The 72,089-nt window shown below is 38.0% G+C and overlaps 7 protein-coding genes across 7 annotated transcripts; 3 read left to right on the forward strand and 4 right to left on the reverse strand.

Moving 5' to 3' along the window:
• The first annotated feature begins 1,597 nt into the window (after positions 1-1,597).
• Positions 1,598-2,751, forward strand: LOC148585847 (uncharacterized). Its single transcript, XM_088516787.1, has 5 exons — positions 1,598-1,699; positions 1,813-1,959; positions 2,096-2,188; positions 2,272-2,373; positions 2,470-2,751. Exons 1-5 carry the CDS (start codon positions 1,598-1,600, stop codon positions 2,749-2,751), a joined length of 726 nt encoding a protein of 241 aa, XP_088372913.1.
• A 2,452-nt stretch (positions 2,752-5,203) lies between these two features.
• LOC132181902 (uncharacterized) lies at positions 5,204-5,779 on the reverse strand. The gene has a single exon (XM_059595127.2). The coding sequence runs from the start codon at positions 5,777-5,779 to the stop codon at positions 5,204-5,206; it is 576 nt and encodes a 191-aa protein (XP_059451110.2).
• Positions 5,780-7,483: 1,704 nt separating this feature from the next.
• Positions 7,484-9,277, reverse strand: LOC132181351 (UDP-glycosyltransferase 71K1). Its single transcript, XM_059594534.2, has one exon. It carries the CDS (start codon positions 9,140-9,142, stop codon positions 7,718-7,720), a length of 1,425 nt encoding a protein of 474 aa, XP_059450517.2. The 5' UTR covers positions 9,143-9,277; the 3' UTR covers positions 7,484-7,717.
• Positions 9,278-22,030: 12,753 nt separating this feature from the next.
• Positions 22,031-23,275, forward strand: LOC148585848 (uncharacterized). The gene has a single exon (XM_088516788.1). The coding sequence runs from the start codon at positions 22,031-22,033 to the stop codon at positions 23,273-23,275; it is 1,245 nt and encodes a 414-aa protein (XP_088372914.1).
• A 6,113-nt stretch (positions 23,276-29,388) lies between these two features.
• LOC132182852 (Tetratricopeptide repeat (TPR)-like superfamily protein) lies at positions 29,389-36,727 on the forward strand. The gene is made up of 3 exons (XM_059596205.2): positions 29,389-32,349; positions 34,458-34,676; positions 36,299-36,727. The coding sequence occupies exon 1, from the start codon at positions 29,519-29,521 to the stop codon at positions 32,039-32,041; it is 2,523 nt and encodes an 840-aa protein (XP_059452188.2). The 5' UTR covers positions 29,389-29,518; the 3' UTR covers positions 32,042-32,349; positions 34,458-34,676; positions 36,299-36,727.
• A 2,843-nt stretch (positions 36,728-39,570) lies between these two features.
• LOC132180317 (protein AAL-toxin resistant 7) lies at positions 39,571-45,008 on the reverse strand. The gene is made up of 2 exons (XM_059593100.2): positions 42,173-45,008; positions 39,571-40,340 (listed from the first exon to the last, which is right to left on the reverse strand). Exons 1-2 carry the CDS (start codon positions 43,372-43,374, stop codon positions 40,292-40,294), a joined length of 1,251 nt encoding a protein of 416 aa, XP_059449083.1. The 5' UTR covers positions 43,375-45,008; the 3' UTR covers positions 39,571-40,291.
• Positions 45,009-49,632: 4,624 nt separating this feature from the next.
• Positions 49,633-50,133, reverse strand: LOC148585849 (uncharacterized). The gene has a single exon (XM_088516789.1). The coding sequence runs from the start codon at positions 50,131-50,133 to the stop codon at positions 49,633-49,635; it is 501 nt and encodes a 166-aa protein (XP_088372915.1).
• Between the last annotated feature and the right edge of the window lie 21,956 nt (positions 50,134-72,089).

A 72,089-nucleotide genomic window follows, 5' to 3' on the forward strand; every position in this document is an offset into this window, starting at 1 on the left:
TTATACGCAGGTCAATGGATTGGACGACCTACGCAGACAGGAGCTGGGTGAGAAACTGGTAATGCACTGTAGAGGGCCAAAGGAAATGGCAGTCAAGTATAACAGATATGTGGTTAATGGGAAGTTGTTCCGCACTCTGTCAGTAGATATCGAAAAAAGGACTCAAAATAGCGGCGTGTGTGTACCGAGTACTGATGGCAAAACGTATTACGGGAAGTTAACCCAAATAATTGAGGTTGAGTACTACGATAGGACAAAGTATGTTTTGCTCAAGTGTGATTGGGCGGACAACACGAGGGACAGGGAGTACAAGGTTGACGAGTATGGTATAACGCTTGTGAATTTCAAAAACCTTATCCACACCGGAGAGAGTATTACGGATGTGCCGTTTGTGCTCACTTCACAAGTTGACCAAGTATTTTACGTCGAAAATGAAAGGAACCCAGATTGAGCTTGCGCTGTAAGGACTAAACCTAGAAACGTGTATGATGTTGGTCAGGGTCAAAGGTCTGACGAATCTAGTAACAACTACCACGAGATTGAGCCCCTCCTCTTGAGTTCCAATCATGATCATGTTAACGCACCTGATGATGTCGATTACGTCCGACCCGATTTATGACCAATTGAAGCGTATGTCATTTAATGAAATTGGAAATATGTTTATCTTTGAAATTTTATTAGCTTTTATTTCTTTTAAAAGAAATGTTTACATTAATTTATAATTGCTTTTTAGGTTAACCATAAAATTTATATGTAGCTTGTGGAAACGATATATAATTAATTGAGTAACTAGTATATGTTTAAAATTTTAAATGTGTAATTACTTTACATATACTTGTACCTATTTAATTCTTTTAAAGACTAATTCGTTTCGTAACGTATTTTGCAGGGAGACATGAGTTATAGGGGAAAGAGAAAAGCACAGAGGCAACCGATCGTACGGTTGACATCCGCCGCCCATGATTTACATTCGTCCCCCTGGGCTAATATGGAGCCAAAAGGGTATAGACCGGTACTTCCACATCATGTGGAAGGGCATACTGATGCAGGGAGGGACGTGGGATGTGGTGATGACATTCATGTAGATCCTCAGCATTCTGACGTGGCAGAGCCGGGCACATCCACACCGTTCACGCTTGACTTCACGACGTTGAGCGATATGGGGATTGTTTCCCATGGCCATTTCCAGCGGCACCCATACCCTAGTAGCGGAGCACAGGTGGATGATAGTGATGAGACACAGCCCCCGGATAGCACTAAGGGTGATGAGGATGGTGTCGCGCATGACACGCATTCCGATGATGCTGCTACACGCCCGTTGGTGGTGGATGAGGTTCGGACGATAAGTAAGTATATGTGTTAAAATATCGGAATATGTATTTTATTTAATTTTAATATGTGGTTAGTTTAAATAAGTAACTAACTTGTTCAAATTCGTAATGTATTAGGTGTAGATCAAAATGGCATCACCCACTACCATATATTGAGTGTCAAGTCATGCCACAAGCTGTGGGAGATCCCCGATGGCTAGAGGATCGTGTGCGAGTATAACCCTGCGTGGTAGCCTGTGGGACAAAGTATTTCCAAATTTAGACGGATGACCGGAGTGTTCGTCAGGAGCAGTACTTATGTACGGATTAGCGACGAGTGGAAGAAGGTATCGGAGCGTAAGAAGGAAGATATTTGGGATGCATTGATGGTATGTTATAATTAAATATTATTGTATTTATGATAATGATTTATATATTCATATATTTATCTCAAATAGATGGACAATATTGTTAATGCATATATATGTGTGAATATATGCAGAAGCACTTCTATATCCCACCTGACTGCGATATCGCGGCCATAAAACGGGACGCTTTCCTTGATATGCGAAACAAGCATACGACTTGGAGGTATGACTTGAAGCAGAGTCTTCACATCACGTCGGACGATACTCCGGCGATAGTGAAGGCTAGGGAAGGAGGACAATTATCCACGTACAATAGAGAGGACATGGACATATTATTGGAGACATTTTAGTGAGTTTTGTTTAGTTTTATTAAAATGAATCTGTTAGCCTAAAATATTAACAATGTTAATTGTGTAGGAATATGCTGCATATATGAAGGGAATCCGGTCGAAGAACAAAGAGCCTCACTGCACTGGATCAAAGAGCTATGCCAGGGCTACACATGAAGAAGTATGTTTTTTGACCAGTTATATATATAATTTATGTTGATTGTGTTTATGTTTTAATTTTTTACGTTTTATTTGTGTATGCAGTTCATAAATACCGGGATTCCGCCAACACGAGCGCAGTCTTACATCAACACACACGTGAAAAAGACTGGCGGATATCCAAATGACTTGGTCAAGGAAAGATGTGTACGCTACTAATAACCGATATGTTTTGCTTAATGTATATTTCTTTGTAATTTAATTTAATATTTCTAATTGCTTCTGTTAATGTGTACCCTACAGGAGAGGATGAAGGAGTTGCTTCCCACTGACCCGGCTGCTACACAATCTGTCAACGAGGGCACCGTACAGTGGGCGCCCGATGATGCGTACGCACAGGGGATGGGCAATATACCGGAGTACGCAGGTCGGGTTCTCCAAGTTGGAGCAAGTATACTACCTGTGCGCGGTAGCATACACTCCTACTATAGACCAGTCGCGCCACGCTCACAACCTCCTTGGAGCTCTGGTGTCCCAGAAATGATAGAAACTGCACTACAAGCTGAGCGGGAGAAGCACAAGTAGGAGATGGATGCGCTGCTAGAGACACAACGAGAGCAGGCAGCTGCGCAACAAGCTGAAGGGGAGAGGCACAGGGCGGAGATAGCTGCGCTATTAGATGCACAACGAGTGGAGGTTGATCAGCAGGTTGCTGTGTGGCTAGCTGAGACCCGGGCTAGAATGACCACTTTGTACGAGGCACGTTTTCGTCAACTCGAGCACATGTTGCAGTCGAGGTCCTCATCCGATACGACTCGAGTTAAAGATGTAACAGAAAAAGAATCTCCAGCCCGTTTGGTGGGAAAATCGTTGGTGGGGAGTGAACCAGGTAATGCAATTTGTTTTTTTTGCTTTGGGTTTTATTAAGTATATATATGTATGTTTGGATTTTATGACGTTGCAAAATGTTTTGTTCTTCATTGGTTTGGTGATACATTAGATTGGAATTAGTATTGTTTTTTATGTTGTTAGTGTTGATAGCGACCTCGATAATGTTTGTTATTATTTCTACTACTAAACGTTAGCATTGTGTTTGTGTCTAATTTTAGAAGGATCTTATTTTCCAGTCGGAAGATATATATATATTGCATTGATGATGATTTATAAGTGTACTTATTGCTTCCTGATAAGAAAGGCGCTTATTGCTTCTTGATTGATTGTTTTATCATCTCCAGGTATTGCAGTGAAGTTGTCGAATGAGGAAGCTATCGACATAGATTGAGCCTTGTATGTGAGTTCGTAGTTGGTAAACATATTATATATTTTGTTATTGTTTAGTTGTGTCAAACAAAACTATATTTCAAACAATAGTTATTGTTTGTTTGTATATGATTGACGTATTGACTGCATGTTTGTGATCCATATAATTATGTCTATATGATAAATAGTAAGTTGCATTAAATGGATGTTTAGTCAATACTTTGTTTGAGGTTTAATATATAGGTTGGGTCTCTTGTAACTATGTAACTATATGAAGAGGACAAATAATGGTATTTGGGTACCGGTTGAAAATATCAATTATCAATTTACTTCTATGTTCTTAAAGGTACTTTATGCTTCAATTTAGTTCATGGTAAACTGCTAGTTTTGGTTAGACTAAGGGTTTTCGGGTTTGTCAACCGCTTACGTATGTATTGCTTGTATTTTACGATTCCGATCGAACGTTATTGTTTACTTTAATGATTTGTATGTGTTGTCTGAATTATGAGTTCCTCACTGTTGTCAGACACAACGAACGAGGTAGAAACTCCCTGGAAGATGCACTTGTAGTTTGCTTTCTTTTATTTAAAGGTTGCTCTTGTTTGTTTTCTGTGGTGACACATTATGTACACTTCTAGTTTTATTAGTTGGAACTTATTTCATGCTAAAAATTTGTTATGTATAATGGATATTTCTACACAGAAGTCATATCTGTATCACATATGAGTATTAGGTGAAAGTGTATTAATTGTATCTGATATATACTTGTCAAATATTTTTGGACATGCATATGATGCACCTTGGACAATAGGATATGACCCTTATTATTTGCACAACGGTTGAGCAAAATAGTTGTAGAAATTAAGAGAATTGTATAACATAAGAAGGGTATGTTTTACCAACAATGATGTTTTACCAACATCTATGTCAGACACAACAAGGATGCCTGAACGATAAAAATTTCAAACAATTTTACCAACATTTTGACATTACGATATTTAGTAAATACCTCTACCTTGCTTGTTCAATTCCTACTTTTTTGAAGAAGTTTTAGGTTGTGGTATTCGTACCCTTGCTTTATAAGTGGTCAAAAATTATATAGGTGGATTGGAATATAAGAAGAATATATATGGCTATTTATTCCTCCAAGTTTAAGAAGTTATATATTCTTGAATCTGATTTATTAAAAATATGTTTGCTAGGCCATAGAGGAAAGTTTATACTTTATTCAGTATTGTCTTACATAGGATAGAGTAGAGTAGTTCTTTCTATTTGTAGAGTAACATCTTTCTTTGAATTTATTTCTTACCGCAGATTGTGAAGAAGCTTGTGAATGTTGTTGTCAGTATACATCAAGCTATCTGGGAAACCTTTGGAAATAGCGGTATGAGGAGCTCATGGATGTTGTTGCCAAGTATGGTTGGACATAGGACGTATTAGTTTGGTTTGATTTTGTTTTCAATTTTGGTTTGACATATATCATAATATAATTGTTGAATTGACTCAATGACCTACCAGTTATTCCATGCTTGTCTCTATTTATTTCTTTTGTTGATAGATCTGAATGTTGAATTCTATTATATGTAACTGAATTTTTGGACATACATCCTTTCGTATTGTTAAACTTATGTTAGCATGGTTTTATCATGCCATTTGTTTTTGTCCCTAGTACATCCTTAGGAAAGATGACATGAAAAAAATGGTTTTTTTTGTACAAATTAAATGGTGTACAATTTTTTTTTTTTTTTGAAGAAAAATATCATTATATTCCATATAATCAAATAACAGATGAAGAAGATTTCTCCATCAAAATTATATCACAGATACATTCGGGAGTTTCCTCCAACCAATTCCTATCTATGATATCGGTGGTTGCTTCCTTAACCAACCTATGCGCCGCACTATTGTTTCTACGACTCACATATTCAATTTTCCAATCAGTAAGATAACAGAGGGTTGTACGAATATCATCAATCATTTGGCCCATCCTACTTCTGTTGCAGCCATTATCTTTCACAGCATCCACAATATTTTTGGCATCACCTTCTAGTATTACATGTGTATAACCCTGTTCATTGCAAAAAAGCACTGCTTGATAAGCTTCCACGGCCTCTGCAGCAGTAGGATCAAGAAGACCCCGCCTGGTATTGCTCCTTGCTGCCCTTACCCTTCCTTCACTATCTCTTACTACAATACCCAATCCCATCACTCCTTTCGGACGATTTAAAGCAGTGTCCCAGTTAGCCTTAAGCCATCCCCGAGGAGGTGCAACCCAAGACGTCCTTGTTGTCACCCTTTCGCCCGAGTTTGCATCAGGATTTTTCGAAAAATTTGCTGCTTTGAAATCCTCCATAGAACATGTAGCCTGACTGAGTATTTGGTTCGGATGAGTGAAAATATCATGGTGTACAAATTGTAAACCAAACATTGAATTGTCAATTCAATTCAATAGTAAATTGAATTGTATAAATTGTATATATTGAATTCTGGAATAAATTGTATAAATTGAATTCAGGAAACAATTCAGGAAAGAAATTGTTTCCTGTTGCCAATTCAATTTAGAAAACAATGTGTACAGGAAACAGGAAAGAAACCAGGACAGGAAATTGGAAATTGAATCTGGAAATCGAGCAAATCTGGGAAAAAAAAAAAAAAAAAAAAACCTAATTTCCTGACGTGGCAGAAATGCCACGTCAAAATTTTTTTGACGTGGTATAATATGCCACGTCAGAAAATTTCTGACGTGGCATATCCGCCATGTCAGAAAATTTCTGGCGTGGCTTGTCTTACACGTCAGGAGATTTCTGACGTGGCATTTCTGCCACATCAGATGTTTTCTAACGTTGCAGTTTGCACACGTAAAAAAATTTCTGACGTGTCGAAAATGCCACGTCAGAAATCTCTTGACGTGTGCAAACTGCAATGTCATGAAATTTTTTGACGTTGTGTGAAACTTCATCGTCAGAATTTTCTAACGTTGCATTTCTGCCAAGCCAGAATTTTTCTGACATGGCAAAAATGCCACGTCAGGAAATTTTTTTTGTTGATATCTATGTTTCTGACAATCGACAAGCGTCAGAAACGACCAATCAGAAAAAAATTCCTGATGTGTCAGACATTGAAAAACGTCAGAAATCTCCTGTCATAAAAAAATTGTTTTTTTGTAGTGAGGGTGTGTTTGTTAAAACCTTTTATCATGCATTGGACATCGTAGCTAATGTGAATTGATGTTAAAAAAAAAAAAAAAAAAAAAGTAATAATGTTTGATATAAAAAATAAACAACTAGCATTAAAAAGTGAAAAGTTTTAAAAAGTAAAAGTAAAAAAAAAAAAAAAAAAAAAAAAAAAAAAAGTAGTCATATCTGTGTTATCACCCAAAAAAACTAGTAAATTTAAAACTTTCTTAAAATTTCCTATAAAACCTAATTTTACATAGTAATCAAATAATGTGAGACTTCACTCATAACTATCTTTATAAATCACCTATACGATGTGAGTTACTCATAATTTTTCTAATATGAGACACATGGCATGTGGGATATCGATGATGATATGCTTAGCAATATGATCAATATCCTTTATTCTATTCATCTTACTAAGACTCGACCTTGATATTTAATGTGTATGTAGAATTTTGTTATGTTGGAGTTTTCCTCTATTTATCGATGATTTGAGGCTATTTTGTAGTAAAGTGTTAGTGTGTATGTGTTACTCTGCATGTAGTGTTACTTGTAGCAGTGTAAAAGCCGTAGGTTTGAAATGGACATTTATTTACTTGTGAGTAACAGTGGACATTGAATTTGTTGGCTTAAGAGGGTTAGAGACTTATAGGCTTGTAGCCTTGGTCGTCTGCCGGTCTCTCTGTTAGATTTTTCTTGTTAAATTTTGAGGAATATAACATTTATTTTTTTTTTTTTTTAACATAATTGTTTTACACTTATAAGGGAGTTTTAAAATTATCATTAAATTAAAATTTTATAAAGATTTATTTCTATCATTTTAAAAGTTACCGATAAATATAGAAAAAAAAAAAAAACATGTGTAGAAAAAGATAGAGTAAGCATAAATATTGAAAAAATAAAAAGTCGAAAATCCACACTATAGGGACCACCCTTTGCAATTTGCAACCACTGAAACGGTCCACACCTAGATAAAGTATCTATAAATGTTACCATAATTACGAAGATAGAAGTACCACAAACATCAAACTTAAAACTCACAAACATAAAAATGGGTCAAAAAAAAAAAAAAAAAAACATTGAAACCTAAAAAAGTGCACCAATTTTTGCTACTATGTTGGTACAACATTGTTTCCTTGCATTGTCTCAATCAACTGTCCAAGTGAAGCGAAAGAAGATCCACCGTTCATTACAGCCTTCCTGCTCTTCCCACTCATCTCTTTCACCCTCTTCCTCACCTCACCCTCACCATCCATCAAACACTTCACCGCCTTTTCAATCTCCTCCGCCGCCACAACCTCCCCACCGCTCCTATAATCCAATTTCAGCTCCACAGCTAAACCCAGATCCCTCACCATCTGGAAGGAATTGATTTGCTGCTCCGCGTAAATCGGCCACGCAGCAATAGGCACGCCATGCCACAGGCTCTCCAAGATCGAGTTCCACCCGCAATGCGATACAAACCCTCCGATAGCGTTGTGGCCCAGGACCTCCACCTGTGGGGCCCACCCACAAATCATTCCGATTTCTCTCGTCCTTTCCAAGAATCCTACAGGCAAGACCTCCTCGAGATTCTGGCAATCAGACTTATCATCACCTGGTGGGGATGCCAAACGTGCGGACCACAGGAACCGGTGCCTGCTCCGCTCGAGCCCAAGCGCGGTCTCTTTCAACTGCGGCGCACTGAAGCTCCCCATGCTTCCGAAGCATAAGAACACCACGGATGATGGAGGCTGATCGTCGAGCCACTCCATGATCTTATCATGTTCCGCCTGATTCGCCTCTGAATTTGTGTGACCCTTGAGGTTAATCAACGGCCCCACTCCGTAAACAGGAGGGATTCCATCGTCCAAAAACGTGCTGAACGCATGGGGTTCCAGCTCATGAAATGAATTGACGATAATACCCTTGGCCTCTTTTAACTTCCTACCAAGATTGACCATGGAGATGTACCCACCGTCTTTGTGGTACACAAACGAAGGCAAAACACTAGAAGGAACCGGGTTGACATAACTCGGTATGTCCGACTCAGAATCCGACTCACTAAACTCGATACCAACCTGGTCATGCCGTGTCGGCAGGTAGAGCGAGAAGCCAAGACAGGCTGCGTTATTAGTGAAGAACACATAAGATGGGACACCGAGCTCATGTGCCACGTCGATCATGGGGTTGCAAAACATGTCCACCACGAACCCGGCAAGCGGAATCGAATTGGATAACACGCTGCTGCTGACAGCTTCTTTGACATGGGCTTTGTGACTGCCAATGAAATCGGCGACATATTTTTCAACAGAGACACGGAAAAGCTCTTCCGGAGGAGGCTCTACTTGGGGAAGATAAATATATTTGATGCGGGTGTGGGAGGCAGCAGTTGATTGAATGTAGGAATCGAACGTGGGTGGAAATGGTGGGTTTATGAGGAGAACAGTGATGGAGAAACAATCCTCCCGATCAAGTAAAAGCTTTGCAAATTCGACTATGGAGACGAGGTGGCCCACTGCGGGGGCAGGGATGAACACAAGCTCTGCCCTCCTCATCTTTCTTTTCTATGTATTTTTCGTGCACACACAGCAGGAATAACAAAACTGTTTCTGAATAACCTGTAGAAGGATGTTCCTTATTGTAACGCCTATATCACAAGGGCATCGATCACTGCTAGCTGATGCAAGTTGTCGGGGTGAAAATATCGCACCCTGGCCCCACTTATTTATAAAAATCTCTCCATGGTTCCCACTTATTTTACACTAGATGAATGCAAAATTGTTTCAAACTTTTGCAAAATTTGAAACTCTTCTATATTTTAAGGCGCATCTTAAGGCTTTCATTTTACTCCTTAAAATACAATTTCTTTTATTTTAACTATTAGTTTTTTATTACAGAAATTATTTTAACTCTATACTTTATTTAAAATAACACTATAAATCTTTTTAGAATTTTTTTTATAATTATCCATATTATATTTAGGATGATTCTTAAAAGATTTATAACATTACTCATTTATTTAAATATTATTTTTATTATTTTTTACGGTTAAATACCAAATACTCCTTGGAGTTTGGTAAATTTATTTTTACTCCTATGGGGTTTCATTTTTATCACAGGACCTCCCTGGAGTTTTGATAAAGGACCAAATTAATTCATCCGTTAGTTGACCGTTACGACTGACACGTGGACCAATCAGAAATTGACACGTGACATCTATTTAATTTTTTTTAATTAAAAAATAATAATGAATTTTTTTTTAAAAAAAAAAAAGAAAAAAAAGAAAAAAAGAAAAGAAAAACAATTGGCCACCCCCAAATGGCCAAGAGGTGGCTCGGCCACCCCAATTGTTTTTCTTTTCTTTTCTGTTTTTTTTTTAAAAAAAAAACATTTTTTTTTAATTTAAAAAAAAAATAAATAGGTGCCACATGTCAACATCTGATTGGTCCACGTGTCAGTCCTAACGGTCAACTAACGGATAGACTAACTTGGTCCTTTATCAAAACCCCACGGGGTCCTGTGATAAAAATAAAACCCCATGAAAATAAAAATAAAGTTACCAAACTCTAGAGATATTTGGTATTTAACCCTATTTTTTATCCTTAGCTTTTCTTTTCCTTCTCTCTCCTCTCTCTCTCTGTGCAAAACCAGAGCAACGTACACCAACACCAGACTCACCCCCTTTTTTTTTTTTTAATCGTTCTTTGTTTCTATTTTGAAATCATGTTTGAATTCTTGTGGGTTTAAACATGATCCGTAGCTTTCTTGTGGGAATTCTTGTAGCTTTCTGTTCGGCATGGGTAGCGTACCAACACCAGACCCACTGTTTAAGGAGAGCGAGAGAAGAGAGAGAGAAAAGTTTGAGCGTTGAGGGAGAGAGAGGATCGAAAAAAAATAATAAAATTTTTTTGCAAGGTACTATAGTGGACTTTTTATTGTAGCACTAGGTGAAAAAGCTTCTTTTAACTTCTACTTTACAAGCATGGTTGGAGCAAGAAAAAAAACGTAAAAATAATTAAATTTAACTAAAATATTAGTTTAAAGTTGTTGTTGGAGGGATCTGGATTCCCTGAAATTCTTAAGAGAATTCTAATTTTTAAAATTTCAGATCTAAGTCATGAATTTTTATCAAAGAGTCATTATTCTACCACGTATTCATTTACTAATAAAATAATAATAAATTTTTAATAATATTAATAATTATTATTATTTTATTATTGTATTAATAGTAAAACACATAATAGGATAATAGCTTTTAAATAAAAATAAATAACTTAAATTTAAAATTTTAAAAATTGAAATTTCTCTAAAAATTTTAAGGGATCCCTGTCTGAGATGCTCAGAAAGGGACTACAAAATCTAAAACGCTTTTATATTTTATAATTTTAAGGTGTTAATTGAGAGGAGACGTGAGGCGTTGGAGAGAGAGAGAGAGAGAGAGATGAGGCGTTAATAAAGAGGTGTGCGTTGGTTTAGGGAGTGAGAGAGACAAACGTGAATGCTTGACGTTTAGGGGATCTGAATCCCTGTTGGAGATGCTCAGAAAGCGACTACAAAATCTAAAACGCTTTTATATTTTATAATTTTAAGGTGTTAATTAAGAGGAGACGTGAGGCGTTGGAGAGAGACAGAGAGAGATGAGGCGTTAATAAAGAGGTGTGCGTTGGTTTAGCGAGTGAGAGATAGAAAAGTGCGTTGAGGTTAATAGTGGGAGAAAAACGTGCTTGCTTGACGTTAATTGAGAGTTGAGACTAGGGCTGTTAAGTGAGCGAAGCGTTTCGCGAGCAAGTTCGGGCTCGACTCGCATAAGCTTAGTTCGTGCTCGATTTGAATATTAAATGAAGCGTTTCGTGAACACGAATTATGGCTCGAATATTAAATGAAGCTAGCTCGACTCGACTCGGCTAAGTTCGTGAACAGCTCGTATAAGGCTCGAATCGGTAATTATTCACATAATTCCTCATATTAATATTAAAAATTGATGATTTCTTTTTTCTAATAGCATTATTTTATTATAAAATGATGCATATCATTTCTCTTCAAAACCAAGTGCCTTGTTGTATTGACTCGAGCTCCAAACTTTGCTAGCTAGACTAAGCAAATACTTATATGCAAGCTGGCTTCTTGAGCCATTTAAGAATACTTGAAGTTTAAATTTATGATAAAAAAATAAATTAAATTAAATATAAGAGCTAGCTCGGCTCGATTTACTATGAGCTCGAGTTCGATTTTTTGGCTCGTCCTTAAGCTCGGCTCGAGCTCGAGCTCGAGTAAAATTTAAACAAGCCGAGCCGAAACAAGGAAAGCTCGCTCAAGCTCGGCTCGTTTACACCACTAGTTAAGACAATTGAAAAAAAAGGAAAAAAGAAAAATTGGTTAGGCATAAAATTATTAGTGAAAGAGAGAAACGTAAGTTTGAAGCCGGCTTATATATATATATATGAACAAAGTTTTTCTCTAAGGCTTTATTTATTTCAATGTAAAATGGTTTTTAAAAAATTATTTTCGTATTTTACGGTGTTTACGTCGACGTAAAATAGTGGTCAACGGAAAATATTTTCCTTTTAACTGAAAATTCTTCTTTAATTTTTGAAAAATAGTTTACGGTTTTGAAAACCGTAAACTATTTTCCGACTATGAGCATCTCATTCTTAAATCGATGGACCTTGTCAAAACCAGCTCAGAACCTTGCCGGGACTTGACCAGGACTTGCTCGGGAACCGCCCAGGACCAAACTGGGACCCTCTCGAGACTTGACCAGGACACGCCCGGGACCTGCCTGGGACTTGACCTTACCTGACCGGGACTTGCCCGGGACCTGCCCGAGACCTAACCAAGACTTGCCTGAGACCCTCCCGGGACTTGCTCAGGACCTAACCGGGACTTGCCTGGGACCCGCCCGGGACATGACCAAGACTTGACCAGGACCTACCCGGGACTTGACCGGGATCTGCCCGAGACTTGACCAGGACCCGCCCGGAACTTGCCTGGGACCTGCCCTAGACTTGACCGAGACCCGCTCGGGACTTGACCGAACCTGCCCGGGACCTAATTGGGACCCGCCGGGACTTGGCCGAGACTTGCCTAGGACTTGCCTGGGACCCCGCCTGGACCCGCCCGAGACTTGTTCGGACCTGCCCAAGACCCACCCGAGACTTGCCCGGTCGAGTCCCAGTCAAGTCCAGTCGGGGTCCCGGCGGGTTCCAGTCAAGTCCCGGGAGAGTCCCAGTCAAGTCCTGGTCAAGCCCTAAGCGGGTCCCGGCGGGGTCCCGAGCAAGTCCCGGGCGGGTCCCGGTCAAGTCCCGAGTAGGTCCTAGCGAGGTCCCGGACAAGTCCCGGTTAAGTTCCAGCGGGGTCTCGGGCAGGTCCCTGCAGGGTCTCGAACAAGTCCCGTGCAGGTCCCAGCGGGGACCTTATTGGAAAAAATATATATAAAAAAAAAAGATATTAAAAAAATATTATTTTCCGTGTGCAAGGTAAACGCCGTAAAATGTTTTTGAGGGAAAATATTTTCAGGAAAAATGGCTTTCCTGAAAATATTTTACGAAGGAAACCATTTTACATCAAAGTAAACGGAGCTTAAATTAGGTTGGAGAAAATTCCTCTAACCTAATCTCTAAAGTTGACATGTGTCCTCAAACATGTGCTTCTCACATGTTTTTTTTAATTCCCTAATGTCCACAATCCACCGATAACTCCAAAAATCTTCCGTCTAAAATTTGTTTCTCCCTCACGTCTAATCTCCCTTATGTCTCCACCTCTCCCTCCCCTACGGCACCCAACAATACTTGCAGAGAAAGCAACCTGGAAATTAGCAGAATCATGTTGTCCCACTGCACCTTTTTGTTTTAAAATTGACAAACTCAAAAAATTACATGACAAACCCAAAAAATTAGAGAAAACGGATAATAGAGAAAAATTGTAAAGATTAGAAAATTCAACGCCCTTGGTGAGAGTTTTCTAAGCTTTACCAGAAGCAAGGCTTTGATTTGAGGCAGCTGGGAGATTGATCTACCTATGTCTTGGTCTCTGTACTCAAGAAGGAATTGCAAAAAGTCCTTGCTTTCTTTCTTCTTTGGCCTCTCTAATTTTAATCTTTTTTTACGATCAATTACAAGATCAAAGATCCTCTCGATCCAACCAAATATCTTCTTTATATCCCTCTCTCCACCCCTCGTATGTCAAATTTCTGCAAGTTTTTTTGGGTGCCATAGGGGGATGGAGAGATGAAGATGTTAGAATAATATGAACGTATGATCTTGTTTGTAGGAATCTCCCGTTAGGGTGGATATCCAATGGAGGACAAAAGCAACATGATAATGAGAGAATGAAAATTGACCTACGTTCTTCTCATTATCAAACTCTATTTATAGAGTTAGAATATGACTCTTCATCAAGAGTCACACCTTGTCACTTTATCATAACCTCCATGGAAGGTTGTGATTGGCTATGGGAATGACCACACTAGTTATGGTGTGATCACCCTTTAAACCATTATCTCCCACTTGATCACACTTTAACATTATGTAATCTAGTTGAACATTATCACCTTGGTACCAAATATAATTTTTATTCATGTCAACTCGCATCTGTTTAATTTACAGAGCGGCATTAGATTATGGCATTTTATAATATATATACAATTTTGTCATCTTATCTAATCGCACCTTTTTCCATATATTTTTACACTGATTATATATTAAGGTGACTTCATTTCGTTTTTAACTAAACGAATGACATCAATTCTCTGTGATAAGGAACACTAGTTCACACCTATTCCACAATTGACGATTTCAGCCATACACAAAACTATCTGGTGACCTGCACTGATATTTCTAATCAAAAGTTTCCTTGATACTTCTTATCAGTGTCTTTTACACTATAAGATCATATATATATATATATATATATATATATATATATATATATATATATATTACCAACTTGTAACATAATGTCTCTCGGTGAACCTTACATTTATGAAAGTTGTAATATTATTTCTTAAGTGTCTTCTGTCTATTACCTGACCAATTATTTCCCTTAGAAAAACAGAATTGCACAAAATCGTTCATTCAGGCGTCCCTGAATCCTTCCGCTTGTGCTTAAACATATATGTAGCTACCACCTAGGTGGTTCTCAATCCCATTGTAACTACATGTTCTTTGAATTTTTCCAAAGACAATCCTTTGGTCATAGGATCGGCTACCATCTCTGTTGAGGGTATAAATTCAATTTTAATTTCCCCTATATCTTGAATATAGTGATAATTTACATCAATATGTTTCCTTTGGAGCTTTGTGCTCCACTTTTTATTAGAGAGATAGCAGACTTATTGTCACAAAACATATTGACTGGCTTACTGTTTAAACCTAAATTTAAACTTTCTACAAAGCGTTTAATCCAAACTGCAAAACTTATTGTTGTGCTGCATGATATATATTCAGCTTCCATAGTGGATTTTGCAACGGAATTTTGTTTCTTGCTTAACCAAGAAATAGCTGTTCCACCAAACAAGAACACATACCCACTTGTTGATTTTCTATCATCAGCATTCCCAGCAAAATCCGCATCTGTGAATCCTTTAATTTCTAGATCACTTATACCAAAACATAATCCCATGTTTTTAGGACCTTGCAAATATCTAAATATACGTTTTACTACTTGCCAATGTGTCTTCCCTGGATTAGATTGATATCTGCTTATTAATCCCACCGCATAACAAATATCAGGTCTTGTAGTTCTCATTGCATACATGAGACTGCCCATAGCTTGGGCATAGGGGATAGATTCCATCTCTTGAATCTCTGTCTCATTTTGAGGACACATTGATTTATTCAAGTACTGACCTCTTGAAATAGGTGTTTTTAGAGGTTTACATTTATCCATATTAAACCTTTTAAGTATCTTTTCTAGATATTTTTCTTGATCCAAATATAATAATTTTAAATTTCTATTTCTAGAAATTCTTATTCCTAAGACATAGGCAACAGTGCCTATATCTTTCATTTCAAATTTGGATGACAAGAAGGATTTTGTTTTATTTATCATATCTGGACAGTTACCAGTTAGCAGTATATCGTCTACATATAATGATAATATTGTTAATTCATTATTTTCATTACATATATAAACACAGTGATCTCGTGGACTTACCTTGAAACCAATTTCTAGTATTGCTTGACGAAACTTCAAATACCATTGCCTCGAAGATTGTTGAAGTTCATATAATGACCTTTTTAATTTGTAGACTTTTTCTTCATGTCCTGTGACCTGAAATCCTTCAGGTTATTGCATGTAAATTTCTTCTTTTAATTCTCCATTAAGAAAGGCTGTCTTAACATCCAACTGATGTAATTCCAAATCCATTAAGGCTACAATGGACATGATTATCCTCATTGAAGCGAATTTTGCCACTGGTGAGTATGTGTCAACGAAGTCTACACCGGGGTTGTTGAGTAAACCCTTTAACCACTAATCTAACTTTGTACTTTTCAAGACTTCCATCAGCTTTGAATTTCTTCCTTAGAACCCACTTGCATCCAATTGCTTTTCTTTGGCTTGGCAATTCCATGAGTTTCCACACATCATTTTTTGAATTGATTCAAGCTATTCTTCCATAGCTTTAATCCATTTTTCAACATCATGACTACTTACAGCTTCTTTAAAATTTACTGGATCTTCTTGCAAATTTATATCATCTGTACTTAGCACATAATGATCCTTGAGTGTGGTTGATGGTCGTCTTTGTCTTTTACTCCCACTATTTTGATCACCTATATCCAAATTAGGTGGATCTTTGGATTTTCTCTTGCTCCCACTATTCTGAATGTCTGTGTTATGTTCTTTTTCTTTCAAAGTAATTTGTGGTGTTTGACATTCAGAATCTTCTTCTTGTAGGAGTCTTATTTCATCCATAAGAGTAATTTGATTGGTGTTTTCTAGAAATGCAGCATCCCTGTCTTCTATTAATCCTTTATCTAGATGGTAAAATCTATATCCACTACCATTTTTTATATATCCTATAAATTTGCATTCCCATGTTTTACTTTCTAACTTATCCCTTAAGGGTTTTGAAATAAGTACATGTGCCTTACATCCCCAAACTTTGAGGTTGTAAAAATCTGGTTTTATGCCTGTCCAATATTCATAAGGTGTAAGGGGTTTTGATTTGGTTTTTATTCTATTAAGAATATATGCTGCAGTGGATAAAGCCTCACCCCAAAAATGAATGGATAACTCAGCATATGCCATCATGGATCTTGTCATATCCATTAAAGTTCTATTCCTTCTTTTTGCAATCCCATTTTGTTGAGGCTTATAAGGCATTGTATATAAATGTCTTATTCCACTTTCTCTGCAAAAGGAATCCATGGCTTCATATTCACCTCCCCTATCATTATTCAAGTTTGTAATGGACCTTCCCAACTGTTTTTCTACCTCTAATTTGTATTCTTTAAAATTTTCAATTGCTTCAGATTTATGTTTGATTAGCTAGATATGTCCATATCTTGAATAATCATCTGTAAAAGTAATAAAGTATTCAATTCCTCTATGTGTTTTAGTTCTTAAAGGACCACATATGTCAGAATGAATTACTTCAAGTAATTCTGATGATTTCCAATGTTTTGAAAAAGATTTACTAATCATTTTTCCTTTAATACATGACTCACACATATTAAAATCTTCAAAATTAATTCTAGGTAGTAATCCACTCTTACTCATTCTTTTCATTTTATTTTTGTTGATGTGGCCTAATTTTAAATGCCATAAGAAAGAACTATCTTCAGACACATATGAATACTGTGAAATGGGATCTTTATTATCAACTTTGAGTAAATACATATTGTCTATCTTTACATCCTTAACAGATATTTTTCCCTTACAAATATAGACATTCTCAGATTTAAACTTAATCCCATATCCTTTGCTATCTAATACGGGAATAGATATTAGATTTCTCCGGATATTTGGCACATATAGAACATTATGTAAAACAACGGAAGATCCTTTAACAGAAATCTTACATTTTCCTTCGCCTAGCACATCACTGTAAGTATTGTTGCCCATGTACACTCTGTGTTCTTCGACCTTTTTCTCTTTGAAATCTAGGAAGAATTCTCGGTCTCTTGTAATATGTCTTGTTGCTGCTGAGTCTATCCACCAAGAATTTGAAGTCGGTTCTGCCATCATCACTTCAGTAATGGTCGTAGCTATTTCTTTCTGTTTCTTGTCACCGTTGTTCTTTGGACAATTTGCCTTGAAATGCCCCATTTTACCACATTTGAAACATGCTCCTTTGATTTTATTTTTACCTTTTGGCTTACCTTTCCATTTCTTTTTGAACTTTCTTGGCTTGCCTTTGAATGCTGGAGCACATGAAGTCTGAGTATTGATTTGAGCCATCATGAGGTTGCTGGACTGTCCTTCTCTCCTTCTTCTTTTCATCATTTCTTCTTCTAATATAAGCAAAACTCGTAAGGAAATTATGGATATTTCTTTTCCACTATGGGTCAGTGATGTTATCACATGTTCCCAAGATAGAGGAAGACCATTAAGTATTGTGGTTACTTGCATTTTGTCGGATATTGGATGACCGATAGATGCAAGTTCCTTTGCAATGAATTCCATTTGGTTTACAAAGTTGCCCACATAGTCATCCTCACTCATACGTGCGTTATTATATTTATCTAATAATAGTTGTATGTGAGTATCAGACCTAGGGCCATACTTTTCCTCTAATGCTTCCATTATTTCCTTAGCAGTCTCGTATCCTTCAAAGAGTGGGATGATATTAACTTTCATGCTATGGAGGAGAGTGGCCTTAGCAATTAGGTCATCTTCCATCCATTTTTCCTTTTTCTTGACAGCATCATCATTTTTCTTATCTTCTACTTCAGGTCTTTTTGATGTGAGAGTGTGTAAAGTTCTCTCATGCGTCAGTACATAAGAGATATGTCGTTTCCACATTCTAAAATTGATTCCATTAAGACTTTCGACCTTTGAGGAATCTATACTGCTTTTAATAGCCATTTTATAATGTGGATACGATAAACTTAATATAAATACAAATTTTTGTTTACTATAACTGTAATATATCAGATATTACTTACATACACACCAACAGCAAAATTAAAAATGTATTTCTAAGTGATTACAAACCGACAAATAATAAAAATAGATAAGTTTATTTATTTTTATTTTTGAGATCAGTCATCTCTAAGATAGGTCAGCCTTGCCTGGTAATCATTCATACAGGCCCTATAATACGGACAGTTTGGAACTACCGGTATGAACTGGTTACCTCTTGGTGGAAGTGTGTATCGATTGTTGCCGATTGGCCACAAATCTCTTGGACTTTGCTCAACTGTCCTTACGATGCTCAAAGGACGTGGACCTTCAAGCATCTATCACTTGAAATCTCGGATTGAACCAAATCTGGTACATTGAACTCCACTTCCTTATGCTCTGTAGGTGACAGCCAACACGGACCAAAAAACCTCCGACTAGATTGCCTCTGACCTTGATGAGAAGACTCACCCCTTCCCCAATTATATTTTTGGGAATTATAGTTTGAAAACCCTGCAATACTCTTGCCCCTCAAATTAGCTTTCCAATGCTTTTGAAATGAGTTAAATTGGGGTTGTATTGAGTGAGAACGGGTCAAAAAACTACCTTGATGTCGAAAATGGTGGTAATTGCGGTACTGTTGAGTAGAACCGGGTCGGATCCAACCGGAATTGCGCGGGTTGGGTCTTCGAGCGTGCCACGCGCCTGTCACGCGCTGCACAGGTCTAGCGCGTAGCGGGTTGAACACGCGGGTTGGATCGGTGCTCCGGGTCGGATCGGACCTCCGGGCCAGATCGGGGCTCCGGGTCGCAATTCGGGTCTCGGGTTGGTTCTGATCCGATTGTGCTGAGCTGGAAATGGGCTTGACCCTGATTGGGCTTGGGTCATTTTTTCTTAGGCTTGGGCTCTTAGTACTGATTTTCGGGCCGTGTGTTTCCACTTGGGCCCGGTTCGGGTCAATCTTGGGTCGGGTTGTGAAAATCCGAAACGGTGTCATTTTTGGAATTATCCAAAATGACGTCGTGTCGTTTTTTACGCGCCTGTTCAAGAGTTCAAATTTTGGCGTCGTTTTGGTGTGAAACGACGTTGTCCCTAATGGGACTGTAGGCGTTCTCTGATGAGAATGAAACGGCGTCGTTTCGTTGGAAAGGAACGACGTCGTTTGGAGAATGTGGGGTGCGCCCCCTTGGAGACGTCGAAACGTCGTCGTTCCGAGGGGTAGTTATCTGCACCCCTGGGTTAGACGCTTGAACGGCGTCGTTCCAATTAAATGGAACGGCGTCGTTTGGGTTTTCTGAGTCAGGGGGTTTTATTTCCCCTTTCGTGTTGATCAAAACGGTGTAGTTTTGATCAACAGTGGTTTCTTCTCCAGAAAAACTCCCGAAACAGTGATTTTTTGCAGAAAAAATTTCAGAATTATTTTCTAAAAAATCAGAATTATTCCCTTCCCAAGAAGAACCAGAAATCGTACCTTTGGTTGGGGATGATTCACCAACAACGTCAAAACCCGGAGGAGGAGAATTTTGGCTTTGAAGATCCACTGAAGGAGATGCATCAAACGGAGTTGCAAAGAATTTCTTCCAGTATTTTTGTTCCAGTAAATAACATTTCTTCGAAGTTGGAAAATCTCTAATAAATTTTGATCCACCAACAGTAACTTTAAGAAGTTCTTCATGTGGGTTTGAGATTATCAAATGTAAATTATAAAATGCCATAGAAAGGAATCCATTGAATCGTCCTCTCTCTAGGGTTTTCTCTCTGAGGGCGCTTTGTAGGGCTAGCTCTATAGAGTATCTGAAGGAGCAAAGAGTAGAGGTTTTCAGGTCTGCTGGTGTACAGCCGTGGAGGTTTTTTGGGGAATGACGGAAAAGGAATTGGAGCAACTGTGTAGCAGGATTTCCTTAACGGAAAAGGAAAAGATTGGGATCTTGATAGATGATAATGAAGTAGCCGAAGCAAAGTCACAAGGGAACTATTGCCTGGTAGGAAGGCTCTGGACGGAAAAGGGGATCAACAAGGGAACCTTCAAATCAATGTTATCCAGACTTTGACGTATCTCGGGTAGGGTGAGTTTCAAAGAAGTTCAGGAAAAGTTATGGCTCTTTGAGTTTGAGGATGAGGTTGATAAGAGGCGAGTATTGGGCAGGAAGACCCTAGTCGTTTGATAGGCAGATTTTGGTGCTTAAGGAGTTTGAGGGGTGTGTCCCTCCTTCAAAAATGGATTTTCGTTCGTCACCATTCTGGATTCAGGTGCATGACATGCCGCTTCTTTGCATGACCAAAGGGGTGGGGAGTAAAATTGGCCAGTCTTTGGGAGAGCTCGAAGATGTGGACGTTGCGGGGGATGGTGTAGGATGGGGGAGGAGTTTACGAATTCGAGTAACCATTGATTTAACTCAACCTCTGGAACGTGGAAGGATGTTGACATTGGAGGGGCAAAATCATTGGGTTAGTTTCAAATACGAGAAGTTGCCAAACTTTTGTTTCAATTGCAGTTGAATAGTGCATGGCATTATGGGATGCCCGGAATGACAAAACTAGCGGGTGAATAGCCGTAATGGAGAAAAGCCTTGGGGGCTAGAGCTGCGGGTGGAGGGGTTGAAAAAGAAACAGCTGCCGAAAACAGGAGTTCACGGGTGGAGGATGTCAGGAAGCAGCGAGGCGCCGTCTGGAGAGGACCAGAATGATGGGGACCTACCTGGGATGGCAAGTCCTAATGTTCCGGGAAACCCTAGATGGAGCATTAACTCACCAACGGACAAGGAGGATGGTCACTCATTCTCAAGCGTGAGTCCAGGCGAAAAACTGGGCGAATCAAAGATCCAAAAGGGAAAAAATCAGGCGTTTCAAAATGATGCTGTCATTAATTCAGAGCCAACTAGAAAAGGAAAGGAGCGAGCAACAGATGTAAAGGCGGCCACGGCAGGAAATGACGATGATAGGCCCAAGATCTATAAGGCCGTTGATGTTGGGTTGGAGGTGGGGAGCCTTATCTCGAAGGCTGTGGATGGGCTAGAGTCTGAAAGCCCAACTGAGCAACAAGTGGCTGAGGATACGTGCATGGACTTTGCGTTCAACCCAATCAGTGTGGAGCCCAAGGAACGCACTTTACCTATACATGCAGCTATTCTACAAGCAGGGAGTCAGTGTGGGGATAACAGAGTAGGTTTAATAACTGGAAAGAGTCTGAGGAAATGGAAACGGGAGGCTAGAAACAATGGTGGGAACCAAGAGGAATCTGCAGTTGAGGGATACACTCTTGGAAAAAGAAAGGAGCTAATGGTTGCAGTGGGTGAGCAACCTGTACCTGGGAAGCGTACCAGGAGGAACGAAAATGATCCAAAGGCGGTGGCTGGTGTCCAGCCCCGCCAGGAGCAATGAATTTGTTAAGTTGGAATTGCCGGGGGCTTGGGAACCCTCGAGCAATTCGCGAACTTTGCCGGTTGGCAAAAGAAAAGAGACCCGACATCTTGTTTTTAATGGAAACGAAGTGTAGGAAAAACAAGATGGAACTTCTACGTGTGAAAATTGGTTATGAAGGAATGTTTGTTGTTGATGCTATTGGCCATAGTGGAGGATTGGCGTTGCTGTGGAAGGAAAGCAACCTGGTTGAAATCCAAAATTATACCCGGATGCATATAAATGCGATAATCCGTCCGTTGGACAGCAATAGTGCATGGCGATTGATAGGTTTCTTTGGGCATCCGGAATGGCACAAAAGGCATGAATCGTGGCAACTCCTCAATCATCTCAAGGTTTATGAGCCGGAGCCTTGGCTATGCATTGGGGACTTTAACGAGATTATTGACCAAGATGAAAAATGGGGAGGAGCAATGAGACGGGAAACTCAAATGTTGCAATTTAGAATGGCTCTTGAAGAGTGTAGCTTGTGTGATTTGGGGTATCAAGGGGCTAAATACACATGGTCAAACCAGCAGTATGGTGGAACCCTCATCAAGGAAAGACTTGACCGGGCTATTGCTAATGAAGCCTGGTGCAGACTGTACAAGGTGTGGGAAGTAAGGGCCCTTGTGGGAGGTACATCAGACCATCTGCCACTTTCTGTGAAATTTGGCGACGAGGAGTTAAACCGTAGATTTGTAAAGAAAAACCTTAAGATCGAAGCCAGTTGGATGCATGATACAGAATATGATGATATTGTCAATGAGGCTTGGAATGACGTGGACAACATAAATATAGGAGAGGAACCTGTGCAGCAGAAACTGAAATGGTGCCAAACAAAGCTCCAACGATGGAGTTCCAGCAAATTCGGTAATGCAGGGAAGGAGCTTAAGAAGAAAACCAGAAGGCTTGAGTACCTGCTACAGCAAGAGGGAAATGATAGCTGGGAAGAAATTCAGCAACTTGAAATTGAAATCGATGCTATCTTGAAGAGAGAAGACACCAAGTGGAAACAACGCTCAAAACAGAATTGGTATCTCAGTGGGGACCGAAATACACCCTTCTTTCATGCTTGGACGTCCCATCGGAGGAGGGTAAATCAAATCCGGAGAATCCAAGATGAGGAGGGGAAGGTGTGGGAGAAGATAGAAGACATTAGTATGGCTTTTGTCGAATACTATCAAAATTTGTTTACAGCTAGAAACACAAGTGGAACATAAAATTGCCTTGCTGATATGCAACCCTGTGTCACTGATACTATGAATACAAATCTGCTGAAAACTTTCACGGAGGAAGAGGTAGTCATGGCTCTTGGGCAGATGCACCCCCTAAAATCTCCGGGCCCGGATGGTTTTGCGGCGTGCTTTTACCAAAGGTCGTGGGACACAGTCAAAAGGGAGGTATGTAAGACTGTTTTGGATTTTTTAAATAATGGTATTTTTTATTCCTTTATCAATTCTACTTATGTAGCATTAATTCCAAAGAAGAAAAACCCTTGTAGACTAATGAACTATCGTCCTATTAGTCTGTGTAACATCTTATATAAGCTTTGTTCAAAGGTGCTTGCTAATAGATTGAAAAAATTTTTGCCCCACGTCATCTCCCCATACCAGAGTGCCTTTATCCCTGGAAGACTTATCACGGATAATATTCTGGTGGCATTTGAAGCACTACATACCATGAATGGGCGAATGAAGGGTCGGGGTGGATATATGGCCCTGAAATTGGATATGAGTAAAGCTTATGATAGGGTGGAATGTGATTTTTTGGCAGATGTCATGAAGACAATGGGGTTTAGGGAGAGATGGATCCAACTGGTGATGACGTGTGTTCGTACGGTCTTTTACTCAATTCTCATTGATGGGCAACCCTATGGCACAATCATTCTTTCTAGGGGTATTAGACAAGGGGATCCATTATCGCCCTATTTATTTATCATGTGTGCCGAAGGCCTTAGTTCGTTATTAAATAAGGTGGAGAGGGATGGAAAAATTACGGGGCTTCTGGTTGTCCGAGGGGGAACAAGGTTAAACCATTTATTCTTTGTGGATGACAGCTTACTGTTTTGCAAAGCAAATATAATTGAATGGGTGAACATACAGGCGGTGTTGGAAATCTATGAGCAAGCTTTGGGGCAGAAACTGAACAGGGAAAAAACTTCTCTATTTTTCAGCAAGAATACTCACGTGGATACAAAAAATCATATTCTCTCGATTATAGGGGTTCAGCAAACATCCTCTTTTGAGAAATATCTTGGGCTACCCGCTTTAATAGGAAGATCAAAAGTGGAAGCGTTTTTTGGGTTGAAGGGTACTATATGGAATCGAATGCATGGGTGGAAGGAAAAGTTTTTATCTCAGGCAGGCAATGAAGTGTTGCTTAAGGCGGTGATCCAAGCAATCCCCACAAACACCATGAGTGTTTTCCAACTGCCTAAAGCTGTATGCAAGGAGATAAATTCTATGATGTCACAGTTTTGGTGGGGTCACAAGGAAAATGATTCCAAAATGGCGTGGATGAGTTGGGAAAAGCTGGGCATAGCAAAAGCGAAGGGTGGAATGGGATATAGGGACCTGGAGAGTTTTAATATGGCCCTACTAGCTAAGCAGGGGTGGAGGCTTTTGCAATACCCCGATTCTCTAGTGGCTAAGGTATTCCAACAGAAGTATTATCCACAGGGTACCTTCTTAAATGCGTAACTGGGGAGGAGTCCTTCTTTCACTTGGCGTAGTATTTGGAATGCTCGGGCCCTTCTAAATGAAGGCCTAATCTAGAGAAAAGGCAATGGTCACTCAGTGAATATATGGGGAGACCGGTGGATCCCAAAACCAATGTCGTATGCAATTCAAACACCGAATCCTCACTTAGCCCCGGATACAAAAGTCTGTTCCCTTATAGATGAGAGGACTAATTGGTGGAACTTCCAGCGCATAGAAGAACTCTTTAGTAGGGAGGAATCTGCTATCATATGCAATATTCCAGTTTGTCCCCAGGGCCAACATGATCGCTTGGTTTGGGTGGGTACTAAAAATAAGGCTTTCTTGGTGAGAAGTGCATACCATTTAGCCATGGAGCGTAAAGAGGGGGCTAAGGAGAGTTGTTCGAATGATGAGCAAAGCAAAAATATGTGGAGGGTTGTTTGGAAGGTAAGGGCTCCGGAAGTAGTTAAGGTTTTTCTGTGGAAGGCGTGCAATAATATCCTTCCCACTAAACTCAATTTATTCAGGAAGGGCATTATCCCAGATGCTCTGTGCCCTCTTTGTGGATTAATGGAGGAATCTGTGGAACATATTATATGGACTTGTGAATCAGCTAGGGATGTGTGGGCGGCATGTAATTTGAGGACTCAAAAATGTGCTACAATGGAGGTTGACTTTGCTTCTTTGTTCTCAAGTCTGGTTGGAAAACTGGATGATGAGGAGATGCAAAAGTGGGGGATTGTGGGGAGACTTCTATGGCTTAGACGAAATAAAATTGTTTTCGGAGGGGAGTGCCAACCACCTTCCATGATTCTGGACATGGCTAAGACCCAAGTGGATCAATTTTGCAAGGCCGAACAGGAGAGAAGAGCCGGTATGCCCCAACAAACTGTGCAGGGAGAAACTGTATGGAGGCCGCTTGAAGAAGGAAAGATCAAGATTAATTGGGATGCAGCTCTGGATGGAGGGAGACAAAAAATGGGAATTGGCATGATAGTGCGTGATTCTGCAGGAAGGGTGCTTGCGGCCATGTGTTGGCCTTGGTCAAATGTTACTAGTCCTACGGTAGCAGAAGCAATCGCGGCTTGGAGATCGGTAGGTATATGCCATGCTCTGGGCTTCTCCAGAATTGTTCTAGAAGGTGATGCCTTAGAAGTCGTTAATGCTCTGAAGAAGGATGGCCCATGCTGGAACACCTACGGGGCAGTGGTGAATGAAACCAAAGCATTGCTAGATACCTTTGGGGAATGGCAGGTGTGTCATACTAAAAGGACGGGTAATGTGGTAGCGCATGAGCTTGCAAAATTGGGTTTGGAAAGTAATGTAGAACAGGTCTGGAATGTTGATTACCCACCCTGTATTCACTATGCTGTATGTGCCGATCTGAGGTCATTGTGACCTTTTTTAATGGAATCTCACTTCAAAAATAAAATAAAATGCCACATAAGATGCCAAACCCAAACTTTGTCTGTTGATGGTTTGCAAAATTTCCTTCATATACTCCCTGTTTACTTCATCAGAATTTGCTTTTTCTTCTTTGTCTTCCATAACCTTAACACTATGATACCACTATTAGAACAATATGAACGCATGATCTTATTTGTAGGAATCTCCCGTTAGGGTGGATATCTAATGGAGGACAAAAGTAAGGTGATAATGAGAGAATGAAAATTTACGTACGTTCTTCTCATTATCAAACTCTATTTATAGAGTTAGAATATGACTCTTCATCAAGAGTCACACCTGGTCACTTTATCATAACCTCCATGGAAGGTTGTGATTGGCTATGAGAATGACCACACTAGTTATGGTGTGATCACCCTTTAAACCATCAGAAGACGTGATGCCGTGAGGGAGAAAATAAATTTTAGACGGACGGAAGATTTTTGTAGTTAACGGTGATTTATGCACATTAGAGTATTAAAAAAAAAAAAAAAAAAAGTGAGAAGCACATGTTTGAGGACACATGTCAAATTTAGAAATTACATTGGAGAAAATTCCTCAAACTTAGTTTGGAAGAAAACTTTGTCATGCATATATATATATATATATATATATGGGTTTTTAAGTAACATATTGACACATAGTTCTGGATTGTATATACTACGAATTTTTCTATATATTGTTTTATATAATACCATTTTTTTATTTTTTTTTATTTTTTTATGTTTGAACTCGATCGGCTTTTATATATATGGGTTTTTAAGTAACATATTGACACATAGTTCTTGATTGTATATACTACGAATTTTTCTATATATGGTTTTATATACTACTATTTTTTTTTTTTTTTTTTAATATATGGATTTTTTTAAATCTTATATATGGATTTTTTATTTTTATTTTTTAATATATACGAGATTTTAAAGAGTTTTGAAGTAACTTATTAACACATATAATCCCTTAAAAAAAAAAAAAAAAACACATATAACTCTTGGTTCTATATATGGGTTCTTAAGTAAACATATTAATATATATTAAATAGACCGGTTCAGTTAATAAAGAGAGTTAAAGACACTTAATTAAAAAAAGAAAAAGAAAAAAGAAAAAACAGTTCAATGACATAAAATGATGAATTTGGGATACATGTTGCAATTTTAGGCCATCTCTAAGCTAGAACTCCGCTATATATATATATATATATATATTTGTGGCTTTTTTTTGTAGTTACATTGTGCCTCTGAGACTAACCAGTTAATGAACCTAGCTCTAACCGGAAGGGAGTGTTACAACCTATATACTATTATAGAGAATGTTATGTGCTCTTATAGTGTTTTTTTAATGTCCTCCTAGTTGTAGGTGAATATTATTTTCTAAAAAGTTAAAAAAGAAACTGACATTTATTTCTCTCACCTGGTTTTTAGAAAATAGTATTCACATACGACTAGAAGAACACTATGAAAGGACGAAGGGAACACCTACCATTTTCCATACTATTTTTTTTTTTTTTTTTAAGCAAAAAGGGGTAGGCTATGGAGACCAATTGTGGCAATCCTACCTGGACGTGACCATAATAGCACCTATCCGTTGAGAGTCGCATAGAAGGGGCCTAGACGGTAGGAACCGCAGTCACTCTCTCAAGTCTGACTGAGTTATAGTCTGACACAGCTCTACCATGACTTCAATGAAAATCCAATGCAGCTAATACTAATCAAGTATATGTGTGAATTTTTTATTACGGAGATTCGAACTCACGCTCTACTACATGCCCCAACCATTTGAGATTTTTCTTGGGCTATTGAACCACGTGGTCCCATACTATTATATGTGTAAAATCTAATTTAGACTATAAAATGTATTTAAAGCAGAGAGGATCCAGGTCCTTTCTAGCCTCACTAAACTCATACTATTTAGATTTGATGACAATTTCATACTCTTTGTTGTTTTGCTATTGTTAGCTAACAAAACAAACTTGTCAAAGTAGGGGTGTCAACCCGGTCTGGTTTTTGGCCAAAATTGGGAACCGGAACCGGGATACCCCGGTTCTCGGTTTTAAGAAACCGGAACCGGAACTGGGACCCGGTTAACCGGGGTCTTGGTTATCGGCCGGTTCCGGTTTTACCCGATCGGGTAACCGGTTTTTTAAGAAAATTGTTTTTTGGGCTTATTTTAGGTACTGGGCCTAAAATAAGCCTTTTTTTTTTTTTTTAAATTTTTTTTTCATAAGTTGGCTCATTTTTTAAAAAATCTATTAGTCTTTTTGTCTAAATTAAAGGAGCTTTGTTGTGATTGTTTCAAATAATTATTACAACAATAAATATAAACTATCAATAATAAATACTTTATATATATATATATATATATATATATATATATTCAAAACGTATATTTCATTGTGAGCCTAAGAAATTGTAAAGACCAAACTTTATGCAAAGAAAGGCATCAAATAAGTGATCCAATTGACCAAATTTCCAAATGCTTAAGACCCCAACATCAGAAAATAAACAACTACTATAGCCAACCCAATAAACCCAACATCAGAATTCCATCAAATCTTGTTTAGATGTTAATATTATAAACTAAAGTAACAATATATATAAATATTACAACAATAAATATAAACTACCAACAATAAATATATATGTATATAAATATTCAAACAATATATTTCTTTGTTTTCCATTTTTCCTACTCTCCAAACTGACTGTCTGAAAATTTTAACTTAGCATATATATATATATATATATATATATATATATTATTAAATAAATTGGAAACCCGGTTCCCAGTTTCTCGGTAAAAACCAGATAGCAAAAACTAGGTATAGGAACCAGGGTACCCGATTTTTGGATTTTTCAAACCAAAACCGAAACTGGGTCCCCGATTTTCTGGTTTCGATTCCAATTTTCCTGTAATTTTTGATACCCTGTTGTCAAGAAAGAATTTTGCAGGTCCCACTAGTACGTATGGGCATAGAGGAATGCTTCTCTTCATTCCCAAGACCATCTACTCACCATCTCATGTGAGTGCATCTTGACTTTTTCAAAAAAAATAATAATAATAATAAAATAAAATAAAGACACATAGATGGTGAGTAGATGGTGCAGAGAATGCAAAGGAGCATATCTCTATGGGCATAACATAACTTGTGTGGAACTCTCTCTCCTTTTATAGCAATCTATGAAAAATACCAAAGGAAGCAAGGACATCACAAACCGCAGCCTTTCAACTACCATCCATTACAACCAAACAATATCAAACGGCATCCACCCACTCCCACTCCCACTGTAGAACCAGGAGGAAGGGCCAGCAGAAAAACTCGTAATGGCCTCTTCTTCTGCTCTTCCTCTCCCGCTGTCCTCCACTCCCTCTCCTCCCACTCATCTCCCCAACACCAACACCAGCACCCGCTCTTCCCCAACCATCTCGCCATCAATGCTAAAGCCCATCAAAGCCCCCACCCTTCGCGCCCGCCTCAGCAAACTCTGTCAAGAAGGCCAACCCCATCTTGCCCGCCAACTGCTCGACACGATTCCCAAACCAACCACTGTTCTCTGGAACGCAGTCATTATTGGCTTTATCTGTAACAACATGCCCGAGGAAGCTCTTTTTCTATACGGCCGGATGAAGAATTCATCTCTGGCTACCAAATGTGATTCCTACACTTACTCTTCTACTCTCAAAGCCTGCGCTGAAACACGCAACTTAAGGCTTGGTAAAGCCGTACATTGCCATTTTATTCGGTGCCAATCGAATCCCAGTAGGATTGTATATAATTCGCTTTTGAATATGTACTGTATGTGTTTGAGCACACTCGATGACGACACGGTTTACTGTATTGGTTCTGATTCTCCAAAGAATGATTTGGTACATAAAGTGTTTGATACAATGCGCAAGAGAAATGTAATTGCTTGGAATACTATGGTGTCATGGTATGTAAGGACGGAGCAAAATGTGGAAGCATTTAAGCAATTTAGGATGATGATAGAAATGGGAATAAAGCCGAGTGGTGTGAGCTTCGTAAATGTCTTTCCGGCTATTTGGAAGCTTGGGGACTTTAAGAATGCGAATATTCTCTATGGAATGCTCCTTAAGTTGGGAAGTGAATATGTCAATGACTTGTTTGTTGTGAGTTCAGCTATATTCATGTATTCTGAGCTTGGTTTCCTTGATATGGCTAAAAAGATATTTGATTGTTGTTTGGAGAAAAATACAGAAGTTTGGAACACGATGATTGGTGGGTATGTTCAGAATAACTGTCCCGTTGAAGGAATCGGTGTCTTCCTTCAAGCCATAGAATCAGAACACACTGTTCTAGATGATGTAACTTTTCTTTCAGCTTTGACTGCAGTTTCACAGTTGCAGCACTTGAAATTGGCTCAACAGCTACACGCTTTTATACTTAAGAATTTATCAGTGTTGCCTGTTATTATTCTGAATGCAATTATTGTCATGTATTCAAGGTGCAACTCTGTTGAGACCTCATTCAAAATTTTTCATAAGATGCTGGAAAGGGATGTTGTTTCATGGAATACTATGGTTTCTGCCCTTGTACAGAATGGTTTAGATGATGAGGGGTTGATGCTCGTCTATGAGATGCAGAAGCAAGGGTTCATGATTGATTATATAACAGTGACAGCTCTTCTTTCAGCAGCATCAAATCTCAGAAACTGGGATATCGGGAAGCAGATCCATGCGTATCTAATTAGGCATGAAATACAATTTGAGGGAATGGAGAGTTATCTGATAGACATGTATGCTAAATCTGGTTTAGTTAGGACTGCACAATTACTGTTTGAGAAAACCCTTACCCATGATAGAGACCAGGCCACGTGGAATGCTATGATTGCTGGGTATACACAAAATGGTCTCACTGAACAAGCTTTTTTTGTCTTTAGGAAGATGCTCGAGCAGAATGTAATACCCAATGCTGTAACGATAGCATCAGTTCTCCCAGCTTGTAATCCAATGGGAAGAATAGATTTGGGGAAGCAGCTCCATGGATTCTGTGTACGCCATTATCTAGACCAAAATGTCTATGTGGGAACTAGTTTAGTTGATATGTATTCCAAATCTGGTTCAGTCACTTACGCTGAAAATGTGTTTATTAACACACCTGAGAAGAATTCTATCACATGCACCACAATGATATTGAGCTATGGTCAGCATGGGATGGTTGAAAGAGCTCTCTCTTTGTTTCACTCAATGCAGGGATCTGGTATTAAACCTGATGCCATTACCTTTGTTGCGGTCATGTCTGCTTGCAGTTATGCTGGTTTGGTTGGTGAAGGTCTTAAAATATTTGAGTCCATGGAAAAAGAATATAATATTCAGCCATCAACTGAGCACTATTGTTGTATTGCTGACATGTTAGGGAGAGTTGGAAGGGTTGTTGAAGCCTACGAGTTTGTTAAAGGATTGGGTGAGGAGGCAAATGTGCAAGAAATTTGGGGATCACTTCTTGGGGCTTGCAGAATTCACAAACAGTTTGAATTGGGAAGAGTTGTTGCTGAGAAGTTGCTTGAAATGGAGACTGTAAATGGCATGACGGGCTACCATGTTTTAGCCTCAAATATGTATGCAGAGGAAGGAAACTGGGAAGATGTTGATAAATTGAGGAAACAAATGTGGGAAAAAGGTTTGAGGAAGGAGACTGGATATAGTTGGATTGAGACTGCTGGATTTGTGAACAGTTTTGTGTCTAGAGATAGAAAGCACCCTCAGTGTGATGAGATATATAATATTTTAAAAAGTTTGGCTATGGAGATGAAAGATGCTGGTTATAGACCTTGTCTTGCTTCCAATGCAGATGGGATCTCGGAATTTGTTGACATCTTTGGAATATAAAAGGAAACATCCTACTTCATGGTTTACTGAACTGGAGGCAGCTAGCTAGAGGCTACTGGATTGGTCAATGTCTATTGAGTCACTTGGGTTGTGCTTATGATTGATTTTAACTTCATGGTATGTTTAGTTTTTCCAATTATGACAGAATTGGAGCTCTGCTGGTTTGCTGAGCTTTCTGAAGCAGATTGTGCAAGGTGCTGTGCAAGCCTGTTGATATGGTCTATCGTGGTGAACTTGAGCAGTAGGGATTAATCTGGCTGGGTTGGATAAGCTACCTTGAACCAACTAAAATAGAAAATATCTCCAAGGTAAGTCATCGTTTGTATTGCTGCTTGCCTGCAGGCGCTATGTTCAGTTATCTCATTATCTTCTTGGGAACACCTTGCATAATTAATCTTTGTCTTCCGATGCTGTGTAAATTTTCCTTGAATGTTTTGAATATGCTTATTGTGTTAAAGTAATGATTAAGTGATTAAATTTATCTCTTCCTATCAGCTTAAACTTTTAGGACAAATAATAATTTAACCATGGTATCAGAGCCAAAGGTCCTGAAATCGAACCTTGACTCTATGAATTCACCCCCATCTAAATTAAATATTCCAGGTGTTGTGCCTCACCTATTAAAATGGAGTTTGAGCCCACATGTGAGGGAGGGTGTTAAAGTAACGATTAAGTGATTAAATTTACTTCTTCCTATCAGCTTAAGCTTTTGGAACAAGAGATAATTTAACCCTCATTCTTTGAATGCAAGAAATGTTGTTTCCTACTGCTAACTTTATGAAACACAAATATACATTATGGAGCCTAAATTTTGGGTGAAAATTGTGAAGCAATTGGATATATCTTTTGAAGTTTTCTTAATTGTCAAACCAGTTGGGTTTCACAATATATAAGAATTACTTTATTTTTCATGATATTTTCTTCTCAAATTCAAAAAACAGGAAAAGGAAAAAGATATTCTTCTCATAGCTTAAAAATTATTTGGCATTATAAAACAGGGAAAAAAAAAGTTTGGTAAAGGGGAAAGTAGGACCATATACATCAAGAAAATGGGAAACAAGGCTGTGGAAAGTAAAAACTATTTGATTTAGAAGAACTAGTTTTCAAATATTTTCACCATCCAAATTCTTACTTAAAGCCATAAGTTGATACAGAATACATGATGATAAAATTAACTACCTAATATCTCTACATTTTCTTTTTACTTGCCTTCTCTTGTAGCTTTGAACATTCTCAGTATCTTAGAATTGATATGAATAATGTTCTTCAATTTCAAGGGAATACTATGTTACTTGCGTGGTGGTCATAACTAGCCACAATTTTGGGAATCAATTTTCCTTGTTGTGAAGATCAATATCAGTTGCTAGCTAGGTAAATGGTTATTTGCGGTTTGGAGGAACATCAGCATTTTTGTAGAACAAGGGGAGACTTGGGGTAAGTGGACTTTAGTAGAGGTGAGAGGATCCTATGGTGGGAGTTTGTGAAAGAGCATCAGGGATGTGTGAGAATCTTTTTCTTGGCATTTTGTTTTAATATAAGGGATGGTAGTAAGGTGCAGTTCTGGTAGGATATTTGGCATGGTGACTTTGTGTTGAAGGATAGATTTTGATAGCGGTGGATAACAAATATTGAGTTGCATCACAATTTGGAATAACACATTTTTCAGATCTCTGAGAGAGTGGGAGCTTGAGTCAATAGACATGTTCCTGGAGCTATTATATGCTAATAATCTTCCATTTGGTATGGAGAAGATAATAAGTGTTGGAGGGTATCTAAAAATGGAAGGTTCAAGGTTTTTTCTTTTGATAAGGCTCATGGACGGTTGTTAGTAGTTGATTTTCCATAAAAGAATATTTGGTGTGCCTAGGTGCCTATAGAAGTATCATTCTTTGGATGCACAGCTGCTTTTGTGTAAAATATTGACCATTGAGAAGTTGAGGAAAAGGGGAAAAGTTATTGTGGATAGATGTCACATATGCAAGAGTTGTGGTGAGATGGTGGCTCATATCCTCTCTTACATTGCCATTTGGCCAAAGAATTGTGACTGGTAGCCTTAATATATTTGGAATGCATATGATGCCTCCGACCGTGATAGATGCGGTTGCAAATGTTGGAAAGGAAGTTTATTCATCATAAAAAAGTAAGACTCGGGAGAAAATTCTTCTTTGCATTTTGTGGATAATTTCACTGGAGAGGAGTCATCGTACCTTTAGTGATCTAGAGCTGAGTGGGAACTTGCTTAAGTGCATTTTCTTGTGTTTTCTTTGACTGGCTGCATGCCTTGGAAAATATGGAATCTTTTTTGAATTTCATTGCTCTTTTGAATTTGCAACTGTAACTTGCTTAGAGGATCATTATAATTATCTTCTGTATTCCTCTATCTTTTAATAAAATCTTTATTCCTTATATATCACAGAGAGAATGAGCAAGCCTTTTTCAGCCAATGGTCAAGCTCCACATCTATGTTCAGAAGTGTTAGTACTTGCACTTTCCCCAACTTCTGCACCTGTGGCACATGTGTTGTAGCTTCCACCGGGATACCATGAACACAGGGTCCATGTCATCCTCTGACCCTTCTGTCTGCTTCTACTATGGAGCTTCATATTTTTTCATTAAGTCGTAGGAAGGCTTCTAGGTAAATTACAAATGGTCATATCAATGCCTGGTTTACTAAATGTTTATATTTCATCTCTTCACTTTTTTCTTTTTTCCTATGTGCTTTGTTTATTTTAAGCCATAACAATTTCTTTTTAGTGAAATCAAAATAATAAAAACAAGGCATAAGCAAAGATGAAAAGAAATTTAGTAACAACATAGTTCTCTATTTTGACAATGAAGCTGGGAAATGTGGATGATAGAGGAAGTTAAGATTGTAATGACCTAAGGGAAAGCATTGATCACATCTGCACTATAACTCCAAAAGGACTTGTCAAGTTCTAATTGGTGCTCTCTAGAATCACTGATAAAGCCTAGTCCCACATAGTAAGGAACCAATGTAGGGCTTCAATACCCATAAACTCTTTTATAATCCATCCACTCCATGTGGGCAATTCATCTTCCCAAATTGGGATTAACTTTCAACGGTGTCACAATTTTTTCCACTCAAATCCCCGACGTCCTTGTCAAAGTCTATGTCATGAATTGCCTTAGCGCCACATGGTGTTACTAGGTTATTCTAATATCATGTTAACTCCCTACTTATCCTAAAAGCTTAAGTTGATAGGAAATAGTAAATTTAATCATTTAATTAATACTTCAACACTTCCCTTCACGTAGTCTCAAACTCCCACTCAATACCTAAGGCCTAATACGTGAAATATTTAATTGAAATAGAGGTAAACTATGAAGTAAGGGTTAGAATTCAGGACCTCAACGTTGATACCATTTGTAACAACTTAAGGAAAAGCACTAGTCACATTTTCACTATCACTCTAAATGAATTATTCAAGTTGTAATTGAAGCTTCCTAGAATCACTTACAAAAAAACCCTTCCACCCACTCTATGTGGGCAATTCATCTTCTCAATGTAGGACTAACGTTTTGAGGTGTCACAATGATCATATATGATGTTTACACATTGAAGAATGCATGCACTCAAGTATTATTGAAGTCATTTCCCTTTCCATGAAGGAGCCTATACATTTCTTGTTCGTTACCAATAGAAACTAACAACAAAGAAAACTATCTCGTCACATCCGAAAACAAAATTTAAAAATTCACAACCTGAAAAGCTCTTCTATGCACCACAGACCAACTACAACGAGCAGTTCCAATCTTATCCAATGACTAATTTAAAAAAAGTACATAAAAGCCTCATTTGGTATGGATGACAACCCTGCCGTTAATGCCAACTCTCTAACATCAATCAATACTCAGAAATGTTCTGATCTTAATACAATCCAGCCATGAATGAAAATTTAGAGATTTATGTGCCCTTGATGTGATACGTTACAAAAACAATGTATTTTGAGAAAATGTTAAACCACCCATAAAAAGAAAAGAGAAAATTTTAAACCAAATTTTTATTCAAGTAATGTTTTAGATGTGTAACTGACCCAAGCTTTGTTTTCCCTTTACTTTCTGTTGTCTTGATTTTATTTTGTTTCGTGGTGAGGGATCTCTTTTTCTGAAAAAAATACCCTAGGCCATGTTCTTGTATGTTGTGGTTTAATGAGTTTTGGCTGAGTGGTTATGGAAGATTTTTTTGTTTATTGTCTTACACAAAATATGAAATTTCTAAAATTTTTTCTTATTCAGATTCAGGTAAATGTTGCTACGACCTTGAGAGTTCTTTTAGAATTTCAGCCTTTTTCTTAGGGCAACTCGGACTACACGAGCTGTGCAGAAGAATTATGGAAAATTACAGAAAGAACTCCCAGATTTTCTTTAAAACAATGCAAAAGTGTGGAGCTCCAAAATCGGGTCTAGACAATCTCTTTATAAATTTACAATGCCAGGAGTTTGGTACATCTAAGAAGTTGCCTGCATGCATCTATAACATCTCATTAGTTTGATTCACGTGGAAGACTGAAGGACCTCAGGGAACCCGTGTATGCAGACAATATAGAGAAAGACATGGTTGACATTCATCCATCTCAAACGACAGGTGTTGGTTAGTTTTATGCCCTCAAAAACCAATTTTATGGATTTGGTGAATTTATTATTTGATAATGAATTTTATTTTCACATGCATAATTTTAATATGTAATTAAATGTGACATCAGATGTCTTGCATAAATTTTGTTTGAGTAACATTGTAGAACAATCATGTTGGCTGTTAATGAACCAAAGGAGTGAAGGATCATTCTTCTGTCATTTATTAACCAAAAATTGTTCAAGTATGTGGATATAAACTAAAAACTATACCACTATGGCCTACACTTGTTGTGCTACTATAAGATAGGATATTGATTTACTCCATCATTGAGGTAGTGGCCCTAAGAAGACAAGTGGGTGTAATGTAACAAGTGCATACACTGAACTGGATCCAATATCAAGAACACGTTATGGAGTGATCACTGTCGGTTGAAAGGTTGTTTGATCACAATTTGCTTATTGTTCTTAGGCCTGAGAGATTTATGTATTTTAATTATTGTGCACATAATCTTTGATGATGTCAGCCGGTGATGCCCCATAAAGGGCTATATATAGAAAAGTTGGGTTGTATGTATAATGAGTAGAATATGTATCTGCTCAACGAATCCACCAGTCTCACAAAGAGATATGGTACGAGATATAGTACATTCAGTTGATTTCATATGGGAGTTGGACTTAAAAGAAAACCGGTGGGTGAGATTTTTCCAAGTATATATATATATATATATATATATATATATATATATATAATGTTTTGAAGTCCTACATGGTTATGAAATTAAGATAATGAAGGTTGCATGAGCTAGGGACTTGACACTGATATTTACCTATTCCTAGTAGCTCATGTGTAATATAGTTTGGTGGAAGGAAAATATGTGAAAATTGTAGGCAAGGGGACTTCCCTTGTATTTCTCTTATCTCCATGGGTTAATTGCAAATTTGCAATGCGTTGATGTACATTATTTCAATTTGTAGAAGTCCAAATTCTCTTGTAAAGAATTGTTCGAGGCCCTTTTAGGTTTGGGTTCTTAGTAAGGAGAGTCAAGCCGAACACTCATGCTAGTTTGGCAAACTGGCGGGTACAGGGGCAACGAGGCTAGGTTTCTCACAACGAGCGCAAGGGTTTACACAAGTAGCCTATGAGAATGATGAGGCTGATAAAAGTATGTGGTGTAGCAAAGAAGTGTTCAGCAGTGGTGTCGTGCATCAATACATAGGCAAATCAATGATATGAATGAAATCCTAGACAATAATGCGCATTAGAAATATAAAAAATAGGAAAGAAGGGAGTGAATAAGGGAGAGAGAATGTGACCGATGGCTTTCGAACATGACCAGCTTTTCCCAGATGCATTAGTGAATGACCAATTCCCCTTCTCTTTTAGTATTGATACTTTTCTCAAGTACTGTTTACCATTTCCTTTTGGTTAATTGATTTGGGAATTTGCTTAGCATGTGCTTGGGTTGTGATTTTTGCTATTATGGTAGTTGGGGGTAAAGAATATCATCTCCCTATTGCTGGAGATAATGTTGCCTTGTATAGGCGGGTAATCCTCTTGCTCATCGTGAGGAAGCTCTTTTGGTTCCCTACACATTTGGCAGGACTATAGCATTTCCAATGTTTAGAGAAGTAATATCAGGAGAATTTTTGTGGTTTTTTAGATTTTCTCTATATATAGGAAATGGAATGAGTTATAGTGTGTCTGTTGCTAATGCTTTTATGTCATTAAGGGGCCGATGGTCTTCTGCATTTTCACATTGGGCAACCGATCATTTGATAACCGAATACAAAATTCTTGGCTCTATTATGGTCAATTTGGGTTGTAGATCACTGGCAATAATATTTTGCGAGCCTAATTCGCAAATTTTTGGTCATAATGGATTTTACCTACATCACAGCTATACATATGGTAAGTTTTCACTTAAGCCATGTGAGACTTTTAGGATTGTAACAAAATTTGGTAGCTTGTTTTTTAGTAATAATTATAATACAAACTTTAGGTAGAACTCGTTCTTGAAAATTAACTTGCAAGATGAAGGTCCTCAAAAGCTTATATATACATGGCTAAGTTTTTACTTACACTATATGGGACTCTTAAAGTCGTAACAATTTAATTTACATAAAATCATATTTAATTGCGACAAATTTTAGATTTAAGTGGGAGAGGCTAAGAGGAACATCAACTGCATAAATGAATAAGCAATAATAAGTGTAGTGAGAGCCCCTACGAAGAAGCGGTTGGAAGCTAGTTCCTTGAAGGATATGGCAATTCACATCGTAATTTCCAACAACATGTGTATTGTTTATGATGTTTATAGTATTGATGCTTGACAACAAACTAGAAGACCTAGCAATGCTCATTAATTATGTGTATTAGAATATGAGAGCTTTCCATATTCTATTTGATTTGATATTGAATTTTGTTTCACTATTTACGTTTTATTCTTTCACCTTATTTGCATTATCTTTACCCACCACTTTTTCTTATAAATAAGGGGTCATTTGTATTGTAAATATCATCAAGAAATAAGAGTACAATATAGCTCTTAAGGCAATTACTAGTGGTGGACAGTCCCGAACCACACGACTTTGTGTTCATATTTGCCCCTTTTTTTTTTAAGGGTTAAATGTTGTTTTAGTACCCGTGGTTAGGGTTATTATCAAATGACAGCCTCAAATTCAAAAAGTGTTGCAAGTGGTACCCAACTTTAATCAAAATACTCACTTGGTATTTCCATCCAAGTTCCGTCCATTTTTTTGACGGAAGTCCACGTTACTATTCGTTAAAACGCAATACCCATCCCTTTAAAGACAACTCAACATATCCTATGATGTTTCACTATTTCACAGGCGATACCTGTGGTATTTTTGCCATATCATATTCCAAAATACCTATATTTTTGTCACTGCTCCTTGTTGCCTCCTACAGCCACCTGCCTCTCTTTTTCTCTCTTTTTGTACCGATCTCCTCTCTAAGAGCTTTTTCCTTGCACAATTCTCCTCTCTGCACCCGAATCCTTTTTCAATTCCTCGTCGACCATTTCCAAGTCCATCACTTTTCTCCACAATTCCTCATTACAAACTTGCAACGTAAACCCTAATTTCAAGCCAATCCAAGAATTTTGATTGTTCACGAAACTCAAATTAATCAACTCGAGGTCGGTAACCATTTTCCACTTCCAACCCCCATCAAGTCGTAATTGAGTAAAATGTTTCTTTTCCCAAGATTAAAGAGAGAGACGCTCAAAAATAATATTTATATAATTCGATTACATTAAGGTACAATATATGAAAAATATGACGTGGAGGCTCTTACCACTTCACCGCAAATCCAAACTTGCACTGTTCCGCTAAAGAAGCGCGTGGTGCACGCAAATCTCCTCAAACAGTACACAAAAAAGCACTGCTGGAACTCTAAAAATGAGTAACCACTAGAGCTTTTTTCTTACATTATTTTCCTCTACGGCCTTCTTGCTTTTAATAATAAGTTCTTTGCAAGCCTTATTATCAAGATTATAATGGAAAAAGTTTCTAGGACTACCAAAATTTAATGGAAAAAAAAAAAAAAAAAAAGAAGAGCCATAGATTTAATCAAAATATAATTTTTTTTTTTTTTAAAAAAAAAAAAAGAAAAAGAAAGAAGAAAAATCATAATCAGGCTAACCACTCCTCATCCATACCTTCGATTTCTCCAATGTCCATGCTGTATCAAAGAATCAGAAGGGAGAAAAGAAAAATTAGTGAACTTCAAAATTATCTGACTAAAAAAAGGGCATACAATACAATAGAGACAATTGTGGGCACACAAGCAAATTAAAAAAGAATAGCCCCAAAAAAGGAAATCTTGTGGGCTTGTAAACTGAGGTAACATTTTCAGGAGTGGCCATGATCAGCAGAAATGGCCGTAGCCGCCTATAATGTAAGGACATAAATTTCCTTACAAATTTTACAAATCAGCTTTAAAAGTGCGATATGTTTTTTAGCATGTAAGAAGCATGTTCTAGAATCAAATAGGGGAAAATATAGAAAACGAAAATGTTCCTAAGGTGTGTTACAACGTCACTTTCCTTAAGAAAATACTTGCCCCCACCAGAATTGGTATGCAACAGGGTTTACAGCAAATTTTTCTCCAGGATACAATGGAGCCCAGAAACTTATGTATATTAACTGTGTTTTTGCACAAACGAAGTTAAAACCAGAAAATACCCCAAGAATTTCTATTCTAATCAGAGACAATAAATAAAAGGATAATGCTTAATTTTTATTTTTTAAAATTCAAACAAAGATATTAAAGATAATTGAATTGTCATAGATAATTATCTATTCTCAGATAATTTCGAATTTCAAAAATAAATCTGTTATTTTGAATTTCGAATATTAAACTGCTGTTTTGAATTTCGAAATAAAACTGCTGTTTTGAATTTCAAAAAATTAAACTGCTATAAACTGATAATTCAACTGGCATTTAAATTTGATCGTTAGATTAAATAATTATCTTAATTATTTAATCTCAATCGTTAGATCAACAATCCAGTAGATCTAACCACTGGATCTACTTAAGAAGCATCCTACGGTTTAGATCAAACCACTAGATTGAACGATCTTGACTGTCCAAAAATGAATGGTCATGATCAGATCGCTCCGAGCTCCGATGCCAAGTGCGCCACTAGTGCCCTACAGCCCACGCCACGCTCGTGTGCGTCCGGTGCTTCGCACCGTACGGTAACATGTATTAGGATGTACCCTAGCATAGTTCATTTAACAACTTAAATGTGTTGGAACTTATAAATGCCAACAAAATCTTCGCTCTTTCTAATGTGGGACAACTTTCATTCAATGCTCTTTAATACCTTCCATTTAAAACATTCCCAAGACACAAAATAATATCTATATATATATATATATATTTATTTTGAAAATATTTCAACAAAGCACATAGTATTAACAAGAAAGTATGTGTTAAGAGACGTGTCATTTTTAGAAGTTGGTTTGTAAGAAACTCCAACGACCCAGTTTGTAGGAAGTTTCTTTCCTTAATTACTACTAAATATTCTCAAAGGCCGAAAACTGCAAAATTTTGACAATTTGTATCATTGGACCATCACAAATCAAAAACCATACAGACAAAGGATATATATCTCTCTCTATATATATATAAAAGAACACTTTGAGGCTCAAATTACAAATGAGGAAAAAACAAAACAAATTTCATAATAACTCCCTTAGTCTTCAATCGATTTCAATTTATATATATAAAGAGTTGAAGAATTAAATTAAAACTGCACGAAAATCTAGAGAGTTTTTATTATTATTTTATTTTTTTATTTTTTATGAAATTTCCAAAAGGAAAAACAAAACAAAAAAATGAGTGATCAAAGCTGTCTACATCCCCTGTTTCGTTTTGCAGGAAAAAGAATGGAAGATAAAAGAAAAACCTCACTATAGTGCAACAAGGCATGGAATATACCAAAAAGAGAAGGCCTTTTCCTAATACTTTTTGCTTTTTTAATTATCTCTAAGAAGTTGGATTCGTACCATGACAAGGCAGGATCTTGGAAGTAGTCCTCTGAGCCATAATCATATAAATGTTGTTGGAAGCAGCTCTCATTTGCATCGAACCCAGCTGAGAATTCCATGACTTCATGAAATGGATGGTATTCATCGTCAGCTTCAACTTTAACATCTGGGCTCCCAAGTTCCATGGTCTTCAAAAACTTGAACCACCATGCTGATGTGGCCAAATTCATTGTGTCATTCCATTCCATCTGATGCTGCTCTCCTATCGATCTGATCTCTGCCATCTCCTCATCGTCCATGGCTGCATGCAAGCCTCCTCCAGCATCACCCCCAGCTGCAACAGTGGGGTCCATGGCATCTGCCAGTGCAGGAGCCCCCGCTTCCTGCTGTGATATTGGAGCTGAGGGAACTTCCTGATCAGTGGCTACAGAAAGATTGGGGAACGAGGATGATGATGGAGATGAGGATGAGTGCAGTGGTGGAGTGTTTCTATTGTTTGTTTCGAAGTTGCAAAAATCACGAAAATTGAGATTCAGGCCTAAGGGCTGGTTTGGGAGTGTAAAATTGAGAGTGTCAGCACAAGATGGAGGAGCAAATGGGGGGGAAGCAGCAGGCCAGGACAAAGGATATGGAGCAAAAGGAGGATGAGAGTAGGAAAGATTGTCTAGATAGTGACAAAAATTGGCTGTGCTTGATGGGTATACTCTAGGATTTCTCCTACTAGATTTGATCCTTCCTTCTTCTTGATCAAAACATGGGTGGGGGGATGATTGAGGCTGCAGTGGGGGTGATTGTTGCTGTTGTTCTTCTTGTAGTTGTTGCTGCTGTTGTTGTTGTTTCATAGCTGCCCTGTGAAATTTAAGAGCAGTGACGATCTCTCTCCTAGCCTCAGCCATGTTAAGAAGCCTTTCTTGGTATGGCCTGCTGGTGTGGAGTCTCCTCCTAACTTGTTTTTTGTGTTGTTGAGGTTGTGGGGGCTGCTCTGCTTGGTGGGTTTCAATGGAACCTTCATCAAATTTTGCTAAATTCTGGCTATGTAAACCATCAACACTACAATCTGGGTCTTTGGGCTTCATGGGATCTTTGGTTCCTGAAGAGGTAAGTTGTTTCACTAGGCTGCGGATATAAGGACCAGAGAGATGAGTTTCCTCTTTGAGCTCCCCAAGCTTATCTAATTCCACCCCTGCTTTAGTTTCTTGTTTTGAAGATCGACCCCTCATCTCTCTGTCTCTCAACTTAGTGTAAATGGAAGGGTGTCTGTTGGGAAAACCATGGGTTTCCTAAAACTCTGAAATAAGGTTTACACAAATGCAGAGGCAGAGGCTGATCCGGGGTAGCCCGGAGGGCCTCATGGGTGTTATAAATGGCTGGGGTCACTCTAGGGTTTTAAATTCTTTTGGCTGTTTTCCCTTTTTGGCAAACGACACATGTTACCGCTTTGTTACCTGCTTTTTACGGGTAGTTATGAGGATTGGCCTTACTATTTATCCTTTTCTTCCAACTGTAGTTACAGAGGTTTTCTTTCTCCCCCATCTCTCTCTCCAAAATTAATATAATAAAGAATAATGTTATTTGGTAGACTGCTATACTACTGCCATACAATTGATATGACGTGGCAGTAAAAATCGACACTTGTATAAAAAAGAGTTAATTTTTACTGTCACGTCATCCCAATTGTATAGCAATCGACTAAATAATATTACTACATAGTAAATGGTTTGCCTCCCTCAAGTTAAATCCTCTTTCCCTCCCCAAGAATTCTAACATTTCGGCTTATCTAACATTCTAGGTAGCACCCTCTTTAAATCTCACTATGAGTACTGCCAAGACACTTTAAACCCTCCACCGGTTGTGCCAATGATACAACAATAGTTCAAACGTATAAAGACAATTACAACACTGCTTCATAAATAGCTGCTTATCTAAAAGGATATATTTTAAGAAGAAAAAAATATATGACATATTTCAAAAGATTATCCACAAAACCAATTAGACTGAGAATAGTCAGCATACCAAATAGAAGTTAGCATGCAATATTGGACAAAAAATTGAAAAAAATATGTAAATCAACCTCCCTACCAATCACTGTATGCAGACATCATCACTGGAAAATAAGTTTTCTTTCCAGTGCCTAAATTATATATATATATATATAGCTTAAGCATCATTTGAGTAGTATGCTTCTATCAGGTAAAAGGGAAAAGCATAAACCCATTGAGTTTAACTTATGCATAAATTCAAGCAATTCCTAGGTGAGGGATTTCTTTGGTTATACCATATGTTTTTGGATTGATCTCATGGTATGCTGGTGAGGGATTAGTCATACCCAGAGGGCATTTTAGGTAAAGAATCATTGATGGGTATTCTAGTATATATCATCTTCCCAGCAAGGACTATGGGACCAGGCTTTATGAAACGTCAGCAAAAGGCTATGGAGACTGAGAAGAATCTCCATTACTGTTGTAACGTTTCCTTTTCTATTTATTTATTTTAATGAGAAAAGAGAAAATTCCAATTCTTCCGTTTGAACAAATTGTTCTACATGATTTGAGTCTGTTTGTGAAGCAGAAAACTTGGACCTTTTGTAAACGTATTCCACGGGCATGTTAAAGACAGAATTGCTCCATACCATGCCCCCGCTTTCCACCATATATGTCATCATCAGTTCCTTTCTGGCAGCCTCTTTCTCCCAATATCTTTTCAAATTATTTAACAGAGCTTTCAGGCAGCAATTACAGTGAATAAAGCTGAGGGAAAGGGAGTTATTACTGCTCTAAATAAAAAAGAAATCAGCTTACATCAGACAATTAGAAAAAGTTATATATATATATATATACACTGAAGAAGAAAGTGTCCACTGCTGATTCAGGTAAATGAATTCTTTACACTAAAATAGGAAAGAAAGACATTACTCTAAGATAATAAACTAACTAATATTAATGTTAATCAATTTTAGGTAAATTAACATTTACCTCCACATCAGTAGATTAATACAATTTAATTCAAAGTATGAAGTGATTTAGTTTTAGAGGTCATGATATAAATGCTCCCCCCAAACATCCATAGACTCAGCCATCACCTGTCTTTGTTAATCTTTCTCTTAATCATTCTACAAGATCAAATCAAATGCTCTGGTTCCTTCTTCCATGTTCATCTTTTTCTTAATTATTTTTATTCAAAGACAAAGACATGGGACTAATAGAGTCCAACGATACCTAATCTTTCACATTAGAAGCTAGAATTGTAGTCAAAGAAATATAGATGGAGATTTTGGAGTTGCATAAGTGTGAAGGTGATTTTTTTTTTTTTTTGCTATGAAAACTCTAGAGAAGAACGCCAAAGCAATTTAGGAAGAAGAAAAGTAGAAAAATGATTGTGTAAAACAATGCAAAATAGATAATGACATGGCATAATATTATTAGTTCACTAAAATATTTCAATTTAATATAATTGTAAGGAGGTTTAGGGTCCGTTTGGAATTGCGTTTTTAAAAATTGCGTTTTTGAAATTGCTATTTTTTAAAATCGCAAAGGTGTTTGATAAAACATATTAAAAAGTAAATTTTTATTAAATATTTGTTATGAGAAATCGTGATTTTGGTTTAAATTCGCTCATTTTCAAACAAACACCCCCTAGCCTGCTTATAAAAATTGCAGTTTTTTTTTTTTTTTTTTTTTTTTTTTAGATTAAGTGCTTTTTAAATCGCAATGCCAAAAACTTTATGTTTTGCAATATCTTTTAAAAACACAGATTATTCTTGCAATATCGCAATTCTAAATGCATCCTTAGCGTAAGTTTTTGAAAATATATATAGTGCAATAGTTAAGTCCAGTTAAAGAAAAAAAAATTTTGATAAGTAATTTAATATCATTAAATAATCAAAATGGGAAATACACAAGAATTATACACAAAAACTCTCTAATCAGGAAAAAAAAATATGAACAAAAGTTCAAGTCCAGTTAGAGAAAAATGCCTTACTTAAAAGTTTATTTTATTGCATCAGAGTATTGGACTTTTCGACCAGCTGAATACTCCAAAATTAAGTTTCTCAACTATAAATCTAGAACTGCCAAAAAAGCTGCTACAATTCCACCATCACTGCCGTGGTCCCAGTGGATAAACAACATCTTGGCCAAGTTCAACTGACCAGTTATTATGCTAAATCTTTTATTTTTTGCTTTGTGAAGGCCGAATAGAAAACTAATTACAATTAAGATATAAAAAATGCATAGAAACCCACCATCCATATGTTGAAAGGATTATGAACACAGTTGAGAGATAAGACTAAAGTTCGATGTGCAATTCATCTGAATCTAATTTATCATTCCAATTCAAACTGTAAGACTAGACAGTGAATATAATATTTTAATTAAAAATGGGGGAATAAATTGTAGTATGTGAAATCAGGACTCGAACTTAAGATCTCTAATATGATACAATGCAAAATTAGCAATAGTGCTAAAAACTTAAACCGATAAGAAAAAGAAAAAAAAAAAGTAAATTTAATCATTCAATTAATATTCTAACATGCATTATACAAGTGCTGATTCATGACAAGCTACCATGAACTAAGCACGATTTAACGTTCTAAAATAGGCTTTAGGAGTGAGATTCATCCGTCCCTCCTATGATATAGTGGAGTAAATTCTTAAACTCTTTCCTTTCATATTTTTCCAAGCCGTAACTGTCCCTTCCCCTCAAGTTGTTTAGCGTTTTCAGCTCCTGATGCAGATTGTATCATAGAAGTTTGCATGACTTCCAGATCAAAGAAATTGAAATAAATAGCTGCGGGGCTCCCTTCATACGACACTGTGATGCAGCATTCACATGGGCACAGGCACAGTTTTCTTTGTAAAGTAACGTTACTTTCTAACTCATTTATTATACTCATTTTACACCGGCGTTGTGTGTTTTAATTGGTTTTTTTTTTAAGTGACTGAAATGTAAAATCACTTAAAATAAGTTATGTCAGCCAATGAAATAGGTGTGAATAATAGAATTACTCTTTCTTCTAAAGGTATCTTGGTTCTAATATGTTCTTATAAAATTAAAAATCTCTGTTTTTAGGAATCCATATAGATTAAGGATTAAGTGATTTCATTTATAATAAGAGTAATGCTATTTAGTAAGCTCTTCTATAATTGTCATTGTGTTTTGGTGAATAAAATTTTTACAGTGAGGTTTTGCTCATTCTTCCAACTTTTAGTATTATTTTGAATAAGTCAATTGATGATGTTTTTATTACTGAGAAATGCTATTTATGGATAGAGTTTTTCTTCAAACTGAATTGGAAAAAACTTTTTCTAATTCGGTCTATAAAATGTCGTGTGTTTCTTGAGCACGTGAAAAACACATGTGTTTTTTATTAACAACAGACAAAGTTTGAAGAAATTTTATTTTAAAAAACACATGTTTCTCACATATTTGAATTTTTTTTTTTTTTTTAAATGTTCTCTTTACATGCAAAAAGACAACTGCCATCTTTATGAACTAGGTTGGAGGTTGGAGGAGTTCCCTCCAACCCATTTTGGAAGAATCTTGATCTTGGAAAAAGAGCATTTTAGAAAAAATTTCATTTGTAAGTTTTTTTTTTTTTTTTTTTTTTTTCAAAAATGTGTTTTTGCCTTTTTTTTTTTTGTTATTTTTTTTAGAGTAAAAATGCCAAATAGATATTTTTTAGAGTTTTTTCTTTTTTTTTTTTTATTATTTTTTCTTTTTTTATTTTTTATCAAACAAACTAGATTTTTGTTTATACTAAAAGATTTTTAAAACTCCTTAACGCAATTTCAAACAACTTAACAATATTAGCCTAATCAATGATGGATGTTTACCGCCCGGTATTATTCTAAATGAGTTAATAGGTCTAAAGAAGGATTTTACTTGTAATATTTGGTGGACAAATCAACGGATTCAGGATCATTTATCTTTTCTTTTACAAGATTCAATTTTCCTACAGGCTTCCCTGCTACCAACTGAAGCAGAAAAAATATATATATGCACATATAGAAAGAGAAATATGGAATAATTTGGATAAAAATAATAGAAATTATAATTAGAGTACAAGAGAGAGAGAAAGAGAGAGGAGAGAAGAAGGGAAAGAGAAACATGCCTCTTTGTGGTTTGAGTTTTGTGGATAATATCAAAGGTGGATGGATGGATATGGATTATGGAGTGGTTTCTGATAAAACCAAAACCGAGCAGCCGGCTTCCACCAATCCCATGGCGTGCGCAGGTGCAGCTGCCCCCCACCTTTTCCCTTTCAGATAAAATGCCTTTTGACGAATCGCAACCATCTAACCCTTCCAAAACATTCATATCTCTATCTCTTTCTCTCTCTCCACCTTCGGATTCCGTTCACACTGTTGTAGGCTTGTATCTGTGGGAGAGAAATTAAATTAAAATAAATAAAAAAGGCTTTACACCAGGAATGCAAGGAAAGAAACTCACGTCGCACTCGCACAATTGATTCGACTAAACAGTTTTCTCTGCACTCAGACCCTGCAGGCCTGCCTTCTCATACGTCTCTTTATTTCTCTATTTACATTAGCTCTGCCGGTCTGCCGGTCAGCCCCACTAATTAACTTCCTTTTCTTTATGGGTAGGAACACCTTTTTTTTTTTTTTTGTTGGTATTTTGGATGAGCCCACTTGGCGTAGTGCAACTCGGTTCAACTTGATTTGATTTAAATGAACTGTTTGTTAATGCAAAATGTTGGTGCAGTTTCTGGTACGGTGGACTCAAGGGAAATCCAAACCACTCATTTCTTCTTCGCACTTCCTTTCAAACCTACAAAAACCAGAACACACATTAAGAGGATGCGCCGGATGGTGGCCGGTAGTTCCTCCTTCGATACTTAAGTCAGTGTTTGTGCAAACTCAGTATAGAGTTTAGTGTTGTCTCTCTTTTCTTGGAGTAGGTCCAAGCTTAACTTCATTCCTTCTTTGTTCATCTCGGGGTTGTAGTGCTTCACTCGGAAGCTGATCGAACCGATTTCTACTGGGATGACTGCCTCGGATCCGAATGCTAGAGAGAAAGGGGTTTCTCTTGTCAGCATTCGGATTGTGGTTTTGTATGACCATAGCACTTCTGGAAGGATTTCCACCCATGCTCCTTTCTTATCCTCAAGCTTCTTCATCAAAGTTTTCATCAAAGTTTTGTTTGTTGCCTCTACCTGACCGTTGGCTTGAGGATGTCCGGGAGATGAGAAGTAGTTTTTGATATGAAGCTCGGCGCACCAACTTCGGAATGGTTAGCAATCAAATTGTTTGCCATTGTTTGGTTACGAAAGCTTGCGGGATACCGTATTGACAAACAACTGCTTTCCAAAGGAAATTCCTTATGTTTCCAGTGGTTATGGTGGCCAATGCTTTGGCTTCTGCCCACTTAGTAAAGTAGTCAACGGCGACTACGACGAATTGACATCCTCCCTTTCCTGTTGGAAGTGGGCCTACTAAGTTGACCCCCCACTACACAAAAGGTCATGGAGCCGAAACCGGGCTTAATTCTTTGAGCGGATTGGTCAATACTCTGTCAAACCATTGGCATTTGTCGTAGTGTTTGATCATTTCATAGGAATCTTGGTTCATTCCTGGCCAATAATATCCTTCTTGAACAGCCTTGTGGGCTAGCATTCTTCCTCCCGAGTGGCTGTCGCATACTCCTTCATGCATTTCTCTGAGTACGTATGCGGCCTCATCTTTTGATAGGCACTTGAGCAGAGGGAGGGTGTAACCCCTCTGGTATAAGACCCTGTCGACCAACGTGTAGTGTGCCGCTTGGATGCGGATTTTTTGAGCCAACTTGTTATCGGATGGCAGCTTACCCTCCTCAAGGAATTGTAGTATATCATGGCCCCATTCTGGGCATTGCCCTTTCTCCTCAATGCATGGAACTTGATCCACTTGGATAATCGAGGACTTGGTTAGCTCCTGAGTCAGACGGCTAATCGCCGTGATTTCTTCCTCGGTGGCCGAGCCCATTTGAGCTAAGGCATCCAACTGCAAGTTTTTCTATCTGGGCACCTTCGTAAAGGTTATCATGTTGAAGAATTTCATGACCTCCTTTACTTTTGTCAGATATCTCTTCATTTTGTTTCCTCGGGCCTCGCATTCTCCCCGAACGTGTTCAACCACCACTTGGGAATCACTTATGACCTCTAGGTTCTTCACTCCCATTTCTCGGGCCATATTCATTCTGGCAATTATGGCCTCATACTCGGCTTCGTTGTTGGTGGTGGTGAATTTCAACTGTATAGTTGCTTCGCATTCTTCTCTGTCGGGCACTTTGAGCACAACCCCAACCCCACTATATTTCCTAGTGGATGATCCATCTACAAATGCTACCCATGCTTCTCCTAGGTGCATTTCTTCCTCTTCGGGGACATCGTAGAATTCAGCCAAAAAGTCAGCCAGTTCTTGCCCTTTTAGAGATGTTCTTGGGTGGAATTCTATGTCAAACTCCCCGAGTTCTATTGCCCAGTTGACTAGTCTTCCCGATAAGTTTGGCTTTTGCAAGATTTTCCTCAAGGGGTATTTAGTTAACACCTTGATCGTTTGCACTTGGAAATATGGCGTCAATCTTCGGGCATACGTGACCATGGCGAAAGCTAGCTTTTCGATCCGAGGGTATCGATCCTCGACTCCGTGTAAGGCTTTGCTGATAAAGTAGACGGGCTTTTGCACTTCCTGTTCTTCTCGAATTAAGTCTGAGCTTATAGCTGATGAGGACACCGCCAAGTACAGGTATAAGGCTTCCCCTTCCACCCGTTGGCTCAGCAGTGGCAGATTGACTAAATATTTCTTCAACTCCTAGAAAGCTTTGTCGCAATCCGAACTCCGGAAGAAGGCCTTCTTCAAAATTTTGAAGAAAGGAAGGCATTTGTCGGTTGAACGGGAGACAAACTGATTTAGTGCCTGATGTGGTATTTTTGTGACCAAAAATATCAATTATAAAAATAACCACTCGCAATAGGACGAATCTTTGTAGGATACGGCTATAGAGAGGGTGTCGAACCTCAAGGACTGCAGGGGTTTTATTATCAAAATTCAAAAGATCAAAATTAACTTAATTAAAAAGGAGAATTGATTTGATTTTCTTTAAAAACTAAAGTGCATGAAAATAAAAGAGATTAAAAATAAGAGAGAGAGTGTAGGGTATTGACTTCACCTCTATCCGCACAACAATGGCTAATCATAATTAATCCCAGAAATTCATTTTATGCATGTTATAAATAAACAAGAAACTACCTTATTAAAGAATAAGCATAATCTATCTTCGGTTGGCACGGATCGTCCACCTAACCACTAAGATGCGGTACGACCCGTCTTTCCTAGGTATAAATTATCAAATTCTTTAATAGGATACATACAATCAATGAATAAGTGTAACCCATCTTCGGTTGGCACGGACTGTAGACCTAAATTACACTAAACTAGGGTGTAGTACAATCCGTCTTCCCTAGGCATGGCCTATCAAATCCTATTGATCATATGTCAATTAAACTCATTGTATAACCATCATCCTCATAATCACAGAAAACAAGAATGATTTGATTTCAATAAAAGTAAAATACTTTCTAAGACAAGAGAAGAATTTCACAAATATTGATATTGAAATTGAAGAACAATTGCATTTAATATGAAGAACATAAATCAATTGTAGCAATCCTCATAGTTATACAATCAACATGCATAAATTAAAAATTTAGAAATTAAATACAATCAAACCATTATGCTTGGATATGGTTACATCAACACCCCACGAAGGGGTTTAGCCGCTCATGATCTCCTAAGCTCCAAAGACAATTTACTGAATTTTGCTCTAAGAGGCGGTGTGTCTTTTCTCAATGCTTAGAGGCCTATTTATAGGGCTTAGGAGAGTCCTAGAAGCCCTAGGAATCCTATAAATTTCGGAGATTTAAGTCCAAGTCCAATTAGGATAAAGAAAACCTAAGTCCAAATCGGAATAGGATTCACCCAAAATTGCGTTCCTATCTTGCGGGGCGATTTTGGCAATGCGACGCTCCGAATTAGGAAAATACTATTTCACAATGATTTGTAGAAATTTGAGTTAGCTTTCCAGTGCCGCTTGAATCACCTCAATCGGATATTTGATCTAAAAGTTATGGCCAAAATACCGAGACGTATGCAGAATCCAAAATTGAATCTCAAAGTGTGCTTTTAAGCCCAAAATCAATGGAATTAATTGCATCTTGATTTATAACCTGAAAACACAAAAACAAAACAAAATCAAACAAATAACAATGCTCAGGAATTAACATATGTAAATTAAGGGGCTTGAATGTGCAACATTCGACGCTTATCACACCCCCAAACTTACATATTGCTAGTCCCTTAGCAATACAAAACAGAAAATAAACTGAAAAAGAAAAAGATAAGTCCATCTTTCGTGGGATGTACGATTGCATTTAGCATATGCAACAAGCCTTTTAAACTCCTAGGCATTCCCTAGAGGACGAGTGAAGTCTCGTGAGGGTTTTCCAGAAATGATACCCACAAACATTGTCATCATTATGTCATTCAAAAGGATAAAGTATCACAAAAATAATGGTTCTCATTCATTAGCAAGCTTAAAATTATAAACTTCATTTTCAAAATTCCAAGGAATTTATAAGTCAAATCACTTACAAATGGCAGATTGAGATACATAAATTTCAATTAGTGCAAAGTGAACTAACACATAATCATGAGGCTTCAAAATAATTCCAGTATGAATGAATCAACATCTCAGAATTTATTGGACTTCATATCAAATGAAACAACCAAGGCATACATTTTTTTTTTCTTTTTTCTTTTTTCTTTTTTCTTGTTGTAGGCTTTGCAATGCTTAGCTCCCTTAAGCTTTCTAGTTGACCCATGTATCGAGTGTTAGGCCAATATCTCCCAAACCAAATGGCTTTAGGGCACTAGGTGTAAAGACACCCCTAAGGACTTACTAACTCGAGTCAAAAAGGCTACGAAGCTAAGCTAGCCATTTTATTAATCAACCCAAAAAAAAATTTCACTTTTTGACGCGAACACTCACTGCTTAATGAGGCAAGAGGTCCGGTTACTCAGTGAAAAATTCAAACTTGAATTTTTATTTTTATTTTTTATTTTTTTCTTTTATTTTATACATATATATCATGCCAAAGTTATTCATCCAATATGTCACCCAACATAATTCAAAACATTGAAAACAAACATAATTGGTCTCAAAATTCATACCTCACAGACATGTGCTAGTGTGCTCAAGATAGATTTAAATTGAAACAAGAAGCATCTCATGTTGCCAAAAGTAAGTAACAAGACTTAAAATCCCTAAGTCATATGATCATGTGTTCATAACTTTAAGCCTATCAATGAAATTTAAACCAAAATCAAAGCTCAACCATATGCTTAAGAATGACATAACAACAAAAATGGACCGTGTTTTGTTTTTCCATACCCCCAAACTTGAATCATACATTGTCCCCAATGTATGTATAGAACTAAAGAATAAGATCAAGAGTACAGAAATACCTGAATGAGCAGATGTGGGCATATCATACCCCCAAACTTGTATGCAAAAACACATGTCCTGAAAAACAAAGTGATACTCCAACCAAATACCAATCAAGTGCACACATTGTTGTAAAAAGATAAACAAAGAATGAAGCAACAATGGATAAAATAAACTTGGATGGAGATCATATGCCCTGGTGGAATGAGGAGTCGAGCGCACAGGGCCTACACTCGATCTTATGAAACTGACTCATCTAGTCAAAATATATGGAATCCGCCAAGTCAACGGAATCCACATCCTTGATTGGCACAGTATTCTCGGACCCTTAAGTTTAAATTTGAAGCACCAATCTTTTCTTCTCTTGGACCAAAGAGAATAAATTTTACCCACAAATGGGTAATTCCAAACGTCAGCATATCGAGGTAGATCCTTCTGAGTATTTCCAAACAATTTCTCATCCGAAAAGGAATCATGAATTGGAATAAAATGGGGAGAATACTTGGGGAGTTTTTCTACCTCGATGGTCTCTTTTTCCTCGTCTAACTGCCCTAACAGACTACCCACCTGGCCTCTTGGTAAGTCATAAGAAATAATGACCGGGATAGTGTCATCTGTCCCTAAAAATGAAGATTTCATATTACCTTGAATAGGGGCTCGAGGCTCATATGGCATCTCAGGAATAGGAGGTGATGGTGAAGAAGCCTCAGTGCTCGCTTCCTTGCTTTTTTCCCGATGTAGATCCTGTGGGACCTCAATTTGCTCCTCCTTTGGCTCCTCCTTTGGCTCCTCCTTCCTTTCTTCCACGTGGTTTCCAACCACCTCTCCACTCCTCAATGTGGTGATAGCTTGCTCATGACACAAAGTACTCTCTTCCTCCATGTAGTTTTCATCAGGAATGGCCACTGGGTGACTTTGAAGCTCTTCTTCTTCCATCCTATTGAGGTGGTTGATGATTTGTTCAACATGAGCTTCCATCCTGGCGTCTATCTCGGCGAAGAATTGAGGAGTATAAAGTTCCTGTTGAGATTTCACCGTCTGCTTTATCTCACCCGTTAGCTCACTTATCATTTTTAGTATCCGAGCCTCAAAATTAGAATCTGAGGGAGGTTGTGCGGCCTGTATTGTTGTTGTGAAGGCCAGTAGATGGGAGATGGCTCTTCTTGATATTCTTGAAAGTCAGAACCCATCGGAGGAGGTGGTTCGGTTTGGTATATCTGTTGTGGACTTGCTTGATATGGAGGAGAATAGGATTGACCATTGAATTGAGGATATGCCTGATGGTACAGTTCATGACGTTGTGGAGCATAATTCCCAGGAGCTTGAGTTTGCCACGAAAGATTAGACTGGTTGCTCCACGCCGGGCTATAGGAATCAGAATAATGGCCATTCCTCGGTCTAGAGAACGGTATGTTCATATGCTCATAAGAATAATTAGAAAATTGTCCCGTTGTAGGACAATCTCTAATATAATGATAAGGACTATAGCAATATGAACATGGTCCATGGGGTGTTGGAATGCCTCCCCACATGAACTAAACTAATATAATGAACATAAAATAACAAAAAAAAAAAAAAAAAAAAAAAACTCACAAACGGCCTTTAGGTGCCCTGGAAATTTGGAAGCCGACTACTGCTAATGCGCTCGATCGCATGGCAGAGTACGCTCGAGCCTACTGCCGCAGATAGGTGTGAGCACAGGAGTGGAGGGATCGAGCGCAAAAGGTGGAGTGCGTACATGCGCTCGATCGCACGCGACCTGCGCTCGATCGTAGTCACAGTGAAGGCAGCTACGGACCTGTTTGCAAATTCTAAAATAAAACAAAAACAAAACACAAACAGAATTAAAATTAGCAGAAAAATGAATTATTAAGCTAAAATCAATCCTTAAATTGTGACAATAAAACCGTTAAGCAGTCCTCGGCAACGGCGCCAAAAATTGATGCGGTATTTTTGTAACAAAAAATATCAATTATAAAAATAACCACTCGCAATAGGACGAATCTTTGCAGGATACGGCTATAGAGAGGGTGTCGAACCTCAAGGACTGCAGGGGTTTTATTATCAAAATTCAAAAGATCAAAATTAACTTAATTAAAAAGGAGAATTGATTTGATTTTCTTTAAAAACTAAAGTGCATGAAAATAAAAGAGATTAAAAATAAGAGAGAGAGTGTAGGGTATTGACTTCACCTCTATCCGCACAACAATGGCTAATCATAATTAATCCCAGAAATTCATTTTATGCATGTTATAAATAAACAAGAAACTACCTTATTAAAGAATAAGCATAATCTATCTTCGGTTGGCACGGATCGTCCACCTAACCACTAAGATGCGGTACGACCCGTCTTTCCTAGGTATAAATTATCAAATTCTTTAATAGGATACATACAATCAATGAATAAGTGTAACCCATCTTCGGTTGGCACGGACTGTAGACCTAAATTACACTAAACTAGGGTGTAGTACAATCCGTCTTCCCTAGGCATGGCCTATCAAATCCTATTGATCATATGTCAATTAAACCCATTGTATAACCATCATCCTCATAATCACAGAAAACAAGAATGATTTGATTTCAATAAAAGTAAAATACTTTCTAAGACAAGAGAAGAATTTCACAAATATTGATATTGAAATTGAAGAACAATTGCATTTAATATGAAGAACATAAATCAATTGTAGCAATCCTCATAGTTATACAATCAACATGCATTAATTAAAAATTTAGAAATTAAATACAATCAAACCATTATGCTTGGATAGGGTTACATCAACACCCCACGAAGGGGTTTAGCCGCTCATGATCTCCTAAGCTCCAAAGACAATTTACTGAATTTTGCTCTAAGAGGCGGTGTGTCTTTTCTCAATGCTTAGAGGCCTATTTATAGGGCTTAGGAGAGTCCTAGAAGCCCTAGGAATCCTATAAATTTCGGAGATTTAAGTCCAAGTCCAATTAGGATAAAGAAAACTTAAGTCCAAATCGGAATAGGATTCACCGAAAATTGCGTTCCTATCTTGCGGGGCGATTTTGGCAATGCGGTGCTCCGAATTAGGAAAATGGTATTTCACAATGATTTGTAGAAATTTGAGTTAGCTTTCCAGTGCCGCTTGAATCACCTCAATCGGATATTTGAGCTGAAAGTTATGGCTAAAATACCGAGACGTATGCAGAATCCAAAATTGAATCCAATCCGATTTTGACTCCAATTTGAGAAATTCCGAATTAATCCTTTTCTTTATTTGATTTAAACTTAACCATGATTGGTTAAGTTTAACCATATCTTCTAGGTCTTCTCAAAGTGTGCTTTTAAGCCCAAAATCAATGGAATTAATTGCATCTTGATTTATAACCTGAAAACACAAAAACAAAACAAAATCAAACAAATAACAATGCTAAGGAATTAACATATGTAAATTAAGGGGCTTGAATGTGCAACATTCGACGCTTATCAGTGCCGCTATCCTTCCCGTCAGTTGTTGAAGCTGCTTTGTGCTTTGAGGTGCTTGCATGTCCAGAATCCCCTTGATCTTTTCGTGGTTAGCTTCAATTCCTCTCTGGGAGATAATGAATCCAAGGAACTTACCCGAGGATACTCCGAATGCGCATTTGGAAGGATTGAGCTTCATTTCGTAGCGCCTTAGTGTGTTGAACGCCACGGCTAGGTCTGTGATGTGGCTAGCCGCTTGTATGCTCTTTACCAGCATATCATCCACATACACTTCCATATTCCGCCCAATTTGCTGCCAAAACATCTTATTGACCAGCCCTGATATGTAGCTCTTGCGTTTTTTAATCCGAATGGCATTACTCGGTAACAGTATAGATCTGTGTCCGTCATGAAGGCTATCTTTTCTTGATCGGACTCGTGCAATGATATCAGGTTATACCCTGAGAATTCGTCCATGAAGCTCAATAATTCATGCGTGGAAGTTGAATCAACAAGTTGATCTATCTGTGGTAAGGGATAGTTGTCTTTGGGACACGCCTTGTTGAGATAGGTGAAGTCGACACACATTCTCCATTTCCCATTTGACTTTTTTACTAACACCACGTTCGCCAACCAGGTGGTGTACTAGATTTCTTTAATGAATCTAGCCTCGCACAACTTTTTGACTTCTTTGGTAGCGGCCTTGCTTTTCTCAACCGAGTATCCTCTTCGCCTTTGCTGTACTGGCTTGAAACTAGGATTGGTGTTCAACTTGTGCTCCATTACTGAAGGTGATATGCTTGGCATGTCCTCTTGACTCTAGGAAAATACGTCAAAATTCTCGCAGAGGAAAGATACGAACTTCTCTTTTACAGCCAGGTCTAGCTGGGACCTCATTTTGACGACCCTGTCAGGCTTGTCGACCGAGAATTCCTCAAGATCCCCGACTGGTTCACCGCCCTTTAATTGCTATTTATCCTCCTTACAGCCTCTCCTGTGGGTCGGGGTCCTAGGACACTCTTTCATAGAGCTATTGTAACATTGTCAGGCAGTCCGCTGATCGCCTCTTACTTCCCCCACTTCGTGATCCGTTGGGAACTTCATCTTGAGATGCGAAGTTGATGTGATGGCTTTCAGTTCATTGAGAGCCGTTCTTTCGATGATAGCATTGTAAGCTAATGGTTGGTCAATCAATAGAAAACGTATCATCACCATTACCTACCTTGGATACAATCCAGCCATGATCGGTAGTTCGATCAATCCGACTAGTTGTACTTGTTCCCTTGCGAATCCCATCATGGGAAAGTCGGTTGGGACAACTTTCTCCTATCCCAGATTCAGCTTCTTAAATGCAGACCAATACAAGATGTCTGCTGAGCTCCCATTATCCACAAAGATGCGATGGACATTGTGGTTTGCCATTGTCAGTGTGACAACCAGGGCATTTGTATGCGGAAGCGATATACCCGCATGGTCGTCATTCGAGAATCCAATCACCATCGCACTACTTCTGGACTACTTGGTTAAGTGCCAAAATATTCATATTTTAGCCCTTAAACTTATGTGTGTTAACTCCTTAAGTGTTGTTAATTTATGCTATTTTTAGTTCTTTTATGTGTTTTCCATGCTTTTGTATGCTTTTGGAAGATAAGGAAGTAAATCTGAAAGGTTTGGGCTCAAAGAGAGAAATTGGGAAAAGTTGGAGTTTCTGTTAGTGCGATCGATCGCACTTGTGATCGAGCGCACATGGTCTAGGATCGATCGCACTTGCGATCAAGCACACACGGGCTGTGATCGATCGCACCTGTGCGTTGGAGAACAAAGAGCTACGGCCAGACTCCCTTTCCATCCATATTAGGGTTTTCCAAGTCCCACTTGTAATAGGACTAAACCCTACAAATTTTCTAGGTTTACTAGTGTAATAAGGATTTTTAAAGCCTATAAATAGACCTCTAAACCCTGAGAATAATCATCCTGGAAAAGACACAACTTTGAGGAGAGGAATTGGAGGCTACCTTTCGGTTCTTTCTTTCCCTTTTTCTTTTTATTTTTATTTTTATTATGTATAACTAACTCTTTAGGAAGCCTAGATTGAAGCCCTAATTATGCTTATTTAATATTTTAATATTGGCGCCTTTGTGATAATCATATTGAGTTGCTTAACTTGATTAATTCCTGTTTTTTTTTTTTTTTTTTAATTCCTCATATGTATGTGATTGGCCATTATATGCATGTGGTATGGACTAGTTAATTAAATCAATTTGGATGATCGAGTCCTGGGTTTAATAAGAGTAACAAAAGAAATCCACACTGGGTTCTTGAGTTAATCAACATGGGGAACCGAGAGTAGTCACCCATGCCCTAGGCCTCATGTGTTTGTCGATTTCCACAAATTTATGCTTTCTTAAAGAACAACTTAGTAGACACCCATGCTAAATCCTTTAAGAAAGAAAAGAATTAGAGTAGACACCCATGCCTAATTCGCTGCTTAGGAAAATCAATAGCTTAAGGAGTAGACACTCATACCCTTAGGTTGGCAAACATTAAGTATTCACAATATGATTGGATCATTGGCATATTGTTATATTATCTCAGTATAATTAGTGGTGGATATCAAAGCCCTACCTTTAGCTTTTCATTTATCTTTATATCTTTTTCTTTCTTTTTTCACAATATTAATTTAGTGACCAATTAATATTTTTATCAATTCTAAAACAAAATCAACAATCCTCGTGGGATCGATCTCGTACTTGTTGCACTATACTATCGTTTGATCTTGTGCACTTTCGAGTAAAACGAGCTAAATATTATCTATTAATTTAGGTAGTATTTGGCACAACATGCTTCATTGGTCTTCCTATGGTGTAGACTTCGTGGGAGCTTTCTAGTAGTCGGGCATATGCCTTCCTCACCTTTCCTGACTCACCTCCTCCAGCAAATCTTCCGATTATGGTGTGGATTTTCGGAATATTTGCTCGGTTATGAGGCTCGCGGCCTAGGCGAGCATGCCCTTTTCTGGGCTCTTCCTGTCTTGCTTTGTTCTCCCGAGGATATCTATCCTAATTTATGCAGTCAAAACTTCTGCTCCAATAATGTTCCTGTTGCCGATGATCTTGGGAATGATGGTAATTCACTTCTCAGACATAGTTTTCCCTGGGAGGGGCCGCTCTTCTTGCTCTCCCAGGAATTGAACGAGTTTACCATTCCTGATAAACTTTTCGATGAGGTGCCTTAAAGCAATGCACCTTCTGTGTAGTGTCCATTAGCTTCGTGGAATTCACAATAATGATCTGAGTTTCCTATAGACGGCGCCAAACTGTTGGTGCATTTTTTGGTCCAACAGTCTCAAATTCTTTCCCCATCGCAGTTGATCCATCACGTTTGAATGTGAATTCGTAATTGATGATCATAGATGTCCGCTTGCTATAAATGATCCTAAATATTACGAATTCAGACCAAGTTGGTTGACGTTATCACCCAAGCGCATGATCACCATCACGGATTTTAATTTCGTAAGAACAAATAGTTGTCCCCACAGACAGCGCCAAATTTGTTGGTGCATTTTTTGGTCCAACAGTCTTCGATTGGTGAGATCTGCGCGTTCTTCATGTTCTTCGTGGCGTCTTCAATTCCGTTAGTCTTCGCGCTCCTTTAATTCCTGCAAAATAATAGCCCATCAGGAGAACTCGCAGGTGGGATGCCGGCGGGTCTCACTCCGATGCCTAAGTTATATCATTTCTTTGTTTATGATCTGTAAGAGTCCAAGCAGATTGCATACCTTTGGTTTGATAGTTGATACTTATTTATAGAGTTGATAATCCAACACTAGAAATGGCAAATAGGCGGAGGATCCAGGATATAGGAGTAATTGACGAGTGAATTAATAACCTTGTCCCCCTGACTGTTATGGTCAATGCGAAACTGCTCACGTAATCAATGAGTATCCGAGGATATGTGTAACTGTCAATGTGATCAATGCGCATTCATTTTTGTAGTTATGATATTCCCATCATTAATGAGCTTTTGACCGTTACGAATGGCATATGCGCTTCCGGTCACTAATTTGGCGGTTACGAACGAGATATATGCTTGGATGTTAATCTTGGCTTTTTGATATTTTTCCCTTATTTTAGAAGTGTAACACAATAATATGTTCAAATATTAAACGAGACATATCTTATAAATTCGGTTTGGCTTTAAAGCACATATTTTCTATTTTATTATCATTGTTTTTTAAATATAATTATTTCATTTTTTTTTTCCACATAGAGAAAAAAAGAGAAAAATGATTGTAGCAAAAAGAGAGAGAAGAAACATAAATGATTAAAAAAAAAAACATAAGTTATAATGCTTGCCTAAAAATAGTAAATTAAAAAGTAAAATATGTGTTTTAAATAAGGAGAAAACAAGATGCTAGAAGCTAAATATACACAATGTTTGGAATTCGTGAAGTAAAGATCTCGATATAAAACAATAGTGGCTCCATGCAACTTGACAAAGTCCTAAATGTATCGCTCAACAAGTTTTAGTGTGGAATTTATGTTAGAGCTTGTTTGGGATTGCGTTTGTAAAGAAGCTCTTTAGGGCAAAAGCTTCATTTTTAAGCTTTCACCAAAAGTCCGTTTTGGTTATTTTTAGGCTTTTTTCACCCTTAAAAACACATTTAATTTTTTTTTACCAAACAAGTACTTTTTTATTCAAACGGACTTTTTGAGTGTTAAAAGCACTTTTAGGCCCATCAAACGCAATCTCAAACAAGCCCTTATAATTATTGTTAGATTGTAATATTACAATTGTGTGTAGGGGTGGGCAAATACTTGCCCAACCCAACCCACTCGCCCCGCCTCGCCCGGTTTCCCTCACAAAAAAGTAGATTCGAGTTAAATATTAGGATATCTGTGGATACCTGATCCGCTCCGCCCTGCCCTGCAATATAACCCAACCCTAAAAAAACCTAATACCCATAATAACCCATCATATCTTTCACTTCACGCCGCCTCTCATCATCTTGTTCTTCTTTTTTCATTTTCTTATTCTCTCTCTTTCTCAAGCACCTGCTTCTTCTTCTTCTTCTTTTTTCTCCTCTGCGCCTCCCTCTCATCAGCGCCTCTCTCTCATGTGGCTCTCTCCCTCTCTGTTGATATCGTGCACAACAATGATGAACAATATAGAATAAAAAAGAGAGATATTAAGAGAGAGTATAGACACAGATTTACATGGTTCGGCAATGTGCCTATGTGCATAGAGAGGCAGCTCTAATTTTACTCTTAATGATTCAGGGTTACATCACAACACGCACACACACACATACACACGCACACACACACACACACACACATATATATATATATATATATATATATATATATATATAGGAAAAACCCTAAACCCTACTTGTACGAACATATTAAGGAAATTCCCAAAATACAGTTCACTCTGCTCCCATCTATTTGGCCTTCCACTAGTGTTAATATGAGCCACCAATTCCAACAATCTCCACCTTGGCGAGTATTCACCTCTTCGAAGATAATCATTTGGATTCACTTGGAATTGATAGGTTTGGGGATGACGCCGCCTCTCTCTTCTCCTCTATAGCACCTAGAGACATTTGTCAAGTCTAAGCAATGCTTGAACTTATCTACAGTAACAGGCTTTGTCAACATGTCCGCTGCATTCTCAGAAGTGTGAATCTTCTCAAGTAACAATTCACCTGTAGCAACCAATTCTTTGATCTTGTGAAACCTCACATAAATGTGCTTGGTTCTCGTTTGAAACACCTGGTTCTTTGCCAAATAAATGGCACTGACTGTCACAATGCAACAGAATTCCACCTTGTTGAATACCCAGCTCCTTGACTAACCTTGTGAGCCACAAAGCTTCCTTTGCAGCTTCAGTCGCCGCCATGTACTCTACCTCAATTGTGGACATCACAACCGTGGACTGAATCATAGACTTCCAACATATGGGTCCTCCTGCAAGAGTGAACACATAACTCATGGTCGACCTCCTATCATCCAAGTCCTTTGCATAATTTGCATCCACATATCCCACAACTAACAAATAATTCTTCTATCTGACAAAAGTGATGCCGTAGTCTGTAGTACCTTTCAAGTATCTAAAAATCCATTTAACTGCATCCTAGTGCTATCTTCCCGGATTTGCCATGTACTTGCTCATCACACTCATTACATAAGCCAAATATGGCCTGGTACATATCATTGTATACACCAGACAACCCACTGCACTGGCATATGAGACCATAGACATGTCTCAAGTTTCTTCAATTGTCTCTGGACACTGTGAGGTAAACAAACGGAAATGATTCACCAAAGGTGTACTCACCGATTTCGCATTCTCCATGCTAAACCTCTCCAACACCTTCTTTACATATCCGGCCTGAGAAAGCCACAATCTTTTGGCATCTCTATCCCTGCGAATCTCCATCCTAAGAAACTTCTTAGCTGTGCCCAAATCCTTCATGTCAAATTCTCTACTTAACAAAACCTTCAGTTCGTTGACCTCCACTATACTCTTTGATGCAATAAGCATATCATCCACGTACAATAATAGAAAAATAAATTAGCCATCATCAAGGCTCCTCACATAAACACAATAGTCATACTCACATTTCATGTAGCCAATTCTAATCATGTAGGAGTCAAACCACTTATACCACTGCCTTGGAGACTGCTTCAGCCTATAAAGTGAGTTCTTCATAAAGTGACTTCTTCAATTTACAGACCAAGTGCTTCTGTTCAGGTTTACTGAACCCCTTTGTCTACTCCATGTCTCCATGTAAATCTGCTCCTCCAAATCACCATGGAGAAAAGCTGTCTTCATATCCATCTACTCCAATGCCATGTCATAATGAGCTACCAATGCCAATACCGCTCTGATGGAAGTATGTTTGACTACTGGAATAAATATTTCCTCGTAATCAACCCCTTTCTGTTGTGCATAACCTTTGCTACTAAGCGAGCCTTGAACTTTTCCCCCATTTTTCTGATATTGCTTCATTTTTCTTGAACACCCATTTACACCCTATTGCCCTCTTCCTTTCTAGAAGCTCCACCAAATCCCACGTCTGGTTCTTATGTAGGGATTTCATCTCCTCCGCCATAACACCCACCCTTCTACTCTTCTCTTGGCTATTGATAGCCTCTTGAAAGTAGTAGGATCTCCACTGCTGATGACAAGAGCATAGAAAACCATGTCTTCATAATCGTACCTGACTGGTGGCCTGATAGTGCGTCTAAGCCTGTCTATGGCTATACTATGATGTTGCTCAACTTTTAAAGTCGAGGTCTCTATTCCTTGAAAAGTGTTCTCCTGCACGGGAGTCTCTCATTCCACATGCACCACCTACTTATCATTGCTATTGCTTTCTGGCCTCTGCTGCTTTTCATCCTGAGTACTCTTTAGCATGGAATTTTCTTCAAATACCACGTCTCTACTGATCACTGCCTTGTTTGCCTTCGGATCCCAAAACTTGTAACCCTTGAACCCTTTCCCGTATTCGAGAAAGACACACTGTCTAGACTTTGGATCAAGCTTCAATCGTTCTTCACTCAGTATGTGCACGTAGGCAGGACAACCAAATACTCTCAATCAAGATTAATATACCCCATTAACTATCCATACCTCCTCTGCAACTTTCCCATCTAGTGCTACCTTCAGTGACCTGTTGATCGAGTAGCATGCCATACTTATAGCATCTGCCTAGAAAATCTTTGCAAGTCCAGCATTCAACCTAAGACATTGTGTTCTCTTTGCAATAGATCTATTCATCCTTTTGGCCACACCATGTGGTGTCTTGCGTATTGTGAAATGTTTTTTTATACCATGCTACTCACATAAATCTCTGAACATGCCGTTTGTGTACTTAGTGCCATTATCTATCTTGAGACATTTAACCTTCATTGCAATCTGGTTCTCCACTTCATCTTTCCACAACTTGAACTTGACAAATGTTTCTGATTTGTGCTGCATGAAGTACAACCAAACCTTTCTAGAGAGATCATCAATAAAGATCTTGAAGCACATATGTCCTCCCAGTGACACTGTCCTCACTGGTCCCCAATCATCAGAATGATCATAATCCAGAATACCTTCTGTCTTGTGTGTGGTTGTCTTGAAATTGTACATAATTTTGCTTCCCTAGAGCAGAGAACTTACAGAGATCAAGCTTGCACTTTTTGACACCCTTCAATAGATTTCTCTTATGAAGTTCCAACATGCCCCGCTCACTCATATGACCCAACCACATATGCTACAAAACAGTACAATCAGACTTAGACTCCACTGAGGCGATTCCACCTACAACTGTACTTCCTAACAGTTTATAGATATTCTTTAAACTTTTTTGCCTCTTCATCACTACCATCACACCCTTAGTCACTGTAACGACCCTGATGGGCAAGTCAATTAACTAGTAATTGATCCCATGGTTCGTCTCCCAGCCCTATCCTTCACGGGACAAGACTCAGGGATTTCAGCCTCTTATAGACGAGAGACCTCAGCGGAAGGCTTTCTAAACTATAGGAATAAAGAGCATTACATACACAACCACACATTCGTACACCAGAGTAAACAAAATATCTCATAATATAAAGATAATCATCAAATGTACTGGTCATCAGACCATCATCAAATAAGGTTACAACCCATAATATAATTGTCTTAACAAAAGATCAACAGATCAAATCCTAAGTTTAAGCAAAGCTAAAGAGATAACAGTCTTAATCATGTTTGCTCTGGTGGTTCCTCCATTAGTCCACATAGAATGTAACCAACTGGATCAAAGTCCTCAAAAATTACTCGAATCAAATCCTGCACAATCACCCACGTTTGCTCCGAAGGCATCTTCCTATAAGCTAGTTAAACCGCACAATTATTCATAATGGAGGGGGGAAAGATAAAATAAAGTGGAAAATCTATAGACTTAGTGAATGTTAACACATATATTTCCCATGCCAGTGTTTTGTAATGAACTTTGGTTTTTATAAAGTATGCAACCATTCCATCATGATAATTTCCCACAGACGTGATATAGATATATGATATATGCATTGATATAAGGTAACAATCATAGTTCAATAGTATGGTCTACCCGAGATATTACCCCTTCTTAGCAGGGTTGGCGTTGTCCCGAAGGACTTGTAATACAATGCCAGTGCCCCAGCCATTGTATGCTACCATACATAACACTAGTGGCACGACTGAATCCGACCTCAAGTGGCCCACACCGCTAATGATGTACATCCTGTAGTGACCGCCCATTAAGGTTGTGTCGGCCATGAAACAACCATTGGATCCAAGGCCCATATAACACACACCTTTGACCATAAAGTTAACATGTATAGTAAGCCCATGGCCATTATATCGCACGTACTGGTGTACCATGTCATACGATGCAATTTATCTTGTCTGTATTTTACATGCATGCTTTTTTTACAAGTTTCACTTTGTTAACATATTCAGCACATCGTTTTTCTAAAAAATGCTAGAGTTTATGTGGAACAAGTGCAAATCGTGAGAGTTGTAAACATACATGTTTTGGTACACAGAATAAACGTACAGTCATGGAAAATAACAGCTAGCATTATGTGAGTTAAAACTTACCTGGGTTGATTAAATCCTCCGAGTACTCCTCCAACAAGTTCGGGTCCTCCAAATATGTGAAAAACCTTCTATTAGTCCTAGGTTTGACTAAAACAACCCTAGAGCATGAAAACAGGAGCCATCGGACGGCCGACCAAAATAGCATTCGTTGTAACAATTCTGACCGTACGTCCGGGCCCGATGTCGTACATCCACACAGAATGTTTTAGGTAGAACCTTATTTTGTGCCTTCATCCTCTTATCCTCCCACATTGATTTCTAAGGCTACTAAAAGGTCTCCTAAGACTACCTATCTCAAAACAATGTCCCATGCAATAGAAAACATAATGGAATGCTAAACCCAACTCTAAACAACATCAAAGGTATAATATGTTTAAGTTTCAAACCAACATCTAAGCTACTCTAGAAAGCATTAAAAGAGCATAACGACTTAGAAAGAAAAGTTAGGCGCACAGGATTACTTACTAGAAGCAACCTTCAAGAAAATCCCTTTCCTTCTCCACAAAACACACAATCTCACAATAACACACTCACAAGAGGTTTCTGGGAGCCTGGGGGCGAGTTTGAACAAGAAAAGGGTGAGGGTAGGGTGAGTATTTATAGTGGAGAAAAGCTGGAGACGCTCACCAACTCTCCTAAAAAGTAGAGGACATTCGGTACTATTGGGGTGTACGTTTAGTACTATTTACCCAGTGGTCCAAAGGCTGTATAGTACGTCCATGTATTATCTAGAGGTTTTCCAAAAGGTAGCGTACGTCCAATGGTCCCCCATTGTACGTCCTTGTACCATTTGCAGGCGTACGTACGGTGGTCCCCCCTTGTACGTTCGGCCACCCTAGCATATGTCCGGTCAGAAAGTCCAAAATACCCAAAGTGCCCTTTTAGCTGTTCCTAGTGACCTAAAACCCAAATTAACCCTCTAACTATTGGGTCACTACAGTCACCTTTATAACTCCACCTTCGGACTTATAACCATAATAGTTTAAGTTTAAGGTGCCTAATGAAATCAGATTCTTTTCCACATTTGGTACATGTCTAACATCACATAACGTTCTAACCACACTATCAAACATCTTAATTCTAATATTACCTATGCCAGTAATTTTGTAATGTGCACCATTACCCATAGTAACTATACCATAATTAACTAACCTATAGGTGTCAAATCAATCTTTGTTGGACGTCACGTGAAACGAATATACTAAGTCCATAATCCAAGAATCCACAGGATGCTCTGAATTAGATGCAACAGAAAGCATATCACCATCAGCATCGTCTGAATTGTCTTCCATTACGTTCGCAGATTTTGAGGAGCCTTCTTTCTTGTCATCCTTGTTCTTCTTCCAATCTAGACAGTCCCACTTCATGTGCCCTTTCTTTCTGCACTTATAACAGTTGATGTCCTTCCTGCTCCTGGACTTTGACCGAGAATTCATGCCTTTTGAATCACCCTTGTTACTACTTCTTCCACGCTCATAGTTACCCTTTACAACTAGCCTTTCCCCTTGAGAATTATCATCAGTGTTTTTCTTCCTTTGATGAAAAGCCAAGAGGGCTCTCATAACGTTCTTTAACTCAAAGGACTCCTTCCCTCATGTTAAAGTTGTAACTAGATTCTCATACGTAGGAGAAGTTGGGAGTGAATTCAATAGCATCAATGCCTTGTCTTTGTCTTCGAACTTCACATCAACCCTCTTCAGATCTCTGATTATCTAATTGAACACATTGATGTGTTGGCTCAGATCCGAGCCCTCCGCCATCTTCAAGTTGTAAAACCGCTACTTTAGATAGAGCTTGTTCATCAATGACTTTGACATATACCAACTTTCCATTTTCAACCAAACTGCTGTTGGAGATTCTTCATCGATGACGTGATACATCACGTCATCTCCCAGATAAAGCAGAATGGTAGCCACCGTTTTAACCTCAAGTTCCTTCCAATCTATGTTCGCCATACCTTCTGGTTTCGTTCCATACAACGCCTTTCTTTCCCTTTTATTTTTAGTTTTATTTTAATTATGTGTAACTAATACTTTAGGAGGGCTAGATTGAAGCCTTAATTATGTTTATTTAATATTTCAATATTGGCGCCTTTGTGATAATCATATTGTGATGCTTAACTTGACTAATTCCTGTTTTATTGAATTCCTCATATGTGTGTGATTGGCCATTATATGCATGTAGTATGGATTAGTTAATTAAATCAATTTAGATGACCGAGTTTTGGGTTTAAGAAGAGTAACAAAAGAAATTCACACTGGGTTTGGAAAACCGGGAGTATATACCCATGCCTTAGGTTCCGTGTGTTTGTCGATTTCCATAAATTTATGCTTTCTTAAAGAACAACTTAGTATACACCCATGCTAAATCTTTTAAGAAAGAAAATAATTAAAGTAGACACCCATGCCTAATTCGTTGCTCAGGAAATCAATAGCTTAAGGAGTAGACACCCATACCCTTAGGTTGGCAAACATTAAGTATTCATAATATGATGGGATCATTGGCATATTGTTATATTATCCAAGTATGATTAGTGGTGGATATCAATGCCCTAGCTTTATCTTTATCTTTATCTATTTTCCTTAGTATTAATATCAATCTCATGACAATTTTGATATTTTAGTTAATTCTAGATAAAATCAACAATCCTCGTAGGATCGATCTCGTACTTGCTGCACTATACTATTGTTTTGATCTTGTGTACTTATGAGTTAAAACGTACTAAATATTATTTATTAATTTAGGTAGTATTTGGCACAACAAGTTTTTGGTGCCATTGCTGGGGATTGTTTGATTTTGTTTAGAATTTTTTTTTTTCCCTTAGTTTATTTTTGTTTTAATTTTTATTTATTTTTTTAATTTTATGCTTTTCTACAGTTACTGTTCTGCCTCCGGAGGTGTGATCGAGCACCCATTCCAAGGCGATCGAGTGCACCAGTGCGATCGGACGCATCTCCTGGTGGGATTGATCGCACATCTTGACAGCAGCACAGTTTATGTACTAATTATAGATCTGATTTTTTTTTCTTTTTTTTTTCTTTTTTTTCATGGAGGTTCATTTGAGTCTATATATTAGTAAGCTTTATTTTTAAATTTTGTTTTTATTTTTCATTTTTATTTTTAACTTTTTGTTATTTTATTTTTGTTTTCACACATGTGGGGGCGGCATTCTGACACTCCATGGGCCATGTTCATTATGCCATGACCCTTATCATCATGTTATAGAATGTCCTTCAATGAGGCAAATTTCTAACAAAATTTTTGGGCATAAGAACACATCGTTCTCTAGACCGGGGAACGACAACTATCTTGATTCCTGCAATCCAACCTAGAGCCAACAATCAAATTCCCAGTGGCAAGCTCAAGCTCCTAGAATTCATACTCCACAATTTATGAACTGCATCATCAATCATGTCCGCAGTTCTATGATCATTCATATTTCTCTCAATCAGCTCCACAACAACAAAATCAGATGGCTGCCATGGAAAGAAAGATAGATATGATTGTCAAAGCCATTACTGCTCATGATAAGCGCCGAATGTTGCACATTCAAGCCCCTTAATTTGCATATGTTAATTCTTTAGCATTGTTATTTGTTTGATTTTGCTTTGTTTTTGAGTTTCAGGTTTCATTTGACAAACCTTTGGAAATTGGGCTTAAAAAGACAAAAAGCTGAGCATTCTGGAACTAGGATCGAGTGCAGCACTCCTGGGATCTAGCGCACTGCGCTCGAACGTTTGTGATCAAGGATCGAGCGCATGCCTACGCTCGCGCGCACACCAGCTAGGCTCGAGCGCACTGCACTCGAGCGCACCAAGTCTTGGATCGAGCGCACTCGAGCGTACAGTGCACGGCAAGAATTCCTCTCCAGCATGGACTTGGATTTCAGTCTCCCAATTGGACTGGGAGACTGCTCTCCGGTTTTCTCAAGGTTTGTAGGGGTTTTAAGGTTCTCCTAATCCCTATAAATAGGGTTCTAAACATTGTAAACAGACACACCGCTTCTAGAACAAAATTCAGTAAAATAGTCTGTGGAGCTTAGGAGATCATGAGCAGCTAAACCCAATTGTGGGGTATTGATGTAACCCTTTCCAAGCACAATGGTTTGATTGTATTTAATTTCTAGTCTTTCAATTTATGCATGTTGATTGTATAACCCTGAGGATTGCTACAGTTGATTTCTGTTCTTCATATTAAATGCAGTTGTTCTTTAAATTCCAATTCAATATTAGTAAAATTCTTATCTTGTCTTAGAAACTATTTTACTATTATTGAACTCAAATCATTCTTATTTTTTGTGATCATAAGAATGATGGTTATACAATGGTACTTAATTGGCATGCAATCAATAGGATTAGATAGACCATACCTAGGGAAGACGGATCGTACTACACCTTAGTTTAGTGTAATTTAGGTAGACGGTCCGTGTCAACCGAAAATGGGTTATGCTATTCCGTTGATTGTATGAGAATATTTTTATGTCTTCTTGTTGAAATTATAACATGCATAGAATGAATTGCTAGAGTTAATTATGGTTAACCATTGATGTGCGGATCGTGATGAAGTCAATACCCTACTCTCTCTCTCTCATAAATTTACTCCCTTTTATTTCCGTTTATTTTATGCACTTTAAATTCTCACAACCAATTCACTCTCTTTTAATTAAGTTAATTTTGATATTTTAATTTTGATAATTAAACCCCTGCAGTCCTTGAGGTTCGACACCCTCAATATAGCCGTATCCTACGGGATTCGTTCTATTGCGAGTGGTAATTTTATTATTGATATTTTTGGTCACAAAAATACCACATCAGCTCAGAACATCACACCAAGTCAACAAGCCGCACAACTCAAGGTATGTGCCATATGTTGTCTTTCTAATCATTCTTCTGAAACTTGTCCTTTGTATTCATCTACAAATTAGGAGCAAGAGTCAAAGAAGAAAGACCTGGAAAGTATGGTACGCACCCTGGTGACTACGCAACAGAGATTTATGACTGATCAAAAACAAGTCAATGCAAGGACCGATCAAGCTATTCAAAGACTGGAAGTACAAATGGGACAACTAGCCAGGGCGCTGAGTGCATCTCCCATCAATTGGCCTCAACGATACCAAGAAGAAGAGTGTCAAAATTAGTTGATGGAAAACCCCAATGGGCAATACATGGAGGAAGAGTGCACCGACTATCATGAGCAAGCTGTCACATTGAGGAGTAAAGAGGTGGTTGAAATTCAAATGGAAGAGGAAAAGGAGGAGCAAACTGACGTTCCACAGGAACCACATCAGGAAAATGAAGAGAGCACTAAGACTTCTTCAACATTAGCTCTTATTCTTGAAATATCAAGAGGCCAGGAGAGAAGTCTGTCAAAGCTGCCAAGTGA

Source organism: Corylus avellana, chromosome 5, assembly GCF_965113065.1.
Source record: "Corylus avellana chromosome 5, dhCorAvel1.hap1.2, whole genome shotgun sequence".
Taxonomy (NCBI): domain Eukaryota; kingdom Viridiplantae; phylum Streptophyta; class Magnoliopsida; order Fagales; family Betulaceae; genus Corylus; species Corylus avellana.

Bases quoted from the DNA above. Each gene is read 5' to 3' on its own strand.
- LOC148585847 (XM_088516787.1), top strand. From the start codon at position 1,598: ATGACCGGAGTGTTCGTCAGGAGCAGTACTTATGTACGGATTAGCGAC. The intron at 1,700-1,812 runs GTATGTTATAAT...GAATATATGCAG, and splicing joins ATATTTGGGATGCATTGATG to AAGCACTTCTATATCCCACC. The intron at 2,189-2,271 runs GTATGTTTTTTG...TTGTGTATGCAG, and splicing joins CCAGGGCTACACATGAAGAA to TTCATAAATACCGGGATTCC.
- LOC132181351 (XM_059594534.2), bottom strand. From the start codon at position 9,142: ATGAGGAGGGCAGAGCTTGTGTTCATCCCTGCCCCCGCAGTGGGCCAC.
- LOC132181902 (XM_059595127.2), bottom strand. From the start codon at position 5,779: ATGGAGGATTTCAAAGCAGCAAATTTTTCGAAAAATCCTGATGCAAAC.
- LOC148585849 (XM_088516789.1), bottom strand. From the start codon at position 50,133: ATGGGCTCGGCCACCGAGGAAGAAATCACGGCGATTAGCCGTCTGACT.
- LOC132180317 (XM_059593100.2), bottom strand. From the start codon at position 43,374: ATGAGGGGTCGATCTTCAAAACAAGAAACTAAAGCAGGGGTGGAATTA. The intron at 40,341-42,172 runs GTACGAATCCAA...TCTTTGATACAG, and splicing joins CAAGATCCTGCCTTGTCATG to CATGGACATTGGAGAAATCG.
- LOC148585848 (XM_088516788.1), top strand. From the start codon at position 22,031: ATGAATTTGTTAAGTTGGAATTGCCGGGGGCTTGGGAACCCTCGAGCA.
- LOC132182852 (XM_059596205.2), top strand. From the start codon at position 29,519: ATGGCCTCTTCTTCTGCTCTTCCTCTCCCGCTGTCCTCCACTCCCTCT.